Raw genomic sequence first — 72089 nt, 5'->3', positions numbered from 1 at the left:
AACACTACAACTCCCAGAATTCCTATTTCCCCTTTGACTGCCAACATACTGGATCGAGGGAGAGACATCCAGGAGTAATGAAGTAATGACGATTACCCAAAGTAGACTACAAGCCACAGCCCTACATCTTCTCTGGAAATGTGGACAGGCAAGGTCAGGCACAAGACCATTATCACCCACACCTGAAGACTGTTAAGGGGCCAGCAAGGTATAAAAGGTGGGGCCAGAAACAGCCAGTTGAGGGAGCTGGGGATGCTGGAAGGACTGTGGAGCAAGGAGGAGGCGGAGACGGAGGCGGAGGTGGAGGTGGAGGCAGAGGAGGAAGAGGTGGAGGAAGAGGGGAAGGTGGAGAAGAAGAAAGAGGAGGAGGAGGAGGAAGAGGAAAGCAGTTGGGAGAAGCCTGGAGATTCTGGAGGATGACAAAGTTCCAGGACAGTGATCCTGTGTGTAAGGGGTACTGCAGTGTGACAAGGGAGCAGTGTCTCCAAGGAGCCAGAACAGGCACAGCTGCAGTTTGCCAGCAGGGCCCAAAGCAGTGCTACAGGAGGCCAGGTGGCTGAGGGGCAGGTGTTGAGAGCCTGACCTCAGTCTGATCCCATTGAAGGACCCACCAGCACCACGCTACTCAGGGTGAGAGGTGGAGGTTCAATGGTGTACGTTTGGTTGAAGCGGGATAACCTATTTTGAACATTGTGAACAGTTTAGCAGATTGAAGCTCCCAAGATCGGCAAAATGCTGCTGTGGCAAGCTAGCAAAATGGGAGCAAAATGAAAATTTTGCATTCTGGGACTTGAAGTGTGAAAATGGAAAGATTGGAAATGTAATGCAACAGGAAGGTAAGAGAAAGATTCAGGAAGTGTGCAGAGGCAAGATCGATGAGAGCCAAAACCAGAGGGGCAACCAGACAGAGTGGTCCCCCAGGTAGAAACAAGGAAAACCCAGTGTTTTCGAAAGTCTCTGACAATGCCCAGGTACAGACTTTGATTTTGCCTATTTGGTGAATAATACCTTGCACATAAATCACAGGGGTGGCACAGGGGTGGCCTCCAGGCAGGGGAAGACCCAGGTGGGTCACAGAGATCCCACACCAATGTTAAGAAAGGGACATAAAGCACAAGTGTGTCCCTTAGTCAGGGGATAGATCCAAGAGGGCCGCGGAGACCCCACACCAAAGTTTAGTAAATCAAAGTATAGAATAAAAGGAACAGAAGGAAAAGCAAGTTGAAGAAAAGTGTGGAAAACTGAAAGTACATCCGAAAGCAGAAACTGTAATGTTGCATTATGGGACTTGCAATTTGGAAAACTGTAAGATAAAAAGTTAGTTGAAAAGAAGCCAGGAGGATAGAGAGACAGGAAGAGGGTGCAAGGGACACCATGATAAGAAACGAGAAGAAATTAATGCACAGAGAGAAAGGTACTGTGGGAATTGTAGTCCTGAAAACTAGTAGGGGTCGGGGACCCTTAAGATATCTGAGATGGAAGCCTGAGAAGGGAAGTCATTAACTAGAAAGGAAAGTGTGTAAAAAATCCCAAAGATTCTTGTATTCAATTGAATTGTGAACAAATGTTGTGAAACTAATGTTGAGTTTAGGTGACCACTGTTTGATAAAGTAGAAAGCACATGAACTGTGAGAGAGAAAAGCAAATGCAGTTGCACGGACGCGACCAGTGAAATGCAGTGCAAGGGGCATGAACAAGTGAATGAAAGCAAGGTATCAGAGTGGTCCCACACAGGGCTGAATGGAATACTGTTTTCTATCGAAAGCCTCTGATAGGATGATGTGTTGAACTGTTGTCGAGGTAGTCATGCATAGGCCTGTGTAAATATATGCAGTTTCGAATAGTCTTTGATGTGAAAGTTATATGTCAACCAAGAAGGTTGGGCAAGGAAATCCCATGAAGTAAACATTTGAAAGATCTCAAAACTCTGTGAGAACCAGACTTGGTTGAGGGAAACCTGAGGGATCTCCATGTAAAATATTGTTGAATCGGAACTGTGTTCCAAATGATGTTGAACTAAGTCAAGAGAAGCCTAAGAGAAGTTGACATTGAACAGACAAGGAATGCCTGAGAGAAATGTGATATTGAGACAAAGGCAAGGGAAGCAGGGAAGCCTATCAAGAGTACTTTGTTGAACAGGAGAGAGAATCCTGCCTACTGCTGTTGACCTGTTTGAACTGTGCAAACCAGCCAACTGACCAGAGCTCCTAGAGTCCCCAGTGACTTGGAACTGGAGGAGGGAGTTACCTACCAGTTACATTGCCATTCTTTCTTTCTTTTGATACACATTTTGGTTTTCATACATTTCCATACACTTGGTTATTGTAAAAGCATTAGGGCAAGCATAGGTTTCTGGCATAGACTTTTCTTTATTTTGACTGACTGACAGTAGACAACGTTATTGGTTTTGATGGACGAGAATACTCCCATTATAGATATAGGGCAAGACAGGAAGTCTCCTACTGTGTCTACTTGTGATACCATGGCTTTCTCACAGTAGTGAGGGTTCATTTGCACCTTTACAGAATGGCAACAAATGCATGCTCCGCGTATAATGTTACTGAGGACTCTTTGGTTATAGCAGATTATTTTTCAATCATATAGGCTGCCGCTGCTAATCCCTGTTTGCAAGGGAAATGACCCTGCATTACTGATTCTAAGATCCAACTGTATTAGGCTAAGGGCTTTTTTCCCAAAGATGTTGTCTGGGTCAACACTGCTGTCATTACCTCCCCATTAGAATGTGAAAACAAATAGAATTCCTTTGTGTAAAAATGGGTTGCTAACACTGGAGGGTTACGTACGGCATTCCTGGGTTCCTGAAAACATATCATAATTTCTCGTGTCCATGTGAGTGACACTTTATCTTTCTGCCCTTCTTAAAATCCTTGCAACAAGGGTTTTGTTGAGCTAGAACAGTCTAGAAGCCACAATCTACAATAGTTACATAATCCTAGGGAATGTTGCATCTCTTTCACAGTGGCAGGCTGTGGTGTGTTTTGTACTGCAGTTGCTCTCTCTGCGGATTCCCTTTTCCATGCTGATGATATTTGACCCAACTATACCACTTCCTTCTGACAATACTTAATGTTGTCCTTGTCCACTTTCTACCCCTTTTCTGTAAGTAATGTCAGCAGTGTCATTAAGTCGTCTCTACACTGCTCTTCAGTGTTACTGCACATTAGAAGGCCATCCACAAACTGAATAATAATACTCTGAACATGTATGTTACCTAGATCCATGTGCAATACTCAGTTAAATTCTGAGGGTCTCACAGTATTCCTGAGTAAGCCTTGTGTGATGGAATTGCTGTCTGTGATGTGCAATTGAGGTGAGATCTGAGAATAAGGGTGCAGTAAAATGGAGATTTTATTTTTCTTACAAATCAATTATAGTAAGATATGTAGCCTCAGTGGGTATGTTATGAAGGATTGTGGCGGGATTTGGTTCTACAGGCAGTTATGCCTCCACAATGTAATTCAAAGGGCAAAGATCCAGCATCATTCTTCAACTTTACCCCTTTGATTTCTTGACAGGATATATAGCCGTGTTACAAGGGAATTCTAATGGTACTATTATTCCCTGCTTAATAATGCCACAATTGTGTGATAAATCCCTTCATCTGCGTCTCTGGATAATGGGTATTGTCACACTCTAGGTTAAACTGCACTCTTCTTTAGATTTATGTGGATGTCCCACTATGCTCTTCAATAAAACTGCATCGTGGGGGTTATTGGTCCACAAGGTGCTTTGTACCTTTGGCACGTCTTCCAGTAAGTGATAAGATACTGGTCTAACAATACGTGTAGCGTGCAGTACTTCTCTGTGCTGCACCATGACCTGACAGGGGATAAATATTTCAAAAATCATTTCACCATCATTGTCAACATCTTCAAACAACTCCTCATCAGACAATCCCCATAAGGGCTGGGTAGTATCTATACACAAAACTGTGCACTACCCGTCTCCTTCCTCATCAGTCCCTTGAGAATTACCTTATTTTCTGTATTATTGCTGCATGTACAGCTAGTTTGAGGATGGTACCTAGGGCATGTTCTTGATTGACTGCTGGTCTAAGCAAAAACTCCACTGCAATCTCCATGTTGTGTCTTGCATTACTGGCACCCAACCCTACCAACACTGTTTCTTCATATAGGAGCAAATCTGGATGTATTGGCACTATGTGGTGATGGCATCATTATAAAGTGCTTGTATTAACACAGCAGCCTTAGCATGATACATTCGCGGAGTTGAGCACACTATACCATTCTCAGTAAAGGCAATAATCATGTTTAGCTTGCTCAGATGGTCTCTACCTAGCAAGTTTGTAATGGTATCTTTTGAAAATAATATCAGGGCTACCACCTCTTGGATGCCTACCTTGAGGGGTAAGTCTTCTGTAAATGGAACTGATATTATTGCCACAGAGAAACCCTGCATGTCCAGCTTCCAGGTTGGCAGTGACTGACAGGACTCAGCATGCCAAGACTCTCTGTGGGCTGTCCTATTGGGGATAGGTGGTCGACCCTGGTAGTGGAAAATTGGTCCCTCATAGTACAATTGCTCGGGTGTAATGGGTTACCATACCCTGTGGAGGGGGTTATTGTCCAAGGGCTGAGATGGGGGCTCTGGGGATTGCTGCTGTATATAATGTGGTGTGTGATTTGGACCTGGGTTCTGCATTTGCTGGTGTGGAGGTGTCAGATACTGATACTGTGAAAGTTGCCTAGGGTTAGGCATTTGTGGGGCACCTGGGGCAATTGGGGGCATCATCTTAAATGGCAGATGGTATGTAAGCACAAATGGGAGTCCACCAGGGTAAATGTGGGGATCATAAGAATACACCGGTCAGCTCCTACACTCTCTCACAAGGTTTCCATAGTGCCACAGGTCCAAAACAGTCCCTGTTCCCCAAAAATGTGCCTCATTCCGCCGAATCCTCCTCCTCGTCCTCCCATGAAACCACCTATTCCCCTCTGATGCCCTCCCATCTATTGTCTGGGTACCCTTTGTAGGCCTCTGTCCATTCTGATGCTTGCTTTTTGTCCTGCTGCCCCTCAGGGAGTTTGTAATCAGCGCTCCTTCTACACTTAACTTTGCCAACTAACTTCTCTTGTGCCTTCAGAGCCTGCTCCACTGTTTCCTTTTCGTGCTGCTGCCTTCTCCTGCAATGATGCATGATTACCTGAAATCTCAGCCCATCCATTTGCTTGTATCCCTACTACCTAGACTAAATCCTTTTGGACATCTTTGGAGAGTCCCTTCTGTATCATATGATCTAGCCAATAAAATATTACTATATTCTTATCTCAGTGCTCCCCGTCCCTGCCCTCCATTTTGTGAATCTGGTTTATACACAATGTGGGGTGTTCATCCGATTGTAGGGTATTGGCCATAATCAATTAATATCTTGTGTTCCTGGTTATGCTGAGCTTAAGATAGTCCATACTCTTGCTCGACAGTCATTAAACTCTGCTCCATCATGATTGCCATTATTCTTCTGTACCACTGGGTATTGTAAGGAACTCATAGTGGCAACAGTAAAGACATACACAAGTGATCACAGTTCAAGGGTGTTTGTTAAACTGTAAATGCAGGGTGGAAAAACACCTAATCTAAACCTAAATCTAAGATGGGAGCAAGCTTCTACCATCAAATGAAAAATAAGGCGTTCCGTGCGGTGTTGTGTCAAAATAAAAGGACCCATACTAAAGAAAAACCTATTGCCAATTCCTTACAACTAATTACAGAAAGAGTGTGGGATAGGGTTTCAATAAAAAAAGGAGTGTTCACAAATAATAAGTCAGGATGTGATTGCCAGGGGTCTCGTTCCCCACGTTTTCAGCACGGGAGAAAGTGGATCCTTGAGCACAACACATGCACCAGCTTCCTCAGCATGAACCAACAGTTCCGTTCCAGTTATCATGTTCTTTGATGATAAAGTCTCTTTTCAATAAAAAGTGTCTTGCCTTGTAGGGCATGATGTCTTCAACAACAAATAAACCAACAGAGAGTTCCTTTCCAAATGGACTTTGGGTGAGGAATTTTCACCCCTGGATCTCCCTCGACCAGGCTCGGACCCAGTTGTTAAAGGGGACAATTAACTTCCCGCGGTCTTCCAATACTTATTGCATTACTGAATCTTAATGTCTTTTTAAACAGTTATTTGGGCTTCACCCATGGCTGTCGGCTTCACTCTGTGATCTTCACTTCTGCCAACCTTTGCTAAACAGTTCACTGTATTACTGGTTTCACCATGTGGGATTCATTTCCCTTAGCTTCACAATCATCTGTTAGACTTTCGACGGTACAGAGGATTTTACAAGTGTATGACCAATTGGATATCTCTTCGCCTCTCCCCCCAGCCTTCTGGTTACGGTAGTCTCTACAATTGGGTAATCACCCAGAGTTTCCTGCGTTAGCATCCATGTGGTAACGGATGCCTCTGTTGCTGGTTTTCCCCCCTTGTTTCTCAATAGTTCCTTTAAACCTTTCAAAGTTCAAATTACCTGCTTGCTACTTTTCATTCAACACAGTTCGTTTTCTTATCGACTCTCCCCTCAACTCGCTGTGATGAACCACTTGGCTTTCTTGTCCTTCGAGTCAAGGTTGGTACCACACAGACCAGCGTCTCTCCCCGGCTTGGTTATCAGTGGAGGAGGGTGTTGTGTAGCGTAGACATCTGCTGCAACACATACTGGCTATTGTTCTCAGTCTTATGTTTTCATCTGTGGAGGTTTCACAGGCCTTGGTCGGAAAGGGCAAGGTCGCTTTTCTCCTTGTTACCCTCTCTGTATGCACAGTCTTTCGCCTCATCTTGAACTGCGATGCTGAGTTAGCTTTCACGTTGTGCGGTCTGCCTGCTTGTCCTGTGCTCTTGTGCTCCACCTTCTATCCCTGTGGGGAAGGGAAAGTGCCATCAGGTGTGTGTCATTCTAGTCAATTACCTGACTTTTCCAGACCCTTTTATTAGAACATGTGAGGTAAGCAGCTCTGATGTTAGTCCGTTGTCTTTAGTGTTGTGCGAAAGTGTTTGTGTCGGAAAAGGGGGGGCATTGTTTTGGCATATCCTACATGTGAGGATGGGCAATAGATTTTAAAAGAAGGGGATACCGCACCTCATCCTTCAGTGTCCCATTCCCTAAGGACCCACCATCCAGGTGATTCTCCCTCACTGGTCGACCCCGAGGAAATGGATCCCATAACGATGGCTGTGTCCTGGCCACCTGGGTGGCATCTCCCCAGGGACCAGCTAGGGAGACACCTTCAGGTTTCTCACAGTACCCCACCTTTCTCCATATGTCATCTGCCTGTTCTCCTAAGTGCAAAGCAAATACATTTTACATGTCTCTCTGCCAATGTAATGACTGCAGTCTGTTTTTCTAATGCATGTATCCATTTACCTGCCCTCCCGCTATAAGTGAGGGTAATTCCTTCATTAAATTGTTTCTGTCCATGTGTGGCCATGGCACATAGTGTACCCTCCGATGTCCCTTATGTAGTAACGGAGGCATTCGCGGCTGTTTCACCAGTCTGGTTCTCGCTCCTCTCTTGCCTTTCGCAACAACCATTCAACCTCTGTGTTGCTACTGGTGGTATCCCAAACTCCTCATTCTCCCCCTGCTCCTTCCCTGAAGCCCACTCATCTTATTCCTCTATGACCTCTGTGTCTCTGGCCATTTGAGTCAAGTCATAGTCCACACTGATGGCACATACAGACCTTCTGAATGCCGCCAAAATCAGAGTTATTGTCACTTGCAGTTACCTGCACGTCCTTAATAACTCTGATATCAATTTGAAAAGAAAGTCACCTGCATGTTGCAAAGGGCGAGGTTCAACGCTGCCAAGGGGGGCCCCCCAAACCAGTTGTGCAAGTAAAATGGTGACATTGAGGGGGATGTGGAGGGTGACATCGAAGGTGGGGACATCATTGAACATGGTGCTGCTTGTATAAGTAAAACAAGTTTGCTGCACAGTTTTTTTACTGAATATCATAGGTTTTTATTAGTGCAACTTAACCATAACGTCCCTTTAACAACATTTTATCATTGAATTTCATAGGTTTTAACCAGTGCTCCCTTAATCTGCTATACGTTCCTTATATTATACTTAACCTAATATAGCAGCTGAAGAGTCCGCGGACAGTGCAGTATTTCGCATACATCAAGTAGCATTCACAAAGCCTAGAAGCTCAGCGGAGAACGAAAAATGTTCTACCGATCAACCAACAAACATATATACATAAAACATCATTCATTATATTTACTACATGCAAATATACCTTTATGTGCAAATGATTACTTCAAAAGGTACAAATAATCTTTTCATTTAGCACCCAACTTAATGGAATTTCCAATGAGAAACTGTAACTTTAGAACCCTATTTACCGCTGGACTCTTCTTTCAAGCTGAACGCAATCACAGCTCTTTTAGAGGTCTCTAACATTGCCATGGAACATCGGGCCAAATCAACACAAAGACAAATAAGATCTTCTCCAAAACCAAATATACTGGAGACAGACCAGGCACAAGAGATTGCAACACCGACATTAACAGCATTACATTTTGTCCTCTTTTCACTTGTAAACGAATTTGAAAACAGAGGTGCACCAACATTCGGGCATACTTCTAGAAATAACAAATGACTTAGAGATCAAGGAATCGTCATTGGCAGCCCTCAAGTCAGAAGTTAACGACTCGCTACGTGAAACCTTGGCAGAGTTCCGTACCATATCCAAGAAACAATCTGGAAAGATGGACATTCTCATACAACAATGGGAGGGAACTAAGGAGGAGCTGATGATATTGATCGCTAATCTGGGAGAAGGAGTGAACATTGTCTACACCTGGGAAGATGCCCTCGCTGCTTACAATCTTTGCCATCTAACTGTCCGAGTGCCATTATGGATGACACTTCCTTATCAACGTCTACATTAGAAGAATGTATTCGTCTGGCCCAATTTGCTGAGTAAGAGGACAATGACATCTCCAATACTGGGGTTGCCCTGGAGAAGCAAAATCAGAAAATAAGGGAAACGACAGAGAGGCAAAAACTAAACTAAACTAAACTAAAAAGAGGAGAAAGAAATGAATTCTGGATTTGAAAGAGGCCCAGATAATTGTTTCTGGAGAACTGAAGTAACGGTGACAGTTAAAGAGGGGAAAATATATATATTTAGTATTGGAAGGCTATATGTATTATTAACTGTTTTACAAAGTAATTATGTATGAATAAGGGGACATGAGCTGTGAGCGTCTTCTCTCTCCTTCTCTCTTCCAACTCCCGTTCTCCCATGTTCCAAGTTGGAATCTCTGCCACTTCAGTCTCGCTCCTGTTCCTCATGCAGATGAGTCTTCACGTGCTGTATACCATGCTTTTAAGACACTACACATCCCCTTTCCTTGATAATTCACATAGTCTAAAAGATGTCTCGGACGTCTGTAACTTCTTCCAGCTCTAGACTTCTTTCTGGTTTCTTCCTAATGGTCATCTGGACAGTTTGCCAAGGAAGACATTCTACAAGAAAACTTTACCCTACCTACTTGATCTATACTTTCCTCACTCCATTCACCCTCGCCATGTCTATCTCTTTCTTCATACTCTTCACTTCTCTTTCTCCTCACATCCATCACTTCACTATAATTACTTTCTGAACATTCATCCCCTAGAACCATGACTCTCTCGTTATTCCATACCCTGCCATCTTTCTTTTTTACAGCATGAGAATACACCTCTATTACTCTAACTGGTTTAGACCAATGACATCCATCTTGCCTCAAAGGTACTGGAAGTTTTATTCTCACTAAACTACCAACCTGTGGCTTAAGACTTCTCCAGTAAAACTTGTTATCATGCAGTCTTTTGTTGTTCAATTGGCTGTGTTCAACACTCTCTTTTACTCCATCCAGATTTACCACATTCCCTGCTATCACACTCATCCACCCAGGAAAGACTTTTGTATTCACTTTTCTGGACCTGCTCAGCTCAAAGGGAGAAACCCCCATTGTGCTGTGAGGTGTAAATCTGTGAGCTAATAGTGTTTCCTTAACAACTCTTTTCCAATCTCTCCCATTAGCCCACGCCAACTTGATGGTGTCCTTGATCACTCTATTATATCGCTCCACAAGCCGTTGGTGTGTGGATGATATATTGCACAACACTTATGAGTAATGGACCTTTCACTCAAATATTTTTTCATTTCTTTGGATTAAAACTGTGAACCGTTGTCTGTTAGTACTTCTTGGGGATATCCTTCTCATTCACAAAGTTCTTCCATGAACTCAATAACCCTCTGGGTAGTAACCTGTGCCATGAAGGCAATTTCAACCCACCTGGTTAACATGTCAATGACCACTAAACAGAAAGTTGAACATCCACCACTCCATATCAAGCCAATCACATCCATAGCAATTTTACTCCACAGACTTTCAGGAACATCTCTCATTACCATCGGAAAACTAGCACCCATGCATACTTTATCACTTCTCAAGCAAAGGATACACTTTCTGATCTGCTCCTCTATTTGACAATCACATCCGGGCCACCAATACGTATTTCTAATCCTTCTCTTATCTTTACTATGCCTTGGTGGCCTTCATGGCCCAACCGCATTTTCTTCTCTCTGAGCTTGATAGGAGGTATCATCTTATCGCCTTTCATGAGATATCCAATTTGTAAATATAGGTAATCTCGGACATCCCAGAATGCCTTGACTTCCATGCAAGTCACCTCATTTTTTCTCCATCTTCCTTCTTCGACATTCTTCATAACTTCCATCAATGTCTCCTCTTTCACCATCTCATCATTCCTCTCCTTTTCAGATATGGTCTGGTCCAATACTACGCAAACATTTTCTTGTTCCTCGGGATCATCACTTACATTGTCTAAACCAGTCAGACGTGATAAACAGTCTGCTGTAATATTCTTTGATCCAGGAATATGTACTACTTTGAAGTTGAACTCTTGGAGTCTAGACACCCATCTCCTGATTCTACTAGACACTTTATCAAGACCTTTGGTGTTGAAGATTTCCACTAGCGGCTTGTGGTCTGTGTGTATGCTGAACTGTACTGCCCACACAAAACTTATAAACTTTTCTGTGGCCCATTTTATTGCTAGAGCCTCCTTCTCAATTGTGGCATAGTTCTTTTCTGCTCCTTTTAAGAGTCTGGACGCAAAAGCACTTACCAATTCCTGGCCATTATGGTATTGTGACAAAGATGCACCAAGTCCCACTTCACTCGCATCTGTCGTGATGACAGTTTTCCTCCCTCTCACAAAGCTTTGGAGAGCTGGGGCCCTAGACAGAGCTTCTTTAATGAAACAAAACTCTTTATCACTCTCCTTGTTCCATACAAATGTCTTGTTCATTTTCAACAAACTCCTCAATTCCACTGTGTGGTCAAAATAGATTTCTATGAACTTAGCATAGCATTCTGCCATGCCAAGGAAGGTTCTGAGTTGCTCCTTGTTGTTTGGTACAATCATTGATCTGATAGAGTCAGCTAAATCCTTCTTCGGTTTGATTCCTTCTCCAGAGTTACATGTCCCAAATATTCTATTTTTCTTCTGTTTATCTTAGATTTAGCTTTACTCAGTACCATTCCCGCCTGGTATAGTTTCTGGAGTACTCTATTCAGCCTCAAATTATGCTCATTCTGATCATTGGCATAGACTAACACACCATCTTGAAAGAATACAACCCCTTCTTCTTCTCCTAGAATTCTCTGCATAACTCTCTGAAAAGCCGAGGCAGCTGAGATTAGGCCAAACGGCATCCTTTGAAATTGATAAAGTCCTTCCGGTGTTATAAAAGCCGTCAAATGTTTGGAGTCATCATGTAGTTTAACTTGGTGGTAAGCGGCTGTGAGGTCCAAAGTAGAGAAAACATTTGCAGGTCCCAGTGTCGATATTAATTCCTGTATGTTAGGCAACGGGTGCCTATCCGGAATCACGCACTTGTTCAGTTCTCTCATATCAACACACAATCTTACTTTACCTGTTGGTTTTCTCACTATGACCAATGGCGAAACCCACTCTGCAGCGTCAACCCTCTCGATTATACCTTGTCTCTCCAATTTCTGTAATTCCTCTTTGACTTCACTCCTAAGAGCCAAAGGTAAATTCCTGAGTTTTTGGGCTATAGGTCTGGATCCTGACTTGAGTATTATACGATGTGAAAATCCTTTCAAACAACCAATTTGGTCGTCTTTGAATACCTCATCTTTAATATTCTGGAGATTCTCAATGTTTGTCCCATCCACTTGATATACTGTGTCATTTGCATTAGGGTCTAATCTCACTTTCAGTAATTTCTGATGGGTCCAACTAAGCAAGGCAGTCCCCCCTTTCTTTGAGACATAGATGCGACCACATGCCTGTCTATCCTTATATTCCATTTTGGCCATAAACCATCCAATTAGATCTATCCTGGCTCCACCATAAGCTTTAGGCTTCACGTCGACTTCAAGTAGGTATTCTGGACCACATGTCTTCCACATCTCTTCTGGAATGAGAGTGTATTTGGCCCCCGAATTCACCATCATCACTACAGGAAAACCATTCACAGAAATGTTTGCTCTGGGACTTTCAATTTGTATGTCTTCATCAGAGACCATGAATACACATTCCTCTTCGCCTTCTTCGTCACCAATCCAGTTAGAGGTATGATCTCCATTTTGGCTGCTCCGACAACACTTGACTAGGTGTCCTTTACCTCCACACCTTCTGCATATAATTTTAAGAGCTGGACACATTTTGTTATTCGCCCAGTGAGATGGACAGCCACACCTGTAACATCCTCTTTCTCTGGTTCTCCCCCTTCCGCTTTGGGAGATTTGTCCTTTGTTTTGATATTCTTCACCCAACACGGACATTCTGTTTGTTTCAAATCTATCAGCCTTTCTGATTTCTGGTCTCTCAGGTCTCCTCACCATTGTATGACTTCTGTACATTTCTGAATTTCCAGGACCCCTGCGTTGTAAATTATTGGAATTAGACGTCATTCCATTATGGTATTGTGACAATTTCTTCTTTGTTCCATCTCTTATCATTCCTATTTCTTCATCTTGATCTGACTGTATAGAACTGATTGATGATTTAACTGATATGTCCTTCACTCTGCTCTCCAAGGTCTGTACACACGTTTCTGTGTGTTCGACTTCTTTAGCTAATCTTAAAACTATATCAAGTGAGGGATCGTCTTCAGACCATAGTCTCTCTTTTACTTTACTGCTCCTACATTCAAGCATAAATTGATCCCACATCCGCTCTTCAAGTTGTTGATTGAATTTACAATTATGGGCCAACTTTCTCAAAGCTGTAATGTATTGCTCCACGGTTTCATCTTGCTCTTGAACTCGTTTGCCAAATTTATATCTTTCAAGTATGATACTCATTTTCTTGTCATAATGTCTATTGAGTTTAATGATGGCTACTTCATATTCATTCATGTCCCCTATTTCATCATCCAATAGATCAGGGAGGTCTTCAAATTTCTCCTGCCCAGCTGGGCCCAAACAGTGTAACAACAAAGATTTTTTTCTTTCATTGCTGTATGTCGCTCCACAAACCACATGGGCATAATGTTCAAATGCCTTGAGCCACCGCTTCCAAGGAAGAATAGGTTCTCCTATTTCTGGCAGAAACATGTGAGGAGGTTGGACTCCCTGCATCGCCATCTCAGTTAATTAATATATATGACTTGTCTTGGTAGTGATTACTGCAGTACTGTACATGAAAATTTGGAATGGTCTTTATTACACTATACCGGAGCCCTTATTTCTTCATCGGGAAGGACATGTCTATCTCTGTATTGTATTTAAATGTTATACTGGGTAGAGGATGAGTAGAATGAGTTGTGAGGATTGACACAGTATTTTTAAATGAGACTGTATCTATCTCTACCAGTTGTGTCTCTTTAGTTATCAGTCGTCCCTTTTAGACATTTAAATTCCAGCGTGTTTTCCCGTTCGCTGTATCTGTAAAGCTTCTTTCAACAAGGAATTATTTCGGCAATCACGCCGCTTTGCTTATGTTCTTTACACAACGTGTCCAATGAGGCTCGCAAGAGTCTGTGTGAGCCTCGAGTTTGCTTTGTCAATCGACTCATGACTAACATAAGATACGTAGTGGCTCACACCTCTCTTTGTATTAAATATCCAAGCCTCGGTAACAGGACACGTCTTATTCAATGCACCTCCCTCTTTATGATAGCCAATGGGCCGTTCCGTTTGGACGTTAGGCTGCGCTGTCAGTCGTTTCTTAGAAGCTGTAAGATGTACAGGGATATGCGTATGCAGCTGGTACAGTGTACCGCCCCCTTCATGACAGCCAATGAGCGGTTCTGCTTGTACGTTAGGTTGCGCTGCCACTCAGAGAGTTTCGGAGGAGACGCACGGGAAAGTGTATGCGGCGGCACAGCAAGGATTAAATATCATACTTGTATAGTGGTCACTCCTACCTCGCCCGGGCCGGAGATCCCTCTCAATGGCCACAATGGATTCTGCTATCCTCGTCGCCACCGAAGTAACGGTGACAATTAAGGAGGGGAAAATATATACATTTATTCTTGTAAGGCTATATGTATTATTAACTGTTTTACAAAGTAAGTATGTATGAATAAGGGGACATGAGCTGTGAGCGTCTTCTCTCTCCTTCTCTCTTCCAACTCCCGTTCTCCCGTGTTCCAAGTTGGAATCTCTGCCACTTCAGTTTCGCTCCTGTTCCTCATGCAGATCGTCTTCACGTGCTGTATACCATGCTTTTAAGACACTACAAGAACTGAAGGCAACTAATACTCAGAAACATAAGAAAAAAAATGGACATGCTGATACTAACCAATTCATTCGGAACCTAAAAGGGATGATCCAAGGTGAAGTAAATAAGACCAAAAAGAAGGGGGTGAAGCCCTCATCTGAATAGGGAAGAAACAAGAAATCTACGCAAGACAAGGTTAAAATGAAAGGGAAACAGGTCAGTAGACCTGAAACCTCTAAAGTCACAATGGGGATCCAAACAGAAACAGATCAACAACCACTAAAGATTGCGCCAATTCTTATTAGGGGCAACCAACGAGCTGACATTAGGCAGTGGCAGGGGCAGTCCCTTTGGGGGGCCAGAAAGAGCAAAAGTCACAAACTGGACATACATTGATAAGTCCACAACTAAATTCACATTCTATCACCCCCAGTGACTCATCCCTGTTTAATCAGGGGCCTATGTCTGAATCTGGAAAAGAAATCTCTAAATACTGAGGTAGATCCCATGAAAACACAGTCAATCCTAGAAATCCAGGTCTCGTTGCCTCCATCCTCATGTGTTAATGTTAGCTCAGACACAATGAAAGTGAATAAACCCCAGGACAAGCTGCAGAAAGGGGGTCTAAAGGTCTACATTTCAAGGAAAGTCCAGCACAATAAAACAAGAGGACAGTTGAATCATAGAAAGATTCTCTCGCTAATGAAAGAAATGCCTGATCTGCAATTTTTCACTTCAACAGATATCGACTGTGTTAGATTTCCTTTCACTCCAGCCACAGACATTATTGAGCTAGATTTGATGTCAAGACTGGGGCTTTAAGTCATTCTGAGAACTGACCTGGAGTGGGAGAAAAGGGGCTACAAAGTATCCCAAGACCTGCCAATTGTAGGCAAACAGCATGTATCCAAAACTGATGCACCACAAAGCAGGTTAAATAATGTGAAAATGCTTACTACTTATCTGAATGTGTGGGCCATGGTACTTGAAATAGTTTCCCAAATCTTCCTTAAATTAGGAATTCTGAAGCAGCCACTCTAGACACGATCAAAATATTATCCTGGAACACAAGTAGGCACAAATCATTTTATGACGAAACTAAGAGGGGCTATATTTTTTAAACATTTGATCTGGTACTGTTTCAGGAAACTTTTGTGTTAGATTGTTTTTCCACATTCCTTCAATTGGCCGTAGGGGAAGGAATAGGACGTCCAGCAGGGGGATTATGCTTTGCCAGCAGAAAGGAGGTTTTTTCACTCATCTGCTGCTGTCTGATGGAGTTTCCAGTATGTTGGTTGTTAGAGGCAAATCTGGGATGGGAGGTTGTAATCCAAGTTGAATAGTTATAAACATCTACTGGAATCCCCTGGAGTGTCCCCTGCTGGGCTTCCTCCAGAAATTGTCAGAGTTGCTTCTCTACTATATTTCTCAATTTCTGAATGATTAACATTTGATCATGGAAAATCTAGACTCACAATGTATAAAAGGTGCCTCCTTAGGTTCTGAGAGATCTAAACCTTGCACATATAATGGGGATACATGGTGTAACTTTCTAATGGGATGGGACGTACTAATGCTGAACGGGAACATCACTGGGGACATTCCTCCAGCCCCTACTTGGACAAGGGATACTAGCTTCTCAATATTTGACTACATTTTTCTCTCAAATGAACTCTGAGATATGTGTACCCACCTCTCCGTACATGATGAGGCTTCAAGTGACCATACTACCTTGGAAGCCATCTTTAACATAAAATGGGGAAATGGGATACTCCGATTTACCCAAGAGCTGGTATTGAACAATGCAGGCAATAGACTGCAAAGTTTAAAAAAGGGGGACTTGTCCTTGTTAAAAAACTCGGAAACACTATAGGTTATATGACTGATGGGGAACTCTCGAAACTTCACCAACCTAGCCAATTTGTAGACTTTTTATGGGATCTTACTCCACCAGATCAGTCCTTGACATCTAGAATTGACAAACACAAGCATCTGTTTGATGTACAAATCCTTGAGAAAAAAAGAGATAATAGGAGAAATTTAAGACAACTAAAAACTTCCAACAAAGAAGCTGAGGAGTAGAAAAGGCAAGTAAGATTGGTGAATAATCGCTATAGGAACTGGGCTAGGTCCCACAAATCCCTGAGACTCCATAGAGAAGGGGAAGAGATGCTGAAGGCGGTCTGCCAGAAGAATTCACATAACTTCTGGTCATTCATTCGCTCGATGGAAAGACCCTGTAATACCGTACAGGTTCGTGTTATCCAGGAGCATGTCTGGGTGGATCACTTTTCTAAACTATATGGTGCCCCAGGCACTCCCAATCCTAACATCATAATAGACCCAGAATGGTGGCAGAATACTCCATTCAAAGATGTGACTACTTAAATAAAAAACTCTTCCTCATCTAGATCCCCAAGGCCAAATGGTCCTAGCAATGAGATCCTCAAATGAAAACTCGAATTATGGATTAGGGTCCTAAAATCTCTCTTTGGCAGAATAATTGAGACACGACAAAATCTTGGAGAATATTGATTATCATTTCGATATACAAGAGGGGAGGCATTTGGCTGCTTCAAACTATCCCCCGATCTCACTCGTGGATGCGGATGGTAACATCTTTGCCGGACTAGCATTGAGGGACCTGGAACTATGGGCTGGTGCTCAGCTGTGTCAGCTGTAGTGCGTTCTCCAAAGGTAGTAGTCCTCTATTTGGGGCTTGGGTCGATCTTTCCCAAGCGTTTGACAACGTTAATAGGGACCGCCTTTGAGGAAAATTTAAACAATGGGGCCGACCAGACAATCTTCTAGCCAGTCTTATAGAATTTCACAACAATTCAGAACCCCAAGTCAGAATGAGTAGATCTGGGGAACTATCGAAAACCATCTGAGAGGAGTGCGACGGGGATGCCTGGTGGTCCCATTTTTGTTCAATTTATACCTATCAGATTTGGTAGTATGGCCCCAAGACGTGGCCTTGGTGAGTACCAAAATAGGAAATACTAGGTTAAATTGGTTGGCATGTGCCGATGATATTGTGTTATTGAACCACAGCGGCTTCTCAATGTTTTGCAAGATTATGCAAACCTAAATGATCTTAAAATAAATTGTGACAAGTAAAAAATTGTGATTTTTAAATATCTTCTAAAGGTCACTAAATCATTCATCTGGTACATGAACGATCAAACAATTCCTATTGTTAAGGAGGTTACCTCTTTGGGCTCACAGGTTAAAGCATTTCCAATGAAAGGCCATTTAACACTGATCCTGGAGGCGAAAACCTTGAATTTGGGTTTGCAAATGAAAAAAATACTAACTAGATTCTGTAAATTCTCTATTGTCCCAGTCATAAAATTCTATATTGGCAAAATAGTTCCTACTCTACTTTTTGTCCTGGATACTAATTTTCAATCATTTTCCATTGATTAGGGCAAAATTGAGGGAACAATATGGAGGCGAACATTGGATCTCCCAAATTACATCCCCATAGCTTGTGTACACTACGAATTGGGCCTCACCTCACTATGCGCATGGTTGGAGTGGAAATGGATATCCCTATGTAGATCGATCCTTGCTCCACCTTCGCCATCCTTATACAAAGATGTGGCAGTGCTATTATAGGGTCTGCTAATATTTTAGTAAATAAGTTGAGATAAAATGCATGGACATATTGACACAGTCGCATAGTACACTAGAAATAATGATCCAAAATCGCCTCAAGGTCCAAGAATCCATGAAAAATGGAGTGGATAAGGACCATTGAGAGTATGAGATCTGCAAAAATGTCTGCATCTATGACTCCGACTAATAAACCAAGGTCCTTTGTACCCATCTATTTAAGGAAGTCTCAAGATCCTAGGAGTAGATCAGATTTCTTAAGATTCCGATTTAGGGGGTAATTCATGGATTATTTGCCATTCTGCGTGCAAATCCCTGTTTAACAAATGGGGATTTGAGTGCAGAATGGCGCACACATCCCGTTATTTTCAGCGCAAATAATCTATGAATTACCCCCTAAATCTCATACCCACACTGGAAATACAGCATATTAGAGATGATGTAGAGACCCTAACTAACATCTGCCAAAAATGTGACAGGGCTGAAAAACTGTTAATTGAACACTGTATGTATGCATTGTATGCCCAGAGACATGGATTTGAGGGTACAAAGGCTACAAAGATTTGTACATGACGTATGTTCCCTACAAACAAATTGTTTTTGGTTAAGACTAGCTTCGGGGAATGTGGTTTTTCTGACGGCTGAAGTTGTGAAGATACTGAAAGAGTTAAATCTTACTGGAAAGTAATTGACAATGAAACAGCAAGATATTGTTTAAAGATATGTAGTGTTCTAAGATGTTCTATGCTTTTCATCTCTAGCAGTGGCATGATATCAATTGTGAGTCTTATAAGATGGGAAATCTCTCACGTATTTTACTTTTATTAATTATTATCGGCTAAAGAAATAGATCTTCTGTTCTACTTTTGGTGCGGATCTGGTTATTTGTTTGTAACTTCTTGTCACAACTCGACCCTGGACACTGTGGGGAAGATGGAGGCTTACTTAGGCATCTGTGCGGTCCTTTTACCATTCTAGGCTTTCTGGTCTTTTCCCTTTAAAAGGTAGCCACGCCCACAACGCTGTGCGTTGCAACTCGCATTGTCAGCCTTTCACTAACTTAGCCTGCAGTGCCGCTCTTCGTGCTTGGTCCTTTAACCTTTACTCCATAGTACTTTGCCCGCTTCGACTTTCCCTGTTTCTCTGATCTTTCCGTCTCACAGCCTTTCTGTCCGCTCCCTTGTATCTACTACATCTCCCCTCTTGTGCTGGGTTCCTTACCGTCACTCTCCTCCGTGTTCCTTCGCTATTTCGCTCCCGCTTGCTCACTCTCTCTCCCGCTAGATTCTTTACTCTCGTTCACCCACTTTCGCTCCCGCTCGCTCTCTCTCACTCCCTCACTCTCTCATTCCATCTTTCTCGTTCTATCTCTCCCTCTTCCTTTCTTGTCCGGAGGTCTATCTCTCGCACTTTCACTTTCACTTCTGTTCGCTCTCTCATTTTTCCCCTCTCTCTCGCTCTCCGGTACTAGCTCTCCTTCTCTCTCTCTCTTACCCGCATATCAGCTGATACCTTCTCTCTTGACTGCTCTTGTGCAGCCTCCGCTTCAGCTTTCCTTGTACGCAGTGGATATTCTTCCAATCCTTTCCGACATCAGCATACCTCGTCCTGTTATACTTGGACTTAAGTACTGTTTGCTGCATTACTATTCATCGGCCTCCTCCACTTCCGACACTCTTCCAGCCAGCAAGGACTCACCATCTAACAGGGTTTTTTCTGCCGTCACTGGCTTTTTCCCTGGCGTCAAGGGACTGGCTCCCCTGGGTCCACCTGACAGCTTGTTCTCACCACTGTCAGGGTGGCCTCAAGCGGAGACCGTCCTTATCTCTACGAGCGTAAGAAGGAAAGGAAGGGATGGAAGAGTTCCAAGACGGACGAAGAATCGGATGAGATCAAGAAGGAGAGGAGAAGAAGACCTAAGAATTCTATCCAGGAGGATTCCTCTAAGGAGTCAGGTGAGGAGTCACCGGGGGTGGTAGTTTCCGATTCTGACAGTTTGCAACGCCAACAAGTCAACATGGCCTCCCTGGAACAGATCCAGGAAATTGTAGCTGCTATCCAAGGCCTTCAGACTGAAGTGCAGAACCTCCGAACCGAAAATGTCAGTCTACGACAACAGATAGCAGTACGAGATGATAATCGGGGCGACTTGCCTCCACAGTCGTTCTCTTTTGGTAAAATGATGGCAATCCAAAGCAATTGAAGGAATTCTTGGATGCTTGCATGGTCTATTTCACTTTTAGACCTAAGGCTTATGAACTAGACAGGTCCAATGTTGGTTTCCTTGTTTCTAATCTCGTCGGAAACGCCTTGGCTTGGGCCACCCCGTTGATATCCCAATCCGACCCAGCAGTCAACGATTATTCCCAGTTTACCCAGCAGATGAGATCCAGATTCGACAGACCTGAGGTTCTGTTTTCTCCTTACAAAGCCCTCTTGGACATTCGTCAAGGGAATCAAGATGTTCAAACCTATGCTTCCGCATTCATAAGATTGGCAAAGGATGCAGGATGGCCCGACTCTGTTCAACAAACCCTCTTTCGCCGGGGGCTCCATGACGATCTCAAGGACGAGCTAGCCAGAGTGGCCCGTCCGGCCTCCTTCCAAGAACTAGTGACCCTGACTCTTCAGCTGGAATACCGACTTCTAGAGCGAAGACAAGAAAAAAGGAGGTTCCGAAACCTTCCTTCAGCCAGTACAACCCCAGTTCCTCTACCTACTCGGAGCCAGGCTGAAGAACCGATGCAGATCGGAACTACTAGAGGCCCCCTGACTCCAGAGGAGAGAAAGAGACGCAGAGATCTGGGTCTCTGCATGTACTGCAGATCTTCTAAGCATTTGCTCCAGAACTGCCCAGAGGTACCTCCAAGACATTCGGGAAATGCTTCTCCCCGGTCTTAAGCAGTGATAAGAACCGGGCAGAGGCGATCAATCCCTGCAACCTTACTTGTCAGAAAGCTACAGAAGAAGATAACAGACTGTTGGTGTTTACCATACATCTCACTTTCGAGTCCAATCCCACCATTGAGGCCTTGGCTATGTTGGACTGTGGTGCTGCGGGTAATTTCATCAATGACCAGTGGGCTCAAGATCAGGGGGTGCCTTTTCTACAAAAGAGCTGTTCCTTACCCGTAGAAGGAGTGGATGGAACTCCACTCTCCTCCGGGCCCATTGTACAAGAAACCATACCCGCTACTATGCTTCTTTTTCAACACCAAGAACAGATCGTTTTCGATGTGATAAGAGCCGCACACTTCCCAATAATACTGGGAATACCATGGCTACGTAAGCATAATCCTACTATAGACTGGTCAGCTAACACTATATGTTTTTCATCTTCTTTCTGTACTTCTTCCTGCCTTCTTCAGACCAATCCGGTTCCTGGTAAGGGAATCCTTACTCCTATGTCCGCCTCAGTGGTGCAGATGGTGCCACTCTGCTATCAACAATACGCCGAACTTTTTGAAGACGAATTACCACGCTCCTTACCTCCTCATCGGCCTGAAGACTTCTCCATTTAGTTAAAGCCAGGTTCTTCCGTTCCTTTCGGCCGAATGTACCCCATGTCTCTTCCAGAAAGAAGGGCCCTTAAGGAATATCTGGACGCTAACCTTCAGAATGGTCTCATCAGAGAGTCACGCTCCTCCGCCGGAGCCTCAATGTTCTTTGTACCCAAAAAAGGAACCTCCGAATTGAGACCGTGTATTGACTATCGAGGTTTGAACTGTATGACTATAAGAGACAGATATCCCATGCCTCTTATTAAGGAAGTACTGGAAGCAGTTGAAGGGGCTAACATTTTTACCAAACTCAACCTTCGAGGTGCTTATCATTTGTTGAGAATCAAAGAAGGGGATGAGTGGAAAACCGCCTTCAGAACTCCTCTGGGACACTTTGAATATCGAGTAATGCCCTTCGGACTGGTAAATGCCCCGGCTGTGTTCCAACGGTTTGTGGACAAGATATTCTCTGACCTGCTATACTCTTTTGTGGTAGTCTATCTTGACGACATTCTTATCTTCTCTTCTTCTCCGGCCGAACACCACAGACACGTAGAGCAGGTGTTAAGGAGACTACAAGAGAACCACCTATTGTTAAAGCCAGAAAAGTGCATTTTCGGGTCCTCTTCAGTTCCCTACCTAGGCTTTATTCTCTCCAAAGAAGGAGTTCAGATGGATCCCGAGAAGGTGAAGGCAGTACTTCTATGGCTCACTCCCAGCAGCCCTAAGGATATACAGAGGTTCTTGGGTCTCGCAAATTTTTACAGACGCTTTATCCCAAATTTTTCGGAAATTGTGCTACCCATTACCAATCTACTAAAGAAGGGTCAAGAATTTGTATGGGACTCGAAGGCAGATCAAGCTTTCCAGGTATTCAAAAAGGCCTTCACCACTGCGCCCATCCTCATTCAACCGAACCAGTCCCTTCCTTTTGTGGTTGAAACGGACGCCTCTGGAGGTGCCATAGGGGCAGCCTTACTACAATCTGGTAAGGATGGTATCGAACACCTGGTGGCTTACTACTCCCGGACACTTGCCCCGAGTGAAAGAAACTACTCTGTATTGGAACGGGAATTGCTGGCCATCCGCCAGGCTTGCCTCGAGTGGAGACATCTGTTACAGGGGGCTGCTCATCCATTTTTGGTGAGAACTGATCATAGGAACCTTAAGATACTCCAACAAATGGAGTGTTGCAATTCCAGAAATGCCCGGTGGGCCTATTTTTTCTCCCAATTCGACTTTGACATCACGTATCTTCCAGGAAAAGAGAACGTGTTGGCTGATGCCTTATCCCGGAGCCTAGGAGAAGAATGCCCAGAAGATGGACACAAACCCGAAGAGATTCTTTCGGGGGAAAGAATATTAGGGGCGGTCAATTCATTTCTACAAGAGGTTGAACGAACAACTAGTTTGACCCAGATCCCAACGACTATCTGTCTTCATTGGAGAAAAGAGGGACAGTGTATTTCTACAAGGACACGCTGTTTCTTCCGTCTAAAGAGCTCCAAATTCAAGCCATGTCTTGGTGTCACGATCTACCTTCTGCTGGTCACAAGGGGCAAGGAGCCACAGCCAATTTGGTATCAAGGTATTTCTGGTGGCCCGCCCACTTTAGCCAAAGATGTTAAGGCTTATGTAGCCGCATGTCCTATTTGCGCCTCCAATAAATCCTCTACTCATCGCCCTCTGGGTCTCCTTCAACAAGGACCCTTGCCAGCACGTCCTTGGGAACACATTTCTACTGATTTTATCGTGGATCTTCCTCTCTCTATGGGTTCTACCGCCATCATGGCTACTGTAGATTCCTTGAGTAAGATAGCACACTTTTCTCCTCTTTCTGGCCTACCTTCGGCTCCCGAATTTGCGGAGGTTTTTCTGAGAGATGTGGTTAGGCTTCACGGTCTACCCCAAACCATTGTTTCTGACAGAGGGTCTCAATTCACTTCTCGATTCTGGTCTACACTGTGCAAGACTCTGGGTATCAGTAGAGCTCTCTCTTCTGGTTATCACCGGCAAAGCAACGGACAAACTGAGCGTCTAAACTCCACCTTAGAACAATACCTTTGTTGTTTCTGTGGTCATGAACAGGAGAAGTGGAAGACCTTTCTCTCCACGGCGGAATTCGCCTACAATAATACAGTGCACTCTTCCCTAGGAACCAGTCCATTCTTTTTTTCCTATGGCTTTCATCCCATGCATATCCCCTTGGTCGGTATACCCTCGACTGCTGTTCCTGCTGTGGACCAAAGACTTTGTGAGCTAAGACGTATACAAGGGGAGGCTAGGAAGAATTTGGAGACTAGCAGGGAGCTCCAAAAGAGGTATGCTGACCGGAAGAGATCTCAAAATCCTAAATGGACTATTGGCACTAAGGTTTGGTTGTCCACTAAATTCTTGCCACGCTGGTTACACCCAGGAATGTTTTCTGACAGATTCATTGGGCCTTTCCCCATTTCTGCTGAGATCAGTCCGGTGGCCTTTTGCTTGAAACTTCCTAACAGTATGAAGCGAATCCATCCTGTGTTCCACACGTCCCTTTTCAAGGCCTACCTATCAGATCCTCATGGTCGGACAATGCCAAGCTCATCATATCCCGATAATCCAGAACCAGAGGAATACGAGGTGGAGAGGCTGGTGGATTCTCGCTACAGACATGGTATTGTTCAGTACCTGGTACATTGGAAGGGTTACTCTGCTGCAGAGCATACCTGGGAACCTAGAAGCCACATTCATGCCCCTCGCTTACTACGTCGGTTTCACCGCCTCCATCCGGGTAAGCCCGGGGGAAACCAGATGAGAAGGGGGCATACTGTCACAACTCGACCCTGGACACTGTGGGGAAGATGGTGGCTTACTTAGGCATCTTTGCGGTCCTTTTACCATTCTAGTCTTTCTGGTCTTTTCCCTTTAAAAGGTAGCCATGCCCACAACGCTGTGCGTTGCAACTCGCATTGTCAGCCTTTCGCTAACTTCGCCTGCAGTGCTCTCTTCGTGCTTGGTCCTTTAACCTTTACTCCGTAGTACTTTGCCCGCTTCGACTTTCCCTGTTTCTCTGATCTTTCCGTCTCACAGCCTTTCTGTCCGCTCCCTTGTATCTACTACATCTCCCCTCTTGTGCTGGGTTCCTTACCTTCACTCTCCTCTGTGTTCCTTCGCTCTTTTCGCTCCCGGTTGCTCACTCACTCTCCCGCTCGATTCCTTACTCTTGTTTACCCGCTTTCGATCCCGCTCGCTCTCTCTCACTCCCTCACTCTCTCATTCCATCTTTCTCGTTCTATCTCTTCCTCTTCCTTTCTTGTCCGGAGGTCTATCTCTCGCACTTTCACTTTCGCTTCTGTTTGCTCTCTCATTTTTCCCCTCTCTCTCGTTCTCCGGTACTAGCTCTCCTTCTCTCTCTCTCTTACCCGCATATCAGCTGATACCTTCTCTCTTGACTGCTCTTGTGCAGCCTCCGCGTCAGCTTTCCTTGTACGCAGTGGATATTCTTCCAATCCTTTCCGACATCAGCATACCTCGTCCTGTTATACTTGGACTTAAGTACTGTTTGCTGCATTACTATTCATCGGCCTCCTCCACTTCCGACACTCTTCCAGACAGCAAGGACTCGCCATCTAACAGGGTTTTTTCTGCCGTCACTGGCTTTTTCCTTGGCGTTAAGGGACTGGCTCCCCTGGGTCCACCTGACAGCTTGTTCTCACCACTGTCAGGGTGGCCTCAAGCAGAGACCGTCCCTATCTCTACGAGCTTAAGAAGGAAAGGAAGGGATGGAAGAGTTCCAAGACGGACGAAGAACCGGATGAGATCAAGAAGGAGAGGAGAAGAAGACCTAAGAATTCTATCCAGGAGGATTCCTCTAAGGAGTCAGGTGAGGAGTCACCGGGGGTGGTAGTTTCCGATTCTGACACTTCTTCTGTATGGATAGTTGCAATGTTCTGTTTTTCGTTTTTCTTTTCTTTATTATTTTCTCTTTTATACTTTTTTCCTTCTGATTGTGATTCTTAATCTTTCTATCTTTTGCCTTTGATCTGATTTTATGCAAGTTATGATTTTTTGAAAAGTCAATAATTTTGACTATAACACAATAAAAAAAAATAAAATAAAAAAAAAAACCTGTAACTGTACACCTCATATTATCACTTCAGTAGAAATCTACATACACATTCACAAAACACCAGGTGCTTATTGGAAAATGATCTTTCACCAAACAGTGAGTACACTGTATTTATTTCTTTATTATTAGCATTCATTATGTAAACAAGTATTATGAGGAAAAAACACGATTGTTTCATTTTGACAGAAATGGCAAACACACTTGAGTGGTTAGAGGCAAACTTCCCAAAAGAAGAAATGAGTGACAATAACATCTCTAATGGTATACACTACATCTTTTAATGTAAACAAATTATGTAATTTGTGCAGACCTCACTGTAATAATATTTTTTTTCTTACAGTACATAGTTTTCATGAAGAAACCATGCCCCAATGTAATTATACACAATCCCAAGAATCAAAAAGAGAAGCCCCAACTGTACAAAATCAACTCATGAACTTGTCTGCATGATTGGATGAACTAAGTAATGATTTTAAGGAATATGTCAAAAATCATGTCATTACCGATGTTCCATATCACTGTCCTTCTTGCACCTGTCCCCCTTGTCGCTAGCAATCAAGCCCATCAAATTCCTAAAAGTTAGACCAAAGAGACTTTGATGAAATCTCACTCCCATCCTCCCCTGATCATTATTGTACAGAAATTCCTAATTCTCCCATTTATTTTTCCCATTCTAATACCCCATCCCATTCACAAAGACATTTATTTTGATACTATAAATGTGTTGTATATTGTTGTTTGATATGTTTCTATTTTTAAAGCTCCATTATGAGTCTGCTGACAATACGAATGTCCGGGGTGTGCGCACTCAAAATGGAGGTGCCCCCCGGACAGGCGTAATGTCCGTATATGTCCGGTTTCACATGACACACTTTTAATTAGTCTGTAAACACTGTGTCTGTCCTACGGACACCCATGAACATGTGCCCTGTGATTCCCACCTGATGGGTGTCTGTAGAGGCCTTTAGGGCCACAGACGTCCCCGGTCGTCATCATGTGACAGCACCCATGTGGCATGAAGGCGTGTCGGTGAATGGTGCCCGTGGCTGCTGACAGTTTAAAAGTGCATTTTCCACCAAACTAGGATGTTAAAAACTGAAACTTTACCGTTCCACAGCTCCCAGACCCATTCTTGATTGATCTGGCAACTTTTTACAACTTTCCAGGCCCTATTTGCGACTCGGTTGTCCGCAGAAAAAACAACAGTCCATGGATGGTGCCTCTGAAGGGACCCACCTATTTCTTTTCTAATTCTCAATTTTGCTATACAGGAGCGAGCATCTTTTAGCACCTGCTTTACAGATAACCTGCAATGCTGCATCAATGGCATATGCTATGACCAGTACTCCTCCACAACCCCCAACACCACCACCACCAGCACCATCTGGAGGGCCTGGACAGGGGAACAGGCACAGTGATACAGATAATGAGGATCAAGAGGAATATGAAGATGAGGTGGAGGAAGTCCCTATATCTAATACCCCGAGTGAGTCCTGGGTGTGGAGATTTTTCACCACTGTTGGAAATATGACTTGTGCAGCCAAGGTTTGATGTACTGAATGCAAAGTTGTACTCAGTCGTGGAAAACCGGGGTGGTATTCCTATGGCACCACCTGCATATGGCGCCACACCAAGTCCAACAACCGGGTGCTCTGAGGAAGGCAGTACCACTACCCCATCTTCTTCATGCGCTACTTTTACCACAAAGGAAAATTCTTTGGGGAAGATGATCCCAGCGGCAGCCTCACAGGCCATACAGAATGCTGTTGACCCTTACCTTTCGAGGGTCAAAGTGCTATGTTTGTACTGTGAAGCACTGATCTGTAGGGGGAGCAGTTTTGGAGTCTTCGTGGCAATTATAAAAGAAGAAAGTTATGTGTGTTAATAGCACAGTAATCTCACTTGAAGAATAGATTGGTTACATTTTCAGAAGGATTTCTTTCCAGGAATAGGTATTGTATGTGTTAAATTGTATAGCTTTGTATATGAATGGGGATTCTGGAGCATCAGCATCATTGCTAGGGGGGTTAGTGGAGTATTTATAGGTATGTGTTATGAGGTACATATTTGAAAGTGTGTGTTCCTGTTGCACAGTTTAATGTGGATTAGTGGAAGTTGTAGTAGGGCGAGATAAAATGCTTGGAAAGTTGTACAGATTGAAAAGGAGAATGTTTTTGTATGTGGAATTCCATACATTTATCTGTGCATAGATGCTTGCTACATGAGTGCAGGAAACCTTTCAGTTGTTTGACTTATTTATCCACATTTCTTTTAGCACTGATCTCAATGTACACATGCATTTGTTTGGTTTTGCAAGAAAGGCACGTGGCAGGCACTCTGTTTAAATAAATGCATGTTATGTACTTTCAATGCTTTGGTAAGATACAAGGTGGTTTCCTGTTTTGTGTGCATTCTGGACATTTTATAATACTTTGTTAAGGGGTAAGTGGTTGCAAAAATGATAGAAGGAAATAAGAGAATAACAGTTTGGACAATGAGTACTATGGGTAAATTAAAACTTGGAAAGCAGAAAGATTTGTAAGCGAACCTGATTATAGGAGATGGGAGAAATGACAGTATGCTTTTTTGCAGATTATGCAAGGTCACCGGCAGGTACCCTGTTCATATGCATTTATAAAAGAGTTGCACATGTACTGAAAACAAAATATTCATACCTGTAGTTTGTATTGATGTATGTAGATATGGATGAATCTGGAAGGAGAAATCTTGGAGAAATTCATAGTAGTTTTAGCTGTAGGTGCTTTGCAATCACAGGAGACCTGTACTCAGAGTGATGAACAGTTCATCTAAAGTGCTGAATTGTGATGACAGTGTTAGATGTAGAGTTCTTGATTGTGATTGGTGAATGGTTGTGTGACTGCTTATGTGTAGCCAATGAGAGAGTGGTGCAGACAGTGATGCGAAAAGGGAAAAAAGGCTGCCCCTGTGTTACGGGATCCGCGCTCCCCGCTGTAGTTCGTGGACAGGGCATGCCACATACAGGGCTTCTCAGCATGCCTGGCATGAAAAAGGGACTGTAGAGATTAGCCAATCAGGTGTTGAAGTTGTTATTTGTAGGAAGAGAGGCTGTGTGTATGAAGGTGGCAGAGGTGTAGAAAGCGTAGAAAGTGAGGGTGTTGGTAGTTGGAGATCTTTTTGTAAATGTTTTAGAGATGTATGCTATGTCTAAAGATATGGCTGCCAATTTTGGTTTTGAAGGAGTGGAGGTTTTGTGGTCAACTGTGCCTGGTTCCAATATACAGTCAGTGGTTGGAGTTTGTGTAAGAGTTTCTCCATGTAGAACAGTCCAGATGTAGTGGTATTTCATTGGGGTGCTTTCCATTTGGGATACATCAGTGCTCCTAGTTTGTTGAATGTTCTTCAAAAATTGGTTCAGGCAGTGATGGTGGTTCTTCCAAGTGCCAAGGTTATTTTTTCTGAAAGGTTACCTAGGGTAGTATGGGACAATTGTAATGTTTTCTTTCTCCAGCAAAATGGTGCAAAGTGTTTGGTTAACAAAAGTGTGTCTGTTTTCTTGTATTGAGCTGGGATGTTGTCTTGTAATAATGACAACATTGATTCTGTTAATGGTCATTATTTCAAAGCAGATGGCATTTCTGTATCCATTCTGGGAAATGCCATGTTATTTGAAAATATAAGGAATGCTTTACAGAGGATAATGTGAAGACATCTGGAGGAAAATAAGTGAAAAAACAAAACAAAAAAAATAACAAAATTAAAGGTGTTTCTTTAGAAGTACCTTAAAGAAAGGCTCTTTTTAGAGCCACCATTAAAGAGGAAATGGAGTACCCTGCTTACATTTTCTTCGCCCACTCTCACAAATTTCACGATATGCCCACGGACACCATGGTAGCCTGTGGATCGCGCATGTTACATAAAGGTTTACAGGGTATGTTGTGTAAGGAGAGACTTTGGCAGAAAGTTTGTTTCTTGAGAGGAGAGGAGATAGCTATGGTTGTGTCTTTGAGAAGGCAGAGTGTCTGGTTTTAGGGTGATTCCTGGATAAATTGGTTGGAGGTGCATGCAGAGCTCTGTGGATTGGCTGCACATCTAGGATTCCCTCATGTGCATGTGCACTGGCATGGAGTGCCCCGAATGAAGTGGCTGGATTTGGTTCCTCTTTGTGCCACTTTGATGACACACCGTCATCCAGACATTATTATTCATTGTGGAGGGAAAAGTTTAGGACATGTCTCTGGAATCTCCTTGCAGTTTGCAATGAAAGAAGGACTTGGAAAAGGCATGGGCCCTCATTACAAGTCAGGTGTTAAGGGTTTAACGGCGCCATCGGCGCCGTTAACCCTTAACGCCTGATTCACACTTTAACGCCTGCTTTTTGCAGGCGTTAAAGTCCAAGGCGCTAAGCGACCTTGGTGCTAATTACGGCACCGTAATTTACAGTGCCGTAATTAGTGCCTTCCCCATCCCCATTATGTCCTATGGAGCAAAAATGGGAATGGGGAAGGGCAAATGGTTAATGGGGAATTACCGCCCCACTCACTTTGGAATGGGGCGGTAATTCCGCCATCCACCATGCCGGACTCCGGCATGGACCATGGTGCTAATAGCACCATGGTCCAGCGCCGGACTTGTAATGAGGGCCATGGACATGTTTCCAACCTCCTGAGTATTTTTTCTCATATTGCACAGAGAGAAATATGGCTGTGTTCTTCTTTATTTGGTCCGCAAATGGAGAAAGCGAGGCACAATGTCAACAAGGCTGTTTGCGCTTTTTTGAGAGATATTGGCATGTCCTCTTTTCAAAATGAAAATATTATGTTTCGTAGCACAAACATTTTTCGCAGAGATGGAGTCCATCTTACTGATGCTGGGAATCAGATTTTTCTGCAAAATATACAAAATGCATTGCAACCATTTTTGGAAGTATAGCAATCCTTTTTCCAGTATTTGTTGTCCACTTTAACTTTTCGAAACACAAAAAACACCACAATAAGGCTCTTTTCAGAGCCACCACTTCCTCCCGGAGAAGAGTGCAATGGCAATACCCCAAAATAATTTAAAGTCCATGGACTGTCCGTGGACTTCTAAAAATACCCAGGGCCTTACAGCATTTCATTGGCACTTCTATTTTTAAACTGTGAAAGGTGGCTCTGAAAAGAGCCTTTTTTTCTTTTGTTGTTTTGTATTTTTTTGAGTGTTTTTTAACACGATACACTGGAAAGAAAGGGAAGGGAGGGTAAGGAAGGCGAATCAACCACAGGGATAAGAAAGGGCAGTTGGAGAGAGGAAGAGGTTGGGTGGGCATCACTAAGGACGTTGGTGGACTTTGTCATGCTCCCAGACCATAGACTCGATGGCACTTCCAAGTGTCTCCTCTCTGCAGAGTACTGCATTGCGGTACATGCACAATACAGTGACCCTGAAAAGTTAAGGGTCTACTGCATCGTGTATGGCCTGCGAGGCTGGTTCAGGGATGCGCTGCCCAACAGGAGTGTCTCTTGTGGTGGCAGGAGGAGATACAGAGATGGTGTAGAGGAACTCAACCTACTACTTTGATCGAAGGGGACGACCCTCTGAACTGACGCCCTGTGGAATGACCTTAGGTGTCACCGCATGGAAGTGGTTCCGTAGCTGTACAGACCTGGTTTGCCACAACTGAACACAATGTTACACTCAGTGCAGCACACCTTGTCTGACCGTGCCTTGGGTATCCTTCCAACGGTGGTAAACAGCCTCCACACCCAATACTCACACTGGCTGGCAGTAGTAAGGATTTTCACTACCTCATCCACGTTATCCTCTTCATCCCTCTCTACATCTCCAGGCCTATTCCCCTCTCTAGACCCTTGGCAAGGTGGTAGTGGTGGAGGGGTTGTGTGGGTGCTGCTGAGGTGGAGGCAGTAGCAGCAGGAGCAGCCTGGGATGCCAGCAGGAAGGTTATCAAGAAGCAGGAACCAGGAACAGCAGGAATACAACCATAACCTGCATCAATCGTTCTGGTGAGCTATTAGCAATAGCTGTGAATTAATGCAGCAGAAATGACAGCAATTACAGCCAATGGCAGCAAATGCCTAAAGAAAATCAGTGCTCTGTCTTGGAAATCCAAAAGCAGAATGAGGAGCAGCTCTGGGGTGTTGCCTTTTATAGGGGAGCTTAAAAAACACAAAGCTGTAAAGGGAGAGTTAGGCCTCAACCCGACAATCCCTTATTAAGGTTCAATAACCATTAGAAGCAAACAAACACTGTCGGGAGGCCATTGGTTCCACTGCAGAAATGTACCACACTAGACCAAAACCAGAGACTCAAATGTTTCAATCAACCATATGAGGCCAAATTTATATATATATATATATATATATATATATATATATATATATATATATATATATATATATATATATATCAGTGAAAAAACTTTGTTAAAGGGACGTTATGGTTAAGTCGCGCTACTAAAAACCTATGAAATTCAGTGAAAAAACTTTGTTAAAGGGACGTTATGGTTCCAAGTAAAACCAAAAAACCCTTGAAATTCGCCAGTTATGATAAGCTAAGCAACCATAACTCGCGCCACCACCGTGCACTGCTAAGACTAACAACCAGGACATCAAAGATGACATCACAAATGTCATTGATGACATCACTGATGACATCACATGTGTATGTACTTCTCATGAAATATGTGTAGAAGGGATTCTTATTATGTTGCGAAAAAAGTGTCAAGAATCATTGCAAGAAATATACCCTAATAAGTGCTTTGAACGATGCATTGATATAAATAGCATCCTATTATGGGGTTCTATCTAGTATACTAAGCTACTCATACAGAAACATAACATTGTGTGCAGCGTACAAGATGAAGGTATGATATTCGTAATGTTAATATGTTGAATAATGAAATGATAATTGTTTTCTTAATAGATTTTTGTGTACTGTGAAATATGTAATAAGTAGCTAATAAAACCCATGTATTACATAATTGCATTACTATAGACAAAACACAAAGACACAAGAACACATACCAATATGGGTATATACAGGGAAAGTGAAGTTAGCAAAAAAGCACAAGTAGTAGCAGAAACAATTCATAACTTAACTGATTAGTTTCATGCAAATAAATGATTGCTCTGTTTCAAAGCTGCTATTTACCCCATGTATATGTATCACTTGATGTGATTGGACCCTAAGGAAAGTAGTGTGAGTACAATGTATACAAATATTACCATATACAGGGAAAGTACAGCCATTAAAAAAAACAACAGAACTATCAGAAAGTGCTCATAAGTCTAGTGATTATCTTTATGCACTGGACGGATTTACACCAAATAAAGCAAAGCACGCTTTCGGGACCAAGCCGCCGCTCCTGCCGCTAATTTGGTGTAAATCCGTCCAGCGGTTTGGGCTGTAGGCGTGAGCAAAGTTTCTCCCAAAACTTTTTTTTTCCCATAGACATAATGGGAAAAAACTTTGCTCACGCCTACAGCCCAAACCGCTGGACGGATTTACACCAAATTAGCGGCAGGAGCGGCGGCTTGGTCCCGAAAGCGTGCTTTGCTTTATTTGGTGTAAATCCGTCCAGTAGTTTTAAAAAAAATGACAAAAATGTAAGTGAAAAAAATTAGTGATATCTGTGTTTGCTTCGCGGACACACTTCCCTATTCGCTCCGCGGACAGGACGGCGATTGGGCAAGCAGCTTGCGTGATGTCTGCGGACATCTGACGTGCTCTCTCATTGGATGCGTGAAAGCGTGCAGTGCGTCTGGCTTCAGAGACGCCTGCCATCTTTGTTCCTCGCATGAGAGGCTTTGTATCCCGCCTGCACAGTAAGTCCCCCACCCCCGCTCATGCCCATGTCTGTCTCCTGTTCCTCCCAGCACCCCCGCTCATGTCCGTGTGTCTTTCTCCCTCCCGCCAACCCCCGCTCATGTCCATGTGTCTCTCCCCACCCGCCGCCCACCCCCGCTCATGTCCGTGTGTCTCTCCCCACCCCCGCTCATGTTCGTGTGTCTCTCCCCACCCGCCGCTCACCCCCTGCTCATGTCCGTGCGTCACTCCCCACCCCGCTCATGTCCGTGTGTCTCTCCCCACCCGCCGCCCACCCCCCGCTCATATCCGTGTGTCTCTCCCCACCCGCCGCCCACTCCCCGCTCATGTCCGTGTGTCTCTCCCCACCTGCCGCCCACCCCCCACTCATGCCCCGTGTGTGTCTCCCCCTCCCGCCCACCCCCGCTCATGCCCCGTGTGTGTCTCCCCCTCCCACCCACCCCCGCTCATGCCCCGTGTGTGTCTCCCCCTCCCGCCCACCCATGCCCCGTGTGTCTCTCCCCATCCCGCCCACCCCCGCTCATGCCCCGTGTGTCTCTCCCCCTCCCGCCCACCCCCTGCTCATGCCCCGTGTGTCTCTCCCCCTCCTGCCCACCCCCCGCTCATGCCCCGCATGTCTCTCCCCTTCCCCCACCAGAGTCCAAGGATGAAAAAGAACATCCTATTGCGTACTTGTCTCGAACATTGAATCCCAGTGAGATAACATTACTCAGTCCTGGAGAAAGAATTACTCGCCATCCGACAGGCTTTTACGGAATGGCGCCATCTACTTTTGGGTGTCAAGCACCCAGTACAGGTACGAACTGACCATCGGAACTTGCAGGTCCTACAATCAATGGAATGCAGCCCGTTGGGCATTTTTCTTTGCCCAATATCAGTTCCGCATTCAACATGTACCTGGGACAAACAATATAATAGCTGATGCATTATCCAGGCATCCTGATTATGAACCGGAAGAAGCTGGCACCATTACCAAGACGTTTCCCGACACAGTATTCATAGCCCAGGCCAACTCATTATTGGACAACATACGGGCTGAGACTCCAATCTCTGACCTCTCGAACGAATACTCCAAGACCAATCAATAGTCCTTATTTGCCAAGAATGGTTATCTTTTTAAGGACAACAAATTGGTTGTTCCTAAACAGATCCTAAGAACCAAGATAACAAACCTCTGTCATGATACCTTCCATTCCGGGCATCGGGGCATTAAGGCTACCCTTCAGCTCATCCAGAGTAACTTTTGGTGGCCTAGGATGATCGATGATGTAAGGTCATACATTCAAGCCTATGCAGTCTGCAGTCAGAACAAGTCAAACAATAGAAAGCCAACTGAATTACTCCATCAACCTCCGCTGCCGGACCGACCATGGGAGTTAATAGCCACTGAATTTATTATGGATCTCCCTCCTTCCAGGGGTTTTACCACTATCATGGTTACCATCGACCTGTTTACTCACATGGCCCATTTTACTCCCCTGAACAAGTTACCTTTGGCACAAGAAATGGCAGGGATGTTTCTGAACCACATCTTTAGACTGTATGGTCTTCCTTCCAAAATCATCTCAGATCGCGGGCCCCGATTTCTTTCCCGATTCTGGAAGTACCTGTGTCAACTGTTGGGTATTCAACGTGCTTTATCTTCACGCTATCATCCTCAGTCCAACGGAATCACTGAACGGGTAAACCAGACCCTTGAACGATACTTGCGATGTTTCGCTTCCAAAGTCCAGGATGACTGGTCAGTTCTAATCCCAGTAGTTGAGTTTGCTTACAATAATTCAGAACACTCTGTAATCAAGACAAGCCCTTTCTTTTGCAGTCAAGGTTTCCATCCATCTGTTCTGCATACACTCTTGCCTCACTCCACCCCGGTTCCTTCAGTTGACTCCTGGATAGAGCGTTTAGTCACTATACATAAGGACATACAAGGACATCCAGAAAAGGCCAGGGTGGACGTTAAAAAAGATGCTGATACCAGAAGGAGCCCTGGTCCTGTTAATGCCATCGGCGACAAGGTCTAGTTTTCTTCTAGACTTTGTACCTCGACACCTAAGGCCCAATAAACGGGCTCCTCGCTTCTACATGCCATTTACAGTGAAGGAAATCATTAATCCGGTGGCCTTTCGACTCCAATTACCAGAATCTTGGAAGATAATCCATCCCATTTTTCATACTTCCTTACTCAAACCCTATTTCCTGTCAACCAGGATGGCTCTTCAACCTCCCCCTGGTCTCATCAACGATCAGGTCAAATTTGAGGTCTCCAGGATATGCGATTCAAGATATAGGAGAGGTCATCTTCAATAACTGGTGGAATGGAAAGGTTATCCTCCCAGTGAATGAACATGGGAACCTGTGTCCAACATTAACACCCTCTGTTTGATGCAGAGGTTCCATTTAACTCATCCAGGTAAACCTGGTGGATCGAAGTTTAAGTGGGGGCATGCTGTCATGATACACTGTTTCTGCCCTTTCTGGACAACGTGGTCTATTAAACACTGTAGTATCATGTCCAGTATACTACCAACATGGCCGACGCTGCTAGGCAAGCCATGGTCTAGTATTCCAGCCAAGTGTGCCACTTCCTAGAAAACATACATGCCCCTGTGGCTCAGCACATCTCAATGCTAACTTTCCGTGTTGTTGAACCAGCAAGCCCTTACTCTGTTATCCTTCCTTATATGCCTCCTTCACCCTTCGTTTCCAGCGGTAACCGTTCCCTTCCTTCCTGGTATCCAGTTCTGTACCGCTCCTCGCATTCTCCATCTCATGGATTTGTGCGAGTCTCCTGCCCCTTCCTGGACCCTCGGCTCAGTTCTGAACCGCTCCTCGCATTTCCGCCTCGCGGATTCGTGCGAGTCCCCTGCTCCGTCCTGAACCCTGGACTTCTTCCTGGACATTTGCTCGATACCCAGGAAATTCCTCCTGGAACTCTGAAAGTTTCAAATCTTAACATCTTTCCACAGCAGGAATCCTAACTGCATCCATACACCTGCATACTGGCAATGGAGGAGAATCGTCCATTCCTGTACAAGCCTCGAACGACCAGGAAAAAAGAGAGTACTTTGAAATCAAGAAAGAAGACTTCAAAAGACAAACAGGGAGACAAGAGCACGAGTGTGACAATATGAGATAGATTTCAATACTGTCTTGGTACTTCTCGCTTTGAAGAAGGTCACCCCATTCAGTGATATACTTTTCCTGTTTATCTCCAACGCTCTAATGTCCGAAGATCTCTGACATGAAAATAGACATAGAAGCATGGATAGTTTGGCTAAAATTGCCTTCCTGGTTAATTCCTGGTTGTCCGACCATAAGAAAAGCTTCAATACTGTGTCAACATCCCACAGATCAGTGTATTTTTCTATGGGGGATCTAGACATGTTCACTCCTCTTAAAGGTCTGCAAATCAAGGGATGTTCACCTATAGCGACGACTTCAATCCTGGGGTCCCCTGCTGATATCGCGGACCTGGCCATATTGATGATCCTGAATCCTTTGCCCTGAGCTGCCATCTGAGCCATGAAGTTGGCTAAGTGAACCACATCTGTTCCATCGGGATGAATGTCCCACTCCATACACCAGTTATTCCAGTTAGCCCATGCAGATTTGTAAGCCCTGTATGATCCTGGCACCCAGGATTAATGATGAGCTCAGCCTCATTTGATAATCCTGGCTTAGCCCAAGCTCCCATGAAATCGCCCATGTGATCAGATTGAGATTTTCTGTTCTCACTAGTGGATGGCTGAGGCCTCTGGGGTCCTGTACTATGAACACGGAACTGGGTAGAGCCACTGGGTCATGATAAGATAGTTCCAGGAGGCTGGGGAACCACTCCTGCCCCTCCAGTCTCGAGTAATCAGAACTAGGGATGCTTTCTGTCTCATCACATGGGCTAGCGTCCTCGCAATCATGGAAAAGGGGAGAAATGCATATTTTGTTAGCTGAACCCATGCTTGGAGAAAAGTGTCTGTTGCTTCCACTCCTGGGTCCAGCCTGCAGCTGAAAAAACAATGTGGTTGACTGTCCAATCTTGATGCGAAGAGATCGACTTGTTATTGACCCCAACAAATCATAAAATCTCGGGATACTTCTTCGTCCAGCTTCCAATCGCTGGTGTCCCTGAGATATCTAGAGTTCCAGTCGCCCACTTCGTTCTGATGGCCTGGTAGGTACTCTGCTGTCACTGACCCCTGTCTCTGAAGGCATAGTTCCCAGAATTCCTTCACCATTTCTGCTAATAGTCTAGAGCTCGTCCCTTCCAGTCTGTTTATATATTTGACTGCTGAGACATTGTCCATCCTGAGATTAACACACCATTGTGCTCTCCCCGGAGTCCAGCATGTCACTGCAAAGAACCCTGCTAGTAATTCTAGACAGTTGATGTGCAAAGCTTTCTCATGTTCTGACCACCCGCCCCCTGTCGACAGGTTCCTGCATCGGGCTCCCCAACCCCATCTGTTGGCATCGGATTCAATTACCAATTCCAGGGATGAGCCAAATATAGCTCTCCCGTTGCATGCATCCATATGATGCTGCCACCATTCCAACTCCTCCCTTGCCTCTTGGGAGATTGTAACACTTGATTCGTAAGATGTGCCCCTCCTGAGGTGCCTGATCTTTAATCTTTGTAGGACTCTGTAATGTAGAGGTTCCAGGAATATAGCTTGGATCGATCACGCTAATCATCCTAATAACCTCGCAATGTCTCTCAACGACATCTCTCTCCTTGATAACATATGCCTTATCTGTTTCTTGATGTGATTCACCTTGGCAATCGGTAAGCTGAGAGATCCCTGTATCGAGCCTACTATGAAACCCAGAAATCCCATTGTCTGTTCTGGTTGTACTTTGATTTCTCCCAATTTATCAGGAAACCTAGATTCTGCAGTAGACCCACTGTCGTCTGCACCTGTATTTGGAGTGTCTCCCTGTCCTGGCACATTATGCATATATCGTCCAGATATATTATGAGTCGTATCCCCTGACCCCTGAGGTGGGTCATCACTGGCTTCATTACCATGGTGTTGATACCAGACCAAAAGGTAGGCACCGTAATTCCCATTTTAACTTTACCCAGCTAAATCGTTAGGAATTTGTGGTGTTTTGTCACTATAGGCACTGTCAGATATGCATCATTCAGGTCTATCCAATCGCCTTGAATTAAAGTGTCCCTTAGAAGGTGAATCCCTTCCATTTTGAAGTGTCTGTATACTACAAATACTTTCAAACCCCTCAGGTTTATGATTGGTCTCACATTGTGTTTCCTCCTCACTAGGAACATATTGCTTATGAACCCTACTGAGGAGTCTGCCACCTGTCCTATAGCATTTTTGCTTTGCAGCGCCTCAGCTCTTCTTCTAACAGGCTCTCACCTGTGGAATTGTGTTAACGATCTCCATGTCAGCAGCCTCTACTCCTTCCTCTACCCCTGGAGGGGAAGAAAGGGGTCTGTCTCTGATCTTCTTGATCTCTCCAGTGTGCCTTATCGTTGTAGGGCCTGTTGAATGGGAAGCAGCCGGCAGAGCAACCCCTTCCTCTGCTGGCCCTCCCGAAAATCTGTTTTCCGAACACTCTCTTGAGAGAAGCTTGTGCTTTATCCAGTGCTGCGTAGGAATTTGCTAATTTTGTTCATTCTTTGATGAACAAATCCCCGAAGAGTTCCCTCTTTGTTGCATTCGCTGTCTCTGAAGAGGCTAACTCACTCAATTTTGGGTCTATTTTTCTGCAGTAGTGATCTCCTCCTCTCTGTGGTAATAGCACAGTTTCCATTACCCAACATACAAATGGCCCTCTGGGCCCACCCCGTAAGTAACATTGGTCCACTGGCTCACTTTTCTCTCTTGCCTCTTCGGCCATCTGTAATATTTTAGTGAGTGGTCTTACCGTATCTAACAACTTGTGCTGGCATAAGCACCAGAACCTATCCAGACCTTTCCTCACATCTTTAACATATTTCCCCATAAATGTGACCATCTTTTCATCTATCTCGGTAGTCTGCGTGGCTCCTTCAGGGAGGTGTGGCCTTGGACATTCTGCCCTCATTTTGCTTCTAAATTCTTTTCCAGCAGTGCCCTCAGGTGTTTTTTAAGATAGGTTGCTATCTTTTTTGGCGGTTCCTATTTGGAAGATCGGGGATGTATCAATGCTTCTGGGTCGAAGTCATCGCCTGTTCCCGTCCTCCTCAATATAAACTTTCTTTTTCTTTTTCTCTTTACGGCCTTCATCTGAGGATGATATTAAGTAAAAGGTATCTTCAGAGTAATCATCCTCCCAACCGTCATCCTCCTCTTCCGAGGTATCGGATGATCCATCCTGCCACCTGCAGGCCCTGCTTTGGCTCTCAGTTTACTTCTTTTGCTAGCCTTCTTTTTTGGTTGTGTGCCCGGGGGGTGTATGGGTCTCATTAGCCCTGCAATCTGTTTTTCTGCCCCCTTTCACTCTCCCCTGTGATTTAGTATACTAAGCTACTCATACAGAAACATAACATTGTGTGCAGCGTATATGTATATGTATCACTTGATGTGATTGGACCCTAAGGAAAGTAGTGTGAGTACAATGTATACAAATATGACCATATACAGGGAAAGTACAGCCATAAAAAAAACAGAACTATCAGAAAGTGCTCATAAGTCTAGTGATTATCTTTATGCACAAAAAGGATTGCTGTCTTTCAAGCTTGTGTTTTCCCATATGTATATGTTTCATATGATGTGACTGTACTCTAAGGGAATTACTGTAAGAACCTACTAGAAGGATATGTCTACAAATAAAATAAAATTCTTAGTTTCTGACTGTTACTGAAGAAAACCATGTGGCCTAGATATGTCAGCAAAAGAAAAAATAGTGAGCCAGACATGTGATGTCATCAGTGATGTCATCAATGACATTTGTGATGTCATCTTTGATGTCCTGGGTGTTAGTCTAGCAGTGCACGGTGGTGGCGCGAGTTATGGTTGCTTATCTTACCATAACTGGCGAATTTCAAGGGTTTTTCGGTTTTACTTGGAACCATAACGTCCCTTTAACAAAGTTTTTTCACTGAATTTCATAGGTTTTTAGTAGCGCAACTTAACCATAACGTCCCTTTAACAAAGTTTTTTTCACTGAATTTCATAGGTTTTTAGTAGCGCAACTTAACCATAACGTCCCTTTAACAAAGTTTTTTCACTGAATTTCATAGTTTTTTAGTAGCAAAACTTAACAATAATGACTTTGACTTTATATACATGTCATATGGAACTGACTAGATCTCTTCTTATAAACGTGATGTCCGCGAACTTATTTAATGTTCGCGGACATGTTCGGAGAACAGTACCACTACCTAAAAACTGGGGGGGGGGGGGTGGAACATTTAACAAATTCAAAAAGCAGCACACAAACACATTATATATAGTAATACATAAGAAATGTAACCCATATATGTAACACACTAACCATTCATTTAAATACAATATGTTCTGAAATGGAATATACCACAAGAACATAAATTGGCTTCCAACATAATTACCTCACAGACACAACAGAACTGAGAACAAGACCAGACCCACTGAATACATAGGACTTATCTTACCAGAAATAGTAAGTGTACTTCATTTTACTCATATATTTATAAACTTTCTGTATTAGATTAAAAAATATATTATCTTTTTTTTTTTTTTTTCTCACAGAAATGTCTAGTACTCTGAAATGGCTAGAGGACAATTTCCCACATGAAGAAATGTCACAAGATAGTGAAACTAATGGTAAACACTTTATAATATAAACCATTTAAATATTATTATTTTGTATACATTTAACATATATATATATTTTTTGTACAGAGCATAACAAAATAGAAACTACCTCTGAAGAAGCTGTTATGGAAAACACGCTTGACAACATAAAAGAAAAAATTGATTTACTGTTGACCAATTTTAATAATTTGAAAACTTTTGTTGAAGATCATTTTAAAACAAAAACGTCATACCATTGCCCCACATGTACTTGTCCCTCCTCACCATATCCCAGTCAATTATCCCCAAACACTCTCCATAATCCAAAGCGTTTTGATGAGATTTCCATCCCTTCTTCACCTAATACCAATCATGTTGAAACCCCAAATTCTCCGGTTTTTGTTTCTGCCTCACCTTCTCTCTCATAAATTATTAATATATGTTAAATAAAGTTTAATTTTTATATTGTATTGTGAATAGTTTCCGTTTCTTTTTTAAAACAATAAAAGTGTCCGCGGACAGTGCGAGTGTTCTGAAATGTTCGTACATAAACGAAAATGGAGGTGTCCTGAAGAACACCACACCTGTTCGTACTGTTCGCTAGCAAGTTGAAACTGTTCTAAGAACACATGTGGTGTCCTGAAATGTTCGTAAAGAAACAGAAATTAAAGTGTTCTAAAGAACACTATATCTGTCCGTAATGTTCGCTATCAACTTAAAACTGTCCTAAGAACACAATTGGTGTCCTGAAATGTTCGTAAATAAACGTAAATGATGTGTCCTGAACAACAGTACAACTGTTCGTAGTGTTCGCTACCCAATTGAAACTGTTCTAAGAACACAATTGGTGTCCTGAAATGTTCGTACATAAACTAAATTACACGTGTCCTGAAGAACACTATATCTGTCCTTACTGTTCGCTACCAAGTTTAAACTGTTCTAAGAACACACGCGGTGTCCAGAAATGTTCGTTTCACGTGTGACGCACTTTTAATTACTTCAGAACCCGAACAGTGTCCGTAGGACATCAATGCGCATGCGCTAACCAATCTCCGTGCACTTGGTGTCCTGCGGACAGGCGCTTCCTTCGCAGACTAGTTCGCAAACAGATCACATGACCGCGCCCACGCTCATCGTGTGTCCTGAAATGCGGACACTGTTCGTGTCCCCGAACAATTTAAAAGTACATTTTCAGTTAATCCATAATATTTTTCAATAAAATCTCACCATGCCACAAGTCCCACATAGCAATCTTGAGTTTCTATATACCTTTTGAAACTTTTCGATCCTTTTTTTGTGTTCGATCTGTCCGCGCACAGTGCGCATGTCCGCGGACCGCGCACAAGCACCCCTATAAAAGACCACGCCCAATAGCTTATTCCCATTGTGTTTCTGGCTATTCTTCAGAACACAGTGATTTTTGCTGCCACCTGCAGACTACACCATCATCGAGATGGCATCATTGGCTGATGAACTGCCACTTGGTGCTGCACCTGCTTCAGCACCACCACCACCCCCTCCACCACCACCACCTCCCCAAGGGCTTGAAGAGGGGAACAGGACTAAGGATGCGGAGGAGGAAGAAGAGGATGATGAGAATGAGGTAGAGGAAATCCCTACTACCCGCATAAGGCGTGAGTCTTGGGTGTGGCGGTTATTTACCATTCATGGGAATGGTCCTAAGGCTCGTGCGAACCATGTTACCTGCAATGAGTGCAAAATGATACTCAGTCGCGGGAAGCACGATAACTACAGCTTTGGGACCACTACTATGAAGCGACACCTGAGGTCATTTCACTCTGGGGCTATTCGCAGGGTTGTACCTTGCGAAGAACGTAGCAGGTTGATTTTCTCTACTTCATCCTCTGTTTCTGATCCTGTCACCACAAGGACCACCTCTGTGGGACAGCGTCTTTCTCAACCTGCCTCACAGGCCATACAGAATGCTGATGACCCTTACCTTTCGAGGGTCACAGTTGTATGTATGTACTGTGACACAGTACTCTGCAGGGGGGAGCGACTTCGGAGTTCTTTTGAGACTATCGTCTCAGAGCACGAGAAGACCTGCTCACTACCCAAATAAAACCCACTCTACATCTTCCTCTCTCAGCTCGCCCTTTCTTATCCCTGTGGTTGGTGTCCCCCCTTTACCCTCCTTTACCCTCCTCTCCTCGTGTGTTGTGTCTGAAAAACCAAAAAAAATACAAAATTACAAAAATCAAAAAAAATAAGGCTCTTTTCAGAGCCGCCTTTCCCAGTTAAAAAATAGAAGTGAAAATAAATGAAGCAGGGCTCTTTGTATTTTTTAGAAGTCCGCGGACAGTTCGCGAACATTAAAAGAATTGGGTTGCTACTTCATCACAAACATTGTAATTTTCTCTGGAAAGAAGTGGTGGCTCTGAAAAGAGCCTTTGGGTGGCGTTTGTAAGTCAAAAATTGTAAATGCTTAACATCTACTTCAAAATCGTTGTTGTAATTCCAAAAAAGGTCGCAGTGCATTTTGTACATTTCTCAGAAAAATCTGATTGCCAGCATAAGTAAGATGGACTCCATCTCTGCGAAAAATGTATGTACTACAAAACATAATATTTTCATTGTGAAAAGAAGACATGCCAAAATCTCTTAGAAAGCCACAAACAGCCTTATTAACATTGCGCCTTGCTTTTTCCATTTGTGGACCAAATGAAGAAGAACGAAGCCACATTTGTCTCTGCGCAATCCGTGAAAATATCACTTGAGAATTAGGAAACATGTCCATAACCTTCCTCAGTCCTTCTTTCATAGCAAATTGCAAAAATAATCCAGTCACATGTCCTAAACTGTTCCCTCCACAATAAATTACAATTATGTCTGGATGTTGCTCTGTCTCCAAAGTAGCACAGACAGGTAGCAAGTCCAACCACTTCATTCCACGTACTCCATGCCAGTGTACTTCCACATGTGGGAATCCAAGATCTACAGCTACTCCACAGCTTTCTGCGTGCACCTCCAACCAATGTATCCACGAACATCCTAAAATCCAAACAATCTGTTTTCTGAAACACACAGCCATAGCTATCTTTTGTTCTCTCAGCAAAAAGAGTATCTGAGAAAATCTCTCCTGGCACAACACACCCACCAAACTTTCCTGACCAATCCCTTTCAGTGCTTATTCTCATTTGCATGACTTCTGAACCCAAAAATCCCCGGATGTAACTCCCGATGTCCGCGAACTACCGCCATGTCCGCGGACATATCGTAACATGAACAGCCCTTCTACCATTTCCACTACACTCTCTCTGCCATTCCCTCATTGGATGTACCTCAAAAATCACATGACCATGCACCAATCACATTCAAGACCTCTACATCTAACTGCATCATCATAGATCAGCACTGCAAATGTACTCTGAATCTCTCTGAGTACAAGTGTCATATCATTGGCAAGCAGCATCTACCAGAAATACTGTACAAGTCTTCAAGATTTCTACTTGCAGCTCCATGCATATCCATATGCATGAACACAAACTTCAGGTATGCATATTTTCTGTATAGTAGATGACATAGCTCTCAACCATTTTTGTTTTACAGGCGGGTGAAATCACCCGATTTTGTTTTTGGCGGGTGAGACGCCCATTGGAATGAATGGGCGTGCAGGAGGCTTAGCGGGTGAGTCTGCCCTTTACAAGGCGTGTGACACCCGCCAAAAGCTTGTGAGTTGAGAGCTATGGTAGATGAACACATTTTCAAACAGTCTTTTACCTTGTAAAATATGTAAAATGAATTTACTGCACTTTTTTCAATTTCCTAAAATCAACTATCACTTATAAACCTTTATACTTTTTACTTTCTTTATACACACACAATCAAATCATGTTAAACTAACATTTTTTAAATGAAATATATAGACTACATATATTCAAACAAAATTGCATGCAAACACAATCTATGTTTAAACCTTTATAAAAATACTTATACAATTTCATATTTTTTGTTTTTATTTATTTATTTACTTAATTACTTTAAATTAGACATGACATTGAGGTGCTATTACCTAGAACAGTTTACTTACAGAAATAGTGGTATTCACTAATATATTATAAATTTCACAAGACATAGTAAAGATATTTTTTTTGCTACAGTTAGTCATTCAATACAATTTGTTCATTAAGAACATATCATATGTACTGAACTGATGCAATGTATCTTATGTAAATAAATTAGTTTAATGGTTTTACAGAAGACACTGAGGATTTCAATTAAAAAAATCAATATCTAAATTAAAAAAAGTTCTATATACAAACAAAGTTACTAATTTGAAGCTTTTACAATTGCAGTGAAGACCAGTTTCCTGAAAAGAAGCAGCCGAATTCGAAGAAGAAAGAAAAACTAAGAAGTTACCTTTTAATTTAAAAAAAAAGTAAGTAAAATATCACCATAATATTTATATTATTAATCAAATATAATATAACATTAATAGGAGCTATTTTGGTTTCTTAAAATAGAGATTTTGTACCATTTTGTCCAAAAATGTCCATGTCTTAAACAGCGATTTACAGCCAGAATGGCCCACACATTTCTATTTTTGGACACACAAATTAGCCAACTGAACCACTACAATTTTCATATTATAGAACAAACAACTGTTTTAATTGTATACATTAGATTTACTATTTGTACTTTTCCACACCACTAGCTTACTTTTGTTTTGTCATCTGAACCCCACTTTAGTAACACATAAATTCAAGAATACCTATCCCTACTAGTTTTAGTTCCCAATGCACAATCACACACCATTACATACATCTTTATCATCTTACTCAAACACTCATGCACACAGCACACATACATTCCAGAACACCCCAACCCATATCTTCTTTATTTTTTTCAACAGACCCTAAAGAATGCCTACCAAAAGACAACTCCGTAGAAAGCAACGCAAAATTAGAGCACATGAAAATAAAGGTGTCCAACATAAGCATCCATCTTTAGCAGAATTTGTAAAAAAAAGTTGAAACAAAACAGTTAATACAATCATTTAGTGAAACACAAGAAGTTTCAAGTACAACAACTTCGCTTCCTCTATCAAAATGTAAAACAAACCAAAAAACAATTAACAGAAAATCAGCTATCAGTACAGATAAAACTACTTCTTCAAATTTTAATATAGTGCAAGTAAGCATACCAAGAAAAGTATTTTAGCCAAAATATACCGTCACAAAGTCCTTCAAAATCTTATAAAAACAGGAGAGAAATCAGGTTCAAAGCTTAAAACCTATCGTAGGAAATTAATCTTAGACGCATTGATGGACAGTGCAATTCTTCTCAAAAGAAATTTATTTATTTTACTGTTAAACAAAATGAAACCACTTACAAAACTAATAACTAAATTACAAAAAAGACTTCTCAATAAGCGAAATGTCAACAGAAAGAACTTCTTAAGTATCTGTGGAGGTGAATGGATTCAAACTACAAGCACAGAACCATATTTTAATGAAGAAGCGTACAAACAAAAGCAAACGAATACAATTGCCATAAATAGCAGTGGTTGAGGTTATGAAAAAGTGAATAATACCATAATGGAACAAGAAGTACTCTTTACAAAAATATGCCCTGAAAACTTAGAATTACCCCTCCATTCAACTGAATCAGAACGTCTAGTGTACAAATGGCCATGCAAGTCAATGTGTAACATTCCCAAACAATGTTTCAAATCTTTACACCAATTCCTCAATAAATATGTAAAAAGCAAAGACAAAATCAAAATTAAATTACTGCAAAATATAGATACCTGTCCAGTGCGCAAGTACACAGGACTACAAGGACATTCATTGGCCTGCATTACAGGACCTACTTGTAAAACCAATTTCCATGATATCAAAAGGATATCAACACATCATTCAACTATAAGAAATCTAGTCTATAAACTGTACTATGCTAAAAGTCCTGCATTAGCACTAGCAAAGTTAAATAACATCCTTCTACATGGTACAGCAAAAGACCTACTTGAAGAAATTCACTATATCCAGAAAAAATATTTTGGAAGTGAAAGCCATTTAAAGAATGAAATAGCTTTAAACCAATTAAGCAACAATTCTACAAATGGCAACCTTTTGCTAAACACATACAAAAAAGAAATACTAAAATTTAAAATTACATCAGCTGAAGTACCAAACCATGGATGTGTATGTTGCCGTAGAATTTTTTTATAACAGTAACACAAAAACTGTGGACCTATCATACAAAATAGAAGACAATGAAGATTCTAAATGGTTTGAATTAGCTCTCTACCTTCTAGCAGAAAACAAATATGAAATAACTGAGCCCTTAATACTTTGCAGTTATTGCACAACAAAACTTGACAACAACCAAACTCCTTCACGTTCTATCACAAATAATTTGGAATTATACCCAGTACCAAAACCTCTACAACAACTTAATTTATATGAGAGCATCATAATTCAAACAGTACACCCATTTCAAGCAATAATACGCCTTCAACCAAAAACAGCAAAATTACCTCCCTCTGAATTGGTAAAAGCCATTTGTGGAAAAGTAGTTTATTTACCATTAAATCTAAAAGAAAATGTGCATACTCTAGGAGTGCAACGTCCAATGCAGCAATCTTTAATTATATTAGTAAATGGAGTACCTACAAAAGACAAAAAAATATGGCAACAGCTGGTAGATTTATATAAAGTTAGACAAGCCTTCCAATATCTTAAAGAGAATAATGAATATTACAAAGAAATTAATATTGAAGAAAACTTGAAAGATACAACTGAAATAATTCAAGAAACACAAGAAGCTGGTCAATTTGAGCTACTAGATCCTGCTACAATATCAAATACTTTAGACCATTATACAATTCAACCTTTGCACTGTAATGACACCGTACAAGATGTACTTTAAACTTACCAAATGCATCAAACAAAAGGATCGCCAATCAGTATATGGGAAAAAAGTATAGAAGCACGTGCTTTTCCTCTACTCTTTCCTACTGGCAAAGGAGGAAGGTATGATGATAGACCTATTCAAATATCAGCTTCAGAATAACGCTCATTACGGATGCATTCTGAAGATCCCAGATTTAGACAAAATGTGGAATACATATTCCACCTACTCTTTGAAAGTGAACTAGCAACTTTATGTTACGGAGTTGCACACATATTAAAATCAGGATCACACTTTCAAAATATGACAGCTACACAATTATTAGAGAAAGTGCAACAAGAGGATGAGGTTTTACAATCAAATATTACAAATCTATTAGCAAATATGCGTGGTACTAAAGAGTACTGGTTTCAACGTCATGGAGAAGTACGTTGTATGATCAGAAACCTTGGCCCACCCACTTGGTTTGTTACATTAAGTTGTGCAGAATATGCATGGGAAGATTTCCATGATTTCCTACGCATATCAAATAAAAACAAAACAAACATAGATATTCTAACATCTGGAGAACTTTGTTCTTTGGATCCTGTTAATGTTTCAAGATATTTTCACCATCGATTCATTGCTATGCTACATTTTATTTGTAATAAAACTGTTCCTCCCCTTGGAGAAGTGCAACACTTCTTTTGGAGAAAAGAATACCAAGCCAGTGGAGCACCACATATCCACATGCTTTTATGGATTAAAGATGCTCCTAAATTTGGTCAAGACAGTGATGCCACTGTTTTGCAGTTTATTGAAAAATATGTCACTTGTGAAATTCCATCAGAAGCCACAAATAGTGATCTTCGTACACAAATTTTACAATTTCAAAGGCACAAATGTGGAAAATATTGTCGTCGCAAATACAAAAACAAAGGCAAATACTACACCAAATGCCGATTTGTTTTCCCTAGACCCGTTACAAATACAGGTCAAGTAAACAACCTCATGTCTTCAGTTAGACATAGTGTTAAAGGTAAGTCACCTAAAAATACATATTACATAAAAAGAAAAGAAGAAGAAAAATATATCAATGATTATAATGCAATCATTGCCCACTTTTGGAATGCAAACATAGATGTGCAGTACATTGCAGACAATTCTACGGCAGTTGCACGATATGTCACAGCATACTTAACTAAAGCAGAAAAGACAGAGCTCCAAGACCTCTGGAATGACCTGTCATCAGATAAAACAGTATCTCAGAAATTATACAGTTTGGGCATAAAAATGCTCACCCATAGAGAATGTGGATCTTATGAAGCAGCTGATCGTTTAACTGGTACTTCATTGTATGGTAAATCTGAAAATATAGTATGGCTAAGTCTTGGTCCAGCTAAATCTAGAAAAAGAGTTCTAAAATCATATGAAGATATAGAAACAATAGCCAAACATGATCCCAACAGCCAAGACATTTTAAAAAACTATTTATTGGACACATACTACCCAAACAGAAGTAATACTTTGGAAAACATGTGTCTATACCAAATAGCCCAAAATTACTCATACAACAATAATATGAAACCTGATGAAAAAAAAGTTAAATATAGAGTGACAGACTGTGAAGGCAGCTTAGTTAAACTCACTAAACCAAATTTAATTAATCATATCAAATTGTCATTGAAGACTCCTCAACATAAAGAAGTATATTACATGTCCCTGCTACAACTCTTCAAACCATGGAGAAAAGAACAATTACTAGATAACTATGACTCATATGAGGATGCTTTCAAAGCAAATGAAAGCACTATAACTGATGTAAACTTTACACAGTACAAAACAATGTTGCACAATGAACAGCAACATGAAGAAGAACTCCAAGCCCAATTAGATAAGGATACTCCTGACAGTAGTCAACCTTCTGTAACAGGAAGCCAAGAACCACTGGGAGAACCACTAAAAACAAATGAGGCAGAATTAGCTATGATAGAAGTAGAAAACACCATGTGTCAGTATGAAGATAAGGAAGACTTAACTATACTACAATCAAAACTAAACAATGACCAAAGTAGCATTTTTCAAGAAGTAACAAAACAAATTGCACATGGTGTAAAACATGAAAATAAAGAATGTTCCTGCCATAATTATAAACCTATACTACTGTAGGTCAGTGGTGAAGCTGGTTCTGGCAAAACATTCCTAATCAAAATCATTAGTAAGTTCCTTCAACAATTGACAAACAACAAACTGTCAGCTGTTGTCACTGCCCCCACAGGTTTATCTGCCTACAACATAGGTGGTGTTACATTACACCGATTACTACTATTACCAGTAGAACACCAGAACAAATTAGACTATTACAAACTTTCTGCAGAAGCTGCAATGGAATTACGCAGAGTATTGAAACAAATGAAAATGCTACTAATAGATGAAGTGAGCATGGTCTCCAACCTGATGTTAGCTTTGATTCACCTCAGATTACAAGAAGTACTCAAAACAGACTATGAAGAGCTCTTTGCAGGAAAACACATTATTGTTTTTGGAGATCTGCTTAAATTAACACCAGTAAAAGGTGAACCTATTTTTAAAACATTAGGGCACAAACTCTGCCGTAAAACTGTTGGCAGCATTGGAAATGTCAACCTTTGGCAACATTTCCAATACAGAGAATTAACAGAAAACATGCGCCAATCTGCAGATCTAACTTATGCCAACATTTTAAAAAGTTTGAGAGTTGGTATACTTTCTAAAGAAGCAGAAGCAACATTGAAAACCCGGCACATTAATGCACTGTATGGTGATAATACATGTGCTACAGATGTTATGGAACAATTAGCCCACAAAAATGTCAATTTTATGGCCTTAATGCCAACTCTTGCAAGCTGTTTCAAATTCAATGAAATAATGTTAAGTAAAGAAATGCAACCAATAATGGAAATTAGCGCCACAGACAAACTAGATGTACATGGTATGACACTACCCATGTGTGACCAAGCCACAACAAGACTAAATAATTTAGAAAAATCAATCTCAAACACAGCAGGCTTAGAAAAGATGTTAAAATTATCCTTTAATTGCAGAGTAATGCTTAAACGTAACCTTGACGTTGACAAAGGACTAGTTAATGGAGCACTGGGTACAGTTGTTGGCTTTCAAACATACCCACGTGACAACAAAATTCAGTTTGTCAATATACTCTTTGACAATTTTTCAGAAGTAAAACGGATAGGACGCTCAACAGCTAGATTCCTTCTCTTCAAAGATATGTATGTACGCAGAGAACAATTTTCTCTAACTCTTGCATACGCAGTCACAATTCATAAATCACAAGGTCTTACCCTAGACAAAGCAATGATAGATATTGGTAACACAGTCTTTAAAGAAGGCATGAGCTACGTAGCACTATCACGCTTACGTACACTTGACGGTCTATTTCTAATCAACTTTGATGCAAGTAAAGTAAACACTGATATTCCTTGCATTTTAGAATATAATAGACTTTGCTCACTATACACTCCCCATCTAAACACATATTCTGTTCACAAACACTAAAACGTTGTAAAAGAAAACTAAATCAAACAGAAATGCAACAGGACGTCACTGCAAATCCTCCAAAGAGAGTAAAAGAAACTAATACTTCATCAAGTACCACAAACAAAAAAGAATCAATTAGAGAAAGTAAACCAGGTACTTCTTTAAAGAAGGAAGACAAACTCCAAAAAAAGCAGTTAGATACAGAACTACCTGGACCATTTAAATTCTCAAATATAGTTGGTGTAAGTTGCTATGCAAATGTAGCAATGAATATTCTATTTCAATTACCACCAATTGTTGACAACATTTACTTACACAGTACAGACCCATTGTGTTTGCAAATGTTAGTACTTCACAGAAATGCAGCAAACAATCCTGACAACACATATAGTGTTTTGGAATAAGACGACAATTGGACTACTGTGCTGGAATGGTGAAATTCACTATAAACTCACAGGAAATTCCACAAGAATTTCTAATGTACTTACTACAAGTACTGGAATACAAAAACATACCTATAAATGAAATCTTTCAGATTTCATACATGTGGAGACATACATGCACTCTCTGCAACAATGTGACACAAGAAGAAATCCCCAATGAACGCTTCATATATATATCAATACCAAATTGTGAATCCATTCCATTTCAGCAACTTGTACAAAATGCAAACCATGGTACATTATGCTCTACCTGCAATTCAGATAATCGCTCCACGTTAGTAATACAAACACATAGGAAATATGTAATACTAATGCTTCTACGTTACAATGCAGATGGTACCAAAAACAACTGCAAGCTGACTGGATTCACACATGGTCAAATATCACTTGGTAAGAAAACCTTCACAACAATAGGTATAATCTACCACGCAGGAGCCACAACCAATTCAGGGCACTACACTGCATATATAAAAAGGAAATGTGGATGGTTTGAATGTAATGATAGTACCATTACTCTAAAGCAAAGATTACCAGCAAATCTTACAAACGCTTATTTGATGTTCTTAAAACCAAAATTTGATAAATAAACTGTATTTAAACCTTTAAATAAATTTGTGTTAAAAAAATATAAACTGTTAGAATACTCCAAAAGCTATCTAACAGCTCAAAGATTCTACAACATCTAATCAGATGAATGAATACCACTAAATTAGGCCAGAAAATACACAGTCAGAATACGCCAATTGGTATCTAACTGTCCCAAAATTTAACAATATCCAAATAGATAAATCAAAACCACTAAAATATATTAAAAAAATATATCAAAACAAATGAAGAATCTGTTACTGCTCCAAAAAAAATACAACAAAGCAAAGTATAAAGCATTAGCCAGAACCAACAAGTGAACACTGAAAACAAACAAACAAATAAACTGTAGCATAACAGAAAAAGGTTTTTTTTTTAATCCAACATGGATTTTTTTTTCTCCCACAGACCCAATGATTTTAGCAACAAATACAGAAACTGAGCAAATTGCACAGTACTCTGATTTGTACTCTACTAAATATGAGGGTCGAAAAAAAAATAAAAGTATATTGCTTATACAATGTAATAAGTCATTACAAAATACTAATACTAACATGCTATTTTCTTTTATCACAGAAATGAAGAAGAAAAACATGGACTCCCATTACTAGACCAAACAGTAAGTATACAATAATAAGGACAACCATAGCAGCATATCACATCCATAGTATCTAATACCTTTGTTGCTTATACATTTGTTTTTCACCCAAAGTTATAAGCAAATATGAATGTGATATGCTGCGGTGGTTGTTGCCAGGGCATACAATCTCGGGTGCATGGCCGGCCATGCACCCAAGACTCTATGCCCTGGCAACAACCACCGCAGCATATCACATCCATAGAGTCAAACATTTCAACTATGATCTATGGGAAACTTTTAATGTCCGCGAACAATGTGAGTGTTCTTAGAACACTTTGAACTTGCCAGCGAACAATACGGACACCGTTTTCAGGACACCCCCTACGAACATTTCAGAACAACACGATAGTTCATAGAACACTTTAAACTTAACAACGCACAATACGGACAGCGTCCTAAGGACACCCCCTACGAACATTCCAGGACACCGGGAGTGTTCTTAGAAGCGTCTTCAGAACACCACCATCTTGTTTATTTGCGAACATTTCAGGACACCGCGAGTGTTCTTAGGACACATTCAACTTGACAAAGAACAATACGGACAGCGTCCTCAGGACACCCCCTAAGAACACTCCCCAGACACCGGGAGTGTTCTTAGAAGCGTCTTCAGAACACCACCATCTTGTTTATTTGCGAACATTTCAGGACACCACGAGTGTTCTTAGGACACATTCAACTTGACAAAGAACAATACGGACAGCGTCCTCAGGACACCCCCTACGAACACAACACTCCCCGGACACCGCGAGTGTTCTTAGAAGCGTCTTCAGAACACCCCCATTTTGTTTATTTGCGAACATTTCAGGACACCGCGAGTGTTCTTAGAACACATTCAACTTGACAGAGAACAATACGGACAGCGTCCTCAGGACACCCCCTACGAACACTCCCCTGACACCGCGGGTGTTCTTAGAAGCGTCTTCAGAACACCACCATCTTGTTTATTTGCGAACATTTCAGTACACCGCGAGTGTTCTTAGGACACATTCAACTTGACAGAGAACAATGCGGACAGCGTCCTCAGGACACCCCCTACGAACACTCCCCGGACACTGCGAGTGTTCTTAGAAGCGTCTTCAGAACACCCCCATTTTGTTTATTTGCGAACATTTCAGGACACCGCGAGTGTTCTTAGAACACATTCAACTTGACAGAGAACAATACGGACAGCGTCCTCAGAACACCCGCTACAAACATTTCAGGACACCGGGAGTGTTCTCAAAAATGTCTTCAGAACACCCCCATTTTGTTTATTTGCAAACATTTCAGGACACCGCGCGTGTTCTTAGAACACATTCAACTTGACAGAGAACAATACGGAGAGCGTCCTCAGGACACCCTCTACGAACACTCCCCGGACACCGCAAGTGTTCTTAGAACAGTGTGTCCGCAAACCGAACACAGATATCACTAATTTTTTTTACCTACTTTTTGGTCATTTTAAAAAAAACTACTGGACGGATTTTCACCAAATTTGCAAAAGCACGCTTTCGGGACCAAGCCGCTGCTCGTGGTCCAAATTTGGTGAAAATCTGTCCAGCGGTTTGGGCTGTAGGCGCGAGCAAATATTTTTCCCATTCACTCTATGGAGAGTGAGTATAATGTATACAAATATGAGCATATAGAGGGAAGGTAGAGTAATAAAAATAAAACTATGAGAAAGTGCTGATAACCATAATGATTATCTTCATGCACAGAAAGGATTGCTCTCTTTCAAGCCTGTATCTTCCGCTATGTATATGTTTCATATGATGTGACTGGACCCTAAGTCTACAAATATAGTACCTTTTCAATTTTTACTTCCTGACTGTTACTGAAGAAAACTATGTGGCTTCGATATGTCAGTAAAGGATAAAAAGGGAGAGCCAGCCATGTGATGTCATCAGTGATGTCATCAATGACATTTGTGATGTCATCTTTGATGTCCTGGGTGTTAGTGTTAGCAGTGCACGGTGGCACGAGTTATGGTTGCTTATGTTACCATAACTGCCGAATTTCAGGGGTTTTTCGCAACTTAACCATAACATCTCTTTAACAAAGTTTTTTCACTGAATTTCATAGGATTTTAGTGCACAACTTAACCATAATATCCCTCACTTCATATACATGTAACATAGAACATACTAACCCCCTCGTAGTGATTTTCATGTCCGCGGACTACCGCCATGTCCACGGACACATCGAAAATCTGAGCGTGGTGAATGTAAATTTAAATAGTGTGCCCCATTTCCCCTTTGAAGTTGGCTCTGAAAAGAGCCGTTTTTTTTTTTTTCAGATGCTTGACAGACACCTGTTATTTTGTATTTTTTTTCTTGTTTTTTTTCTTACTTTACTCCTAAAATCTTCACATAACCTTCTCCAAAGCAACCCTTACATTCCAAAATAGAAAGGCATTTCCCGTAAAAGATAAAGAAATGCCATCTTCTTTAAAATTAACAGCATTACTGGCATCAATATTCTCATTGTTACAGAAGAACATACCAGCTCTAAGCATGAAGGCACACATGTCTCGGTTGATGACACACCTAGCAATATTTTGCTGAAGACAAAAAACTGAACTATTGTCCATTATTGCCCTAGGTAGTAATCCAGAAAAATTTACTTTTGCATTTGGAAGGATCTTCATTACTGCTTGAACCAAGCGTTCCAAATCAGCCAACAAAGTAGGGGCACTGACGTTGCCCAAATGGAAAGCACCATAGTGCAAAACTACCACATGCGGACTGTTCATCGTGGCCATATCCTCACAAACTTGTACAATACCCTGTACATTGCAATCAGGCACACTGCTCCACACCACCTCCACTCCTTTCACATCAAAGTTCTTTGCAACATGCCTGCATTCAGCGTACTGCTGTAAACCATGCACAAACATATCTCCGAGCACCAACACCCTGACTTTCTCCACTTCTGCCTGCTTCACCACACACAGTCTCTTTCAACACAAATCCACAACCTCGACATCTGTTTGGCTGATCAGTACAGTCTTCTTTCCATGTTGGATTTCCTGGAAAAACCCGGATGTAGCACGCCTTGTCCACGAACAGCCGCGGTGTCCGCAGACGGCGTCCACTTTACTCTCTGTGCCATTCCCTCATTGCATACAGCTAAGCAATCACACAATACGAATAACGTCCTCAGAACAACCCCATTTTGTGAATTTTTGAACATTTCAGGACAATTATTATTTCATTATTCAACATATTAACATTACACATATTATACTTTCATCTTGTACTCTGCACACAATGCTATGTTTCGCCATTAGTAGCGTAGTATACTAGATAAAACCCCATAATAGAATGCTATTTATATCAATGCATCGTTCAATGCACTAATTAGGGTATGATATTTATTGCAATGATCCTTGACACTTGTTTCGCAACATTATAATAAGAGTCCCTTGTACACATATTTCATGAAAAGTACATACACATGTGATGTCATCAGTGATGTCATCAATGACATTTGTGATGTCATCTTTGATGTCCTGCACTTAGCAGTGCACGGTGGTGGCGCGAGTGATGGTTGCTTAGCTTACCATAACTGGCGAATTTCAAGGGTTTTTCGGTTTTACTTGGAACCATAACGTCCCTTTGACAACGTTTTTTCCACTGAATTTTATAGGTTTTTAGTACCGCAACTTAACCATAACATCCCTTTAACAAAGATTTTTCATTGAATATATATATATATATATATATATATATATATATATATATATATATATATATTACATGGCCGCGGTAGCGGCCATGTAGTTATGGTTAAGTTGGTGTTTCCATAGGAAGAGCACTTTTTGGCCGGCTTATAACTTTGCTCCCCCTGGACGAATCCTCTCCAAACTTTGCAAGTGTATGGCCCACTCTGAATTTTTTTGCAAAGTTTGGTGAGGATTCGTCCAGGGGGGAAAAAGTTATAGGGGGGGGTCCCAAAACTTTTTTTTCTCCAATAGACTGAATGGGAAAAAACTTTGCGCACGGCTACAGCCCGAACCGCTGGACGGATTTACACCAAATTTGCGGCAGGAGTGGCGGCCTGGTCCCGAAAGCGTGCTTTTGCAAATTTGGTGTAAATCCGTCCAGTAGTTTTTTTAAAAATGACCAAAATGTAAGGCAAAAAAATTAGTGATATCTGTGTTCGCTTCGGGGACGGACTTCCCTGTTCGCTCCGCGGACAGCACTCCGATTGGCCCATGGCCATGCGTCATGTCCGCGGACATGTGACGTGTTCGCTGATTGGACGGCGAGGGGCGTGGAGCTCGTCAGATTTTCTGTGGCGCCCGTGATCTTGTATTCGCCGTCGACTGCGTACAGCGCGGTGAAACGTGGATAAAAAATTGTATTTAGTGCCCTGTGTTGGTGTGTAAGAGTGTTTGGGGAGGGTGGGGGAGTATGAGATAGGTTCAATGTTTTGTTTTTTTATGTGCTAGACGTTTTTTTTGCGTTCGATTTGTCTTTGGAGAACACGGCTGTTCTGACATTTTGTAAATAAACTAAATGGTGGGGTGTTTAGAGGACGGAGTATGTGTCATTTTTGTTCGCAAGGAAGGTAAAAATGAGCTATGAAAACTCGCGGTGTGCTTAATTGTTCGTAAATACACAAATTGGGGGTGTCCTCAGGACGCTGTCTGTATTGTAATCTGTCTAGTTGAATGTGATCTAAGAACACTTGCGGTGCCCCGAAATGGTTGCAATTTCACAAAATGGAGGTGTTCTGAGAACGTTGTTTGTATTGTTCGTTGTCAGGGTGAAATTGTTTTAAGACCACTCCTTTTGTCCGCTAATAGTACAATTTCCTATGGGCGTCAACCGACTTTTTGTCCACTAAAGAAACGATAAAGCCGGCTGGTGTGTGCCGACATTATGTGATAATCCTATGACTGGCGCTATTGACCTGGCTGACTTGCTTTTGCGACACTAAATCATATGTCCCGCCGCTTAGCCTGATATTATCAAAGCATTCATATTCCCCGCCTCTCTCCGTGACGTTACAGGGTGCGTCATCAAACGTGCCCAGTCCTCTGGAGTCCTAAGTGACTTTACACAGAACCCGGAAGACAACACATATTATGTCACAACACAGCGCGCCACAATTCGGAATATGAAACAGTGATTTAAAATAAAACAGCAAGATTGTATATTTTGTAAAGTACATTTATTTGACATCAAATGTTTAGAGAATATTCAGCAATTTGCATTTGTCTTTGTTGTCGATCCGCAAAAGTTCATGTTGAGGCATGCGATGTTCCTTTGCGGTACAGAGGGTGTTAGATCAGCTTACAACTCAGTGCGCCACAATTCGGAATATGAACTGTGGTTTAAAAGTAAACAGCAGGATCGTACATTTGGTAAAGTACATTTATTTCACATGAAATGTTTAGTGAATATTCAGCGATTTGCTATTGTCTCTGCTGCCGATCAGCAAAAGTTTATTTGGAGCCACACGTTGTTCCTTTGCGGTAGATAGGCTGTTGGTTTATAATAAAAACAGTAAATGGTCGCTCTGATAATCGGAAGTTGCTCCAAAAACGAGCCCTTAGACCACCCTATGGGTTGGTATGTTGTTTGTAGCCGCTAGTACTGCGTAAGGGCATATTGGTCCTTGGCGATTGTCCCATAAAATGGTGAGGGTCATGAAGTTGCATATTTGGACCTCCACCTGGCAGTTGAAGACCCCATCCGCTGGAGTCTGTAAATCGTGACATAGGCAAAATGGGGCCACATACCTGTTTTAAAAATCATAAATTAGTCTCACCAGCCGATCTTCATTAAAAATCATCATTTTATATATTAGGGCGTGAAACTATTTGCTATCGAAGATAGTGCAACGGAGTATGTTAATAATAAATTCATAATATTTTCCCATTCATATAGCGCTAAGAACCATGAGGTATCTAAGCGGTGCTTATTATTAACCACGGTGTGTGGTGCTCATTTATCGACCACGGAAGGATGAAAGGCTGAGTTTGGCCTTGCCGGGATCCGAACTTGCGTTAGCAAGCTGTGCACGGATGTCAAAGCGAGCGTTGTACTCGCTGTGCCACTTGACAGGCTACAGTGAAGTGGCACAGCGAGTAGAGCGCTTGACCGCCTATCGACCGGTTAAATTATTTCTATTAACACACCCTGTGTCGTCTGCCTTTTTCAGAGACCTCTAAACAACAGGGGATCAATTCGGCGGTGATAGTGCGCGGTAGAAAACATTATGCCACTTTCAACGAACAAGTTCAACTTGAACGGTCTTTAATGCTACGCTATTGTAATTATATTTGGTATAAAATAATCTAAAGGGTTACTTACAGTACAATTGCAATTTCCATTTTCTACGAGTGGTGCAGTCCCAAAATACGACTCTGCGTGTGCCAACGAACTTTCGCATAGTGATATAATATATAAAAGTGGTTTCGTTTCATAAATTTAATCCTTACCTTCTCTTACGTTTTAGCAACACTCCTTCAAGAGAAGTCTTTCATCACAATCTCTGTCTGTCAAGGTCAAAACACAATACAACCTTATAGTCCGCTTCGTGAGCCTCTCCGGGGCCCGAGAAAAAAATTGAAGCAGCTGACCTTCACTGTGAACGAGCATAAATTCTTACTTTGCAACATTCTGTGTAAAGCCATCTGTGAGAAGTTGGTTTTTGCACGCCATGTTTGTATATTTTTTGCGTGATATTAAAAAAAGTTTGTTTAAAGGACGTTATGGTTTTAAGTACAGCCGAAAGACCCCTGAAAATCAGAAGTTATGTTAAGCTATGAAAAATAACTCGCGCCACCACCGTGCACTGCTAAGACTAACACCCAGGGCATCAAAGATGACATTGCAAATGTCATTGATGAAATCACTGATGACATCACATGTGTATGTACTTTTCATGGAATTTGTGTACTAGGGATTTTTATTATAATGTTGCGAAAAAAGTGTCAAGGATATTGCTATAAATATCATACCGTTATTAGTGCTTTGAACGATGCATTGATATAAATAGCATTGTATTATGGGATTCTATCTAGTATACTGAGCTACTAATGGCGAAACATAGCATTGTGTGCAGAGTAAAAGATGAAAGTATAATATGTGTAATGTTAATATGTTGGATAATGAAATAATAATTGTCCTGAAATGTTCGAAAATTCACAAAATGGGGTTGTTCTGAGGACGTTATTCGTATTGTGTGATTGCTTAGCTGTATGCAATGAGGGAATGGCAGAGAGAGTAAAGTGGACGCCGTCCGCGGACACCGCGGCTGTTCGTGGACAGGGCGTGCTACATCCGGGTTTTTCCAGGAAATCCAACATGGAAAGAAGACTGTACGGATCAGTCAAATAGATGTCGAGGTTGTGGATTTGTGTTGAAACAGACAGTGTGTGGTGAAGATGGCAGAAGTGGAGAAAGTCAGGGTGTTGGTTCTCGGAGATATGTTTGTGCATGGTTTACAAGTTTGTGAGGATATGGCCACGATGAACAGTCCGCATGTGGTAGTTTTGCACTATGGTGCTTTCCATTTGGGCAACGTCAGTGCCCCTACTTTGTTGGCTGAATTGGAACGCTTGGTTCAAGCCGTAATGAAGATCCTTCCAAATGCGAAAGTCATTTTTTCTGGATTACTACCTAGGGCAATATGGGACAATAGTTCAGTTTTTTGTCCTCAGCAAAACATCGCTAGTTGTGTCATCCACCGAGGCATGTGTGCCTTCATGCTAAGAGCTGGTATGTTCTTCTGTAACAATGAGAATATTGATGCCAGTAATGCTGTTAATTTTAAAGAAGATGGCATTTCTTTATCTTTTACGGGAAATGCCTTTCTATTTTGGAATGTAAGGGTTGCTTTGGAGAAGGTTATGTAAAGATTTTAGGAATAAAGTAAGAAAAAAAACAAGAAAAAAAATACAAAATAACAGGTGTCTGTCAAGCATCTGTAAAACAAAAAAAAACGGCTCTTTTCAGAGCCAACTTCAAAGGGGAAATGGGGCACAATATTTAAATTTACATTCACCACGCTCAGATTTTCGATATGTCCGTGGACATGGCGGTAGTCCGCGGACATGAAAATCACTACAAGGGGGTTAGTATGTTCTATTTACATGTATATGAAGTCAGGGATATTATGGTTAAGTTGTGCTACTAAAAACCTATGAAATTCAGTGAAAAAAACTTTGTTAAAGGGACTTTATGGTTAAGTTGTGCTACTAAAAACCTATGAAATTCAGTGAAAAAACTTTGTTAAAGGGACGTTATGGTTAAGTTGTGCTACTAAAAACCTATGAAATTCAGTGAAAAAACTTTGTTAAAGGGACGTTATGGTTCAAAGTAAAACCGAAAAACCCCTGAAATTCGGCAGTTATGGTAAGATAAGCAACCATAACTCGCACTGCCACCTTGCACTGCTAACACTAACACCCAGGACATCAAAGATGACATCACAAATGCACGAGATTTTTTGAAATGCTATGAAAGGTTTTTTGTAGCAAGCAGTTTGGTCGTGTGTGCAGGGTTTATTTTCTACATGATGTGGTTGGGGTTTTTTTGAAGTGTTACAACTTTCCTTCACACATGTGTATTTATACATATTTAGAAATCCGGCCAAGATTTCTGTCCCTAGCACCAGCTACGTGAAGGCTGAGCACTATTTTTGGCATATCAGTTGTTTTTTGTATAGCCATTAGCTGCCGCCTCCCACATCTTTGGATATTACATCTCTTATCCAGCTGCAGTGCAGCTTTCATTATTGGTTGTGGTGTAGCCCCCATTCTTGGAATAGAAGTTCCAGAAACATTGAGAGATTTTCTCATATAATATATACTGGAATTGGGGAGACCAACTGGGCGCACCTCAGCCGCCTTGTGGGGTGGAGTGAGAGTGTTTTTGGGAGATTATACACATCACATCCTACCCAGCCCTGTTTTATAACTGCTTGCCTCTGCAAACAACCCCTATGATTGTGCCAGCCCTTCAACTTGTAGAAGAGGCACAATGGCAGATCAGGTTGAAGCCAAGAGAAGAGCAGCAGCGCAAATCCTGTTCAAACATGATCAAGCAGCCACTGTGGTAATTGAAGATAATAGCCTGCCGGCAAGCCTTACGGTACAGCAAAAAATGGACAAACTTGAAAAAATAAAGAAAAAAGAAATTTCTAAATGGTGGGAGGCAATGACACTTCAAACCTATTTGGAGGTTCAGCGCATTCCGAGAGAGCTGAGAATCCTCACAATCCCCACTTTTGAGGACATTGATCCTAGGCTGATAGAGGAATGGACGCAACATACTAATCAGTGTTCCTTTAAAATGATTGAAAGCCTTATAAAATATGCCAAATTGGACAGAATCAAGCTCCTGAAAGACATAGAAGAAATGGAAGATCATCTCTTTCATCAGAAGATGGAAATTAATGTAAAAAACGTATGTCTAGAGTTGAAGAAAATTTGGAAAGGCATGAGGGGGAAATCCGGATGAGAAAGCAACATAAATTTAAACGTGACCGTTTGGCCTATGAACAAGATAGAATATACACGTTCGCCAAACACTTTGATGCCCCATCAAAAGTATACTGGAACAAATTGCTACAAATAACCATCCTACAGCTATCGCACCAGAAGAACCAAGTAGTTCTGATGTGGAAATTTCAGAAACAGAGGGGTCTTCATCCAAAAGGCTCAACTTTTCAGAAGAATTCAAATTACTGCACCTAGACAGCAGAATGGAAATGAGAGGGAGAGGCCAGCCGTCCTGACAAGGAAGAGGTACCATGGGAAAAGCAGGAAAAACAAGACAAGGAGGGGATTCCAACACAAACAACCCTCCCAGCGTGATCACACGCTCTGGAAACAAACCGAGGGGGAGGCCGAGAGGCCAGAAAGCCTACAAATAAAGATCTTCAACATCTTGAACAGAACTCCATCTAAGGATGAGACAGCAGTACTATCTCTAGGCCTGTCCTTCAGCCCCACATACAGCTACGACTATACGGCTACTAGGGCGGACCTCTATAAATTCCTCAGAAAACTTAAACTGACTAAATTTTATGCAAACAGGGTCAATGAGGGACTGAGATATAAGGACATGCCGAGAGAAGAAGTATCTCCCTTCACAGGTAAAGATATGACCAGTTTAATATGTCTAGTAAACTTGGAACAGCCAATGGGACTGGAAATAGAGATGACACAGATTTACGGCAACTCTATATTAGAAGAGCAATTTGGGATAACTACGGATATGGCCTGTCCCAGCCATCTCAAACCTAGATCGATCTTCTGCCCCAATATTGCATGTGGACCGATAGACACGTTTGAGAATCTTGTTATGCAAGACCTGAAAAAATTGTCCGGTAATATACTGCCAGCCTCCAGAAATTTGAAATTCATGCAATATAAAGCGCTGGAGAACTTGAAAAATGATCATTCCATTGTCATACGCCCCTCCGATAAGGAGGGTGGAATAGTCGTCATGGACAGTGTTAACTATAAGAGAGAAGCCAATAGGCAACTGAATATGACTGAGAACTATGTGGTGGTAGATAACCGAGTACTAATGGAAACACAGACCATATACTTTTCTATGTTACGTAAATGGTGTGACGATGAACTGATTAGTGATGAGGAATACTGGTATCTTAAAAACCCGTTTCCAGTTACCCCATTAATGTATTTTAATCCCAAAATTCATAAGAGTCTTGTAGACCCCCCAGGTCGTCCCATAGTATCCTCAGTGGGTAGCCTTCTCGAAAACACCTCGAAATGTTTAGACCATTGTTTGCAGCCATTTGTGATCATCCTTAGTTCACATATACTAGATACCTCAGACCTGCTTATGAAACTACATGACATCAATTGGGAACCAGGGTATTTGCTGGTATCCCTGGATGTGGTTTCATTGTACACGTCTATCAAGCATGAGGCAGGTATTCAGGCATGTAAATTTTACCTAGACACGGGATCCATCAGTTACAAACAACATAATGATATGCTTTTGAACATGCTGCGGTTTTGTTTAGAACATAATTATTTTCTGCACGAGGCCTCCATATATAAGCAAACTCAAGGCACGGCCATGGGTTCCTGTATGGCACCGACCTACGCCAACCTATATATGGGGTGGTGGGAGTCGCAGATAGCATGGGCTGAAGAAAAAGAAAGATTCACTGAACATATAGTGTTTTGGTACCGCTTTATAGACGACCTCTTCTTGATATGGGATGGGACTGAAGATCTATTACTCACCTATGTCAATATACTTAATGAGAACAATTTGAATCTTGAACTTACATCTGTTGTTAACAAAAAGGAATTGGTCTTTCTAGATGTTAGATTTACTGTGATGAACAACACACTGACTACTAAACTTTTTCGTAAAGAAACTAGCTCTAACTCTACGCTCCATGCCCGGAGCCATCTGCCCACTACCCTCAAGAATTCGATTCCCTATGGAGAATTCTTGAGAGCGAAGAGAGCTTGTAGTACAGAGTTAAATTATAATGAAGAAGCCCTACATATAGGCCAAAGATTTGTTAATCGTGGTTACAAAAGGAATGTTGTAGCAGATTGCTTTGATAAAGCTAAACAGACCAACAGAATGGATCTGTTTAAAAAGCAAGTAATCAAGAAGAATGATGATATCAGATTCATCACTAATTTTAACCATCAGGCTAACAATATCAAACAGATAATGAGAAAACACTGGAAGGTACTTCTATCAGATCCAGACCTTACCAAAGTACTAGGTACTGGCCCCAGAGTTGCTTATCGCAAAGCCCCTACTCTCAAAACCATTCTATCCCCTAGCATGGTCATTACAGACACTAACATGAGTGAAAGTCATTTCATGACACAAGAGGTTGGCGGGTTCCGCAAATGTGCTAACTGTAAAATGTGCAATTTTGTCTAAAAAAAAACATTTATAAGCTGTAATGGTCTGAAATGGAGACACAAACATAAAATTACCTGTACTACAAAATTTGTAGTTTATGCAATCACATGTGAATGCGGGTTACACTACATTGGATCAACTATAGGAGCACTTAAACTGCATATACTTCAACACTATAGAGCTATCAAAAACAGGGACCTCACTAATCCCCTTACGGGGCACTTTATTGAAAAACATAAAGATGATGTCAATGCTATGACATTTGTGGGGCTTGCCCATATCCCAGTACACAAAAGACTAGGGAATCGAGAGCTCAAACTGCGGCAGTTAGAAGCCACATTAATCTGTAAATTTGACACACTGAGGCCCCTGGGACTAAACATTGACCCGGAGATGTTTGTGTTTTTATAACAACTGCATATGATGACATTTGTAGATACACTGTTGCATCTGCATGCTCTTGAACTAATGGATGCTATTATGTACACTCTTGTGATATGTTTGAATCTATGAAGATGCACTGGCATTTTACTAAGCAATATCTGTTCTCTGAGTAATTGCTGTTGTATATGCACCATGCACTTTTCGATTTTATATATATATTCTTTATATATATATATATATATATATTTTTTACTGCCGACCTGGGCTACTAAATATGCTTATGTGACATGTCGTGACTCTATGATGATGCACTGGCACTTTATTAAGAGTATTCGTCCATTAAGGGGGGAGTCATTGCTGCTATATATGCACCATGCACTTTCCGGTTTGCTGTTTACTTAGGCATTTATTTTGCACATGTGAGTCCAAACCAGTTGAGTTCTTCTAAAAACTATTACAGTTTGCGCTGCAAGTGTACTATTAGCGTGTAGTTCTTTTTAAGCAACGTTACGTGTATAGGAAGGTCATGTGACATAATTTGAGTGAACAGAGGAATGTGCTGCACTTTTCTCTGGCTTCGGTTGAGGACACTCCGTACCATGGAGTGCAATGGTTTGTGGTTTTCATCATGTAGGATGAAACCAAACCATTTATTGATATTTTAGCGCACTGGCGCTCAGCAACACATCATTATTGTTTTTAATGTTTTGTCAGGAAATAGGCTATGGCATCTGGTATGCGCCTTCTCCCGCGCTTTCTATTCATTTTCCATTATAGCATTTGCTGATATGGGATTAGCGCCAATCGAAATTTAGTCACTTTGAACTCATTCGAAGATGGCCGCAAATTTGTGAGTTTACCACTACAGCCTTTTGCGATCACATGATCGGGAACTTAAAAGCAAATGGGAGGAGCTTAATACCGATGCTGACCCGTTTCCTGTTTATAAAAGAAATGTGTTTTCACATATTTGGGAAGTAAATAGCCTGAGGAAGCTTGTTAATCAAGCGGAACGCGTGGCGGTTTCCACCCTGGTGGGGTGAGAGTTCTTTTTACCTGATTGTCAGCAAGGGAGGCATGGTAATTATGTCTGCCCCTTTTAAGCCATTAGGCAGTGTTGGTTGCACGAGATTTTTTGAAATGCAATAAAAGACGTTTTTTGTAGCAAGCGGTTTGGTCGTGTGTGCAGGGTTTATTTTCTAGATGATGTGGTTGGGTTTTTTTTGAAGTGTTACAATTTTCCTTCACACATGTGTATTCATATATATATATATATATATATATATATATATATATATATATATATATATATATATATATATATATATATATATATAGTCAGGTTTTACCTGGGACTGTGCCTGTCAATAGGGAAGAGCTTCTGTGGCTCTCTGTGGCCTGCAGGGGCGCTGTTCTTCAGCAATCGTGGGTCGCGATCATATCGCTGATATCTCAGCGATCGTTAAATAGTTAGCATTCTCTCACTCTCAAAATGTATATTAAACAAGGGAGTAAATTGGTCCTACAACTTTCTGTTAGCCTTTACTGCGGTCGCCGGAACGAAGGTAGTGCCGCAACTACTTTGTGCTCCTTCTTCTGTGACTGTGCTGCCCTCTGTGAGGCCCACAGTGTCATTGTGGTCACCGGAGTACCAAATCCATCACAGCCATAACTTCCTCTGTCCCCACCAATGCGGATATGCTCTGCCAATTCCCACGCCGCGCACCCGTTAAGCTCCTTATATAAGCAAATATAGAGTCAATAAACATAAAGAAGAAATTAATGTGTAGTTAACTCGCTGCCGAGCAGCAAAGAAAGAGGAAGTGAAGGAAGATGTTTAGTGTGGTCATGGATATGTACTGGACTGATTGGTTATGGTGGTTATGGTGATAATGTGGTCAGTTAAGAGACCAATGATATTGGGACTACCAATGACACTATCTCCAAAGGAAGTTGTAGTTTTTTTATCTTTGTTACCATATTATTGGTTTGTACATTGCGACTCGAGCAGTAAATATGAAAGAGAAGCATCATCCGAGACTCCCATCTTGACATCAAATCTTTTCTCTTTTTTTTTTTATTACTTCCAATTCATTAAGATGCAGTGCCTCCCTCTGGTGTTTGTCGGTGTATTCATGTCTGGACCAGATCCTTTGTTTCACTAGGTCCTTTCCTTCAAATGCTTGTTGGACGGTATAACATCGGCAACGTCATAAGGTCCTTTTCTCTATTCCACTTTGCAGTGCTTATTCCTCACACTCCACATCATGGTGTTCTCTCTGTTCAAGTTATCTTAATAATTTAGGTGTGGAATATTTATTCCACTTAGATGCTGTGTGCAGTATTCACAACTCTGTGATTGCCTGCCATGGACTCACCGGTCACCTTCTCCATTCCGTGCTGAACTTCACACATGGTTCAAGTTTCAGTTGTCAACTGATCATCAATTTATGTAGTGTCCCAGGAACGGATGCAATGACACAGCAAGCACACATTCTCTTTACTTGATAGTTTCCAACATCAAGCAACCTGACCCTTTGCTTCACTCTGCATCTCTGCTCTCAACCTCCAATATCACCTGATTCTGAATTCCAGATCTTGGAATTCAGAATCCTAGCTATGTTCGAAACATAACGAGAGAGAGAGAGAAAGGGAGAGAGAGAGAGAGAGACTAACACACAGAAGTGCACAGCCCATGTGGCAATAATAATGATTTAAACATGACATCCAAACATCTGCCTTCGTTTCTTTAAAGCTCATGGCGCCTTGAATGCATAATCCCTGGTTTCACAGACTTGTATATAAACAAAAAATGGAAATGCAAATCCACTCGATAAACTGAAACACAATGTGTACCTGATTACAACAGAACTACCTCCAAGTCAAGCAGATAATAAAAACAACAATGTGATCACAAAAAAAGACTAAGGCGGAAAGAGAGATGGGAAATGAGTGAAGGAGAAGAGTGTGAGGGAGTCTTACAGATATTGCTAGAGGAACAGTTAGAGATAGGTAGACACAGATAGAATGGGGTGCTAGAAAGAAGGGATCGAAAAGAGATAAAGAACGATATAGAGTGAGAAAGAGAGAAAGGGAAGTGAGAGAAAAAGAGTGTGTGAGAGAGAAAAGGTGATATGTCTAGAACTACCTCCAAGTCAAGCAGATAATAAAAACAACACTTTGAACAGCTATGAAAAATGCAATTAACGTAATGCTGGCACACAAAAGCTAAATATGTGCTTCTATGCCAGAGTAGAGGGTACACAGTAACAGTGCTGGCTGTTGTTGTAAACCGTATGATCGAAGAAGATATGTGATCTCCCCTCTGAGTGTACACCTCTGACCTATTGGAGCATATTGTACGATATTAAAGTGTTGTCATAGGTCAGGTCCCAGTTGTGGGAATGCTGATTGAATGTGGGGTACAGAGACATTCATCTTGTCAAAGGCTAACTGCTTTGTTCTGAGAATGAAAGCAAGACCATACACACTGTGCATTTTAAAATGTTACAGACCCGAAGCTACTGAAAATTGACGGGGTGACTGACGGGGCCGCTGATATCCATGACACTGAGAAATGTCTAGCACATCAGTAGTGTGCATTAGCTTCCTGTAAGCTCATTAGTGCTTGACAACCAGACAGAACTTGTTAGCAACCATTCAATCTATAGTTTGATTAATAGCATACATCCTCTTTCTGACTGAGTAAGTTTACACAAGGATCGAAAACAAATCAAATAGGCTCTGTACATGCAAGTTCTAGGAAACAATACTGAAACCTTTCCTGAATCACCACCAAACCTAAGATTCCTACCACTTTTTTGGCACGATGTTGATTTCTCTGAGACAGTAGGACGATTGTGTGTATATTGTGACCATATTTTCATGGAGTCACATAGTAAAACATTTAGAGCACCTGGTATCAAGTGACCTCGAACAAAATACATATGTTGATGGCAGTGCTCGGATGTCTTATCAGAGCTCCTTGTATTCCCATTTATGAGATGATCAGTTACATGGACCATTTGTGAAGGTGAGTGTGATGAAGACAAAAAGAGCTGGATGGTTGGGGTGGAAGAAAGAGAAAGCGAGTGAGAGAGATAGACAGTGTGAGTGATACAGAGAGGTGACACAAAAAAAGACTAAGGCGGAAAGAGAGATGGGAAATGAGTGAAGGAGAAGAGTGTGAGGGAGTCTTACATATATTGCTAGAGGAACAGTTAGAGATGGGTAGACACAGATAGAATGGGGTGCTAGAAAGAAGGGATCGAAAAGAGATAAAGAACGATATAGAGTGAGAAAGAGAGAAAGGGAAGTGAGAGAAAAAGAGTGTGTGAGAGAGAAAAGGTGATATGTCTACAGAGTGCCTGGGAGAGAGGGAGAACAATAAGTGAGGGAGTGTGTGTGTGTGTGTGTGAGACAGCAAAATAGGTAGACGGGGTGAATGAGAGAGAGATGCAGAGAGAGAGTATGAAAGAGAAGTGAGGGGAGAGAGTCCGCGAGGCAGAGACAAATAGATAGATTGAAAAATGGAGACTGAGAGAACGATAGAAACGTGATGGTGAGAGTGTGTATGATAGTAAAACTAGATGTTAGGGAGATTAAAGGATCGAGAGAGAGGGAGAGAGAGAGAGAGAGAGAGAGAGAGAGAGAGAGAGAGAGAGAGAGAGAGATAGATTCACACGGAACCTTATGGCTACTGAGATTACTCAAACGAAAGTAAGTACTTAATAAGTACTGAATTGAATTGCATTGCTACCTTCTCTGGAATTGTGTGCTTTGTGAGGTGGTTCTCATTCTGAAAGCCACAAAGGTGCATGACGTATTTTTTGTCAGTGAAAAGGCTTTGTTATGGCTTCGCATCGACTCTAAATTGTGCATATTATCAGAAATACCACTGGTGGAGGTGGTAACGTTCTTCCGCTGTAGTTCATTAAGAAATATGCTCAACTGTGAATGAAATCCTTAGTTTGTAGTTGGTACTCCAGTAATAATTAATACCTCAATGTTAGGCCTTTCTATTCAGGTTTTTCAAATGTGCACTAATGTGAGCACTACAAACAATCCAACAACCATCTCTTTAACCATCGTATAGCAACATCCACGGGAACCCTTTTGTTAATCAAGCGAGCAATAAACAAGAAATTACCTAGAACATAGAGGAAGCGTTGTTTTAGAATGCACATGAGGATAATTTCTAAAAAATATATGGACAGGCTTCCTAAACAAGAGGAATTAGTGATAAACTGCTGAGGATTTTAACCGATTAATTGTATATGGGCTGCTGTTGTTACATCATTTGACACTTAAATACGTTGCTGATAGGGGGTATGAACATGTGTCTGTGTCATAGGCTCTTCTCCCTCTCGCTCACTTACTGGGGGCACACAGGTATATCAGTCGAGCAGGCCATGTAGTACTCTGGTCTTTTAAGGTACGCAACAGCCCAGCAAGCCTGGGGTCATTTCCCCCCTACCCCTTCCCTTAACACCCCACCCCAGAGTGTGAGTGTGATGGAGACTATGAAGAACAAAGAATTCCGAGAGGGAGGAGGGATGAGAGAAATTAAGTGAAGAGGCAGAATTTTAAGGAGAGAAAACAGAGAGAACATGGGAGGAGTGTGTGGATATTAAAGGAACAACAGTTAGAGATTGGTAGGCTGAGAGAGGAGGGTGATAGAGAGAAAGAACAATATGGAGTATGATAGAAGGGTGAAAGCGAGAAATTGATGTGAAGGTGAGAGAGTTTGTAGGAGAGAGAAACATAGCTACGTAAACAGAGTCAAGGGGAGACAGAGAGATTCGTGAGAGCGAGAGTGTGTCTGCGAGAGAGCAAACGAGATAAGTAGACAGTGTGAAGGATAGATAGGAAGAGAGAAAGAGAGAGAAAGCGAGGTGGGAGAGTGTGGGAGAGAGTGTTTTTGAGGGAGAGAAATAGATCAGTAGACAGGGTGAAGGAGAGAGAGAGCGAGAGAGGGGGTGAGAACATTGATCGTGAGAGAGTGTGTTTGTGACAGCAAACGAGATGGACAGAGTGAAGCAGAGAGAGGGAAGTGTAGGTGAGTGTGTGTGAGAGAGTGTGTGAGGGAGAAAAACAGATAGGTAGACAGGGTGAGACAGAGAGAGAGAAAAAGAGAGAGATGGAAGGAGATAATTGATGTTGAGAGTGTGTTTGAGACAGCAAAAGACATAGGGCCTCATTACGACCCAGGCGGTAAGTTACCGCCTGGGCCGTGACTTTACCACCATGGCGTAAACTACGTTTACGCCATGGTGGT

Source organism: Ambystoma mexicanum, chromosome 8, assembly GCF_040938575.1.
Source record: "Ambystoma mexicanum isolate Mex_15411 chromosome 8, UKY_AmexF1_1, whole genome shotgun sequence".
NCBI lineage: Eukaryota > Metazoa > Chordata > Amphibia > Caudata > Ambystomatidae > Ambystoma > Ambystoma mexicanum.
This window is presented reverse-complemented; position numbering follows the sequence as displayed.